This window comes from Pantherophis guttatus, chromosome 3 (assembly GCF_059756535.1).
Source record: "Pantherophis guttatus breed Tessera chromosome 3, ASM5975653v1, whole genome shotgun sequence".
NCBI classification, from domain to species: Eukaryota; Metazoa; Chordata; class Lepidosauria; order Squamata; family Colubridae; genus Pantherophis; species Pantherophis guttatus.
The window spans coordinates 3,930,732-4,002,403 of NC_142065.1; the positions used below are offsets into that span (position 1 = coordinate 3,930,732).

General features: G+C 43.9%; 1 protein-coding gene across 1 annotated transcript; it reads left to right on the forward strand.

The window, feature by feature from the left end:
* The first annotated feature begins 10,491 nt into the window (after positions 1–10,491).
* On the forward strand, positions 10,492–59,089 carry ANGPT4 (angiopoietin 4). The gene is made up of 9 exons (XM_087888981.1): positions 10,492–11,025; positions 33,474–33,629; positions 37,004–37,125; positions 46,895–47,127; positions 47,298–47,410; positions 50,541–50,642; positions 54,069–54,235; positions 55,248–55,378; positions 57,558–59,089. The coding sequence occupies exons 1-9, from the start codon at positions 10,708–10,710 to the stop codon at positions 57,719–57,721; spliced, it is 1,506 nt and encodes a 501-aa protein (XP_087745107.1). The 5' UTR covers positions 10,492–10,707; the 3' UTR covers positions 57,722–59,089.
* Positions 59,090–71,672: the final 12,583 nt, after the last annotated feature.

Consider the following 71,672-nt stretch of genomic DNA (forward strand, 5'->3'; position numbering starts at 1 on the left):
ATAGAATAGATGATAGAGAATAGAACAGAACAAAAATAGAAATAGAATAGAGAAAAGAGAATAGAGAATAGAGAATAGAGAATAGAGAATAAGAGAATGGAATGGAATGGAACGGAACGGAACGGAACGGAACGGAACAGAACAGAATTAGAACGGAACAGAACAGAACAGAACAGAATAGAATAGAATGCAAAATGGAATGGAATGGAAGCTGGAAGGGACCTTGGAGGTCATCTAGTCCAGCCCCCTGCTCAAGCAGGAGAACCTATACCATTTCAGACAAGTGACAGTCCAGTCTCCTCTTTAAAAACCGCCCACGGTTTCTGGTGGCAAGCTGTTCCATTGATTAATTGTCCTCACTGTTAGGAATTTTCTCCTTAGTTCCAGGTTGCTTCTCTTCTTGATTAGTTTCCATCCATTGTTTCTTGTCCTGCCTTCAGGGGCTTTGGAAAATAGATTGAATTTGACTCCCCCCCCTCTTCTTTGGGGCAGCCCCTCAAATACTGGAAGGCTGCCATCATGTCCCCCCCCCCCGGTCCTTCTTTTCATTAGACTCTGTCCAATTCCTGCAACTGTTCTTCCTATGTTTTAGCCTCCAGTCCCCTAATCCTCTTTCTTGCTCTTCTCTGCACTTTTCCCATCTTCTTCGTCATACAGGGATCAAAATTGGTTGCAGTCTTCCAGGCGTGTCTTGCATTTCGGAGACCGTTTCGGAGCTTTCCCTCCACAAATTCCAAATTTTCAGCCTAGTGATTTTTTTTTTTTTAATTTGATTTTATATGCCGCCCTTCTCCGGAGACTCAGGGCAGCTTACAATGCGTTAAGCAATAGCCTTCATTCTTTTTGTATATTTATACAAAGTCAGCTTATTGGCCCCACAAACTGGGTCCTCAATTTACCCACCTTAGAAAGGATGGAAGGCTGAGTCAACCTTGAGCCTTGGAGAGATTCGAACCTGCAGTAATTGCAGGCAGCTGGTCTTAATAACAGGGTGCTTTAGACCACTGTACTACCAAGGCTCCTCACGGATAATTTCCACGGATAATCTTCAAATAAGAGCCTTGGTGGCGCAGCAGACTAAAGCACTGTTAAGTAACACCAGCTGCCTGCAATTACTGAGAGTTCGAATCTCACCAGGCTCAAGGTTGACTCAGCCTTCCATCCTTTTGAGGTAGGGAAAATGAGGACCCGGATTGTGGGGGCAATAAGCTGACTTTGTATAAAAAAGAACACCTCTTAGGGGGGGCCCAAAAGCCCTACTAAGCAGGTATATACAAAAGTATGAAGGCTATTGCTTAACGCATTGTAAGCCGCCCTGAGTCTCCGAAGGGCGGCATATAAATCGAACCAATAAATAAATAAATAAATAAATAAATAAATAAATAAATAAATAAATAAATAAATAAATAAATAAATCTCTATCTATCTATCTATCTATCATCTCTCTCTCTATCTATTATCTGTCTGTCTGTCTTGTCGATCTATCATCTATCTAATAAGAGCCTTGGTGGCGCAGCAGACTAAAGTGCTGTTAAATAGCACCAGCTGCCTGCAATTACTGCGAGTTCAAATCTCACCAGGCTCAAGGTTGACTCAGCCTTCCATCCTTCTGAGGTAGGTAAAATGAGGACCCGGATTGTGTGGGCAATAAGCTGACTTTGTATAAAAAAGAACACCTCTTAGGGGGGGCCCAAAAGCCCTACTAAGCAGGTATATACAAAAGTATGAAGGCTATTGCTTAACGCATTGTAAGCCGCCCTGAGTCTCTGGAGAAGGGCGGCATATAAATCGAACCAATAAATAAATAAATAAATAAACTTTTCTTTTTTAAAAAAATACTAGGTGGAGACGTTAACCACACATCCCATCAGGTCCAGTAAGAGAGGCATGTTTTTCTTTAAAAAGTTTTTTTATTTTTACTTCTCATAAACACATTTACATGTACAGTCACTTATGCATCATTTTTCATTCATCTTATCTTTTAACTTTCATTTTTCATTTTTATTCTTTCGGGGCCGCTCTTTTACCCTTTACCTTTACTCCAGCCTTTCTTCTTCTCCTCCCCTTCTCTTCCTTCCTCTTTCTCCTCCTACTTTCTTCGTTCTTCCTCTCCTTCTCTTTCCTGCTTCCCTTTCTCTTCCCCCACTCCTCTCTTCTTCCCCCCCCTTCTAACCTTCTCCTCCACTCCTCTTTCCCCTCCCTTTTCTTCATCTCCTTTTCCCTTTCTTTTTTTCTCCTCTCTTCTACAGTAGGAGAGGCATGTTGTGGGTCACGCCGGGGGTCTTCTGACTTTTCCTAAAAATAGGGAGATGACTTCTAGAGCAGGGGTCTCCAACCTTGGCAGCTTTAAGACTTGTGGACTTCGACTCCCAGAATTCCTCAGCCAGCTTTGCTGGCTGAGGGATTCTGGGAGTCGAAGTCCACAAGTCTTAAAGCTGCCAAGGTTGGAGACCCCTGTTCTGGAGACATTCGAATGATCTCCAGGAGAGATCAGCCCCCCCACAACCCCCACCCCCATCCTGGTGTCTCTGCTCTCATGCTCCTGTTGTGTTGTGGTTGGCAACTGATGGCGAGTACAGGGACCTCTTCCCCTCTCCGGCATGCCCTGGAGAGCAAACTGGCACTGTGAACTCAGAAGGAGATTAATCATGTGCTGGATTTGTTGGGCAGGCTTGGGGGCTGGAAAGGGGTGGGGGAGGAAAGGGGGGAGAGGGAGAAAGTCGGGGGGTGGCAGATGCCAAACTCTGGAGTGATTTAAACATTGCAGGGTTCCCAGGGAAAGTGCCTGACTAAAGAAGGCGTGTAAACACGGTTGATGGATAAAGTTCTTAACTCCTAGGTAACGGTCAAATGTTGTAACTGTCCTTTCCTGTCCTTTCCTCCCTCCCTCCTTTCTCCTATCCTCTCTTTTCCTTTCCTTTCCTTTCCTTTCCTTTCCTTCCTTTCCCTTCCCTTCCCTTCCCTCATTCTTTCCCTCCCCTCCCCTCCCCTCCCCTCCCCTCGCCCCTTCCCTCCCCTTCCTTCCCTTCCCTTCCCTTTCCCTTCCTTTTTCTCCTTTCCTTTCCTTTCCTTTCCTTTCCTTTCCTTTCCTTTCCTTTCCTTTCCTTTCCTTTCCTTTCCTTCCTTTCCTTTCCTTTCCCTTCCCTTCCCTTCCCTCATTCCTTCCCTTCCTTTCCCTTCCCTCATTCTTTCCCTCCCCTCCCCTCCCCTCGCCCCTTCCTTTTCCTCCTTTCCTTTCCTTTCTTTCCTTTCCTTTCCTTTCCTTTCCTTTCCTTCCCTTCCCTTCCCTTCCCTTCCCTTCCCTTCCCTTTCCTTTCCTTTCCTTTCTTTCCTTTCCTTTCCTTCCCTTCCCTTCCCTTTCCTTCCTTTTCCTTCCCTTCCCTTCCCTTCCCTCATTCCTTCCCTTCCTTTCCCTTCCCTCATTCTTTCCCTCCCCTCCCCTCCCCTCCCTTCCTTCATTCTCTTTCCTTCTGCTTCCACCTTCCTTCCCTTCCCTTCCAGAATAACATAACTGTCTTCTAGTCCAACCTATACCATTTCAGACAAATGGCTGTCTAGTCTCTTCTTAAAAACCTCCAGTGATGGAATCACCCACAACTCCTGGAGGGAAGCAATTCCTCTGATTAATTGTTCTCACTGCCAGGAAATTTCTCTTTAGTTCTAAGTTGCTTCTCTCCTTGATTAGTATCCACCCATTGCTTCTTGTCCTGCCCTCAGGGGCTTTGGAGAATAACTTGACTCCCTCTTCTTTGGGGCAGCCCCTGAGATAATGGAACCCTGCTATCATGTCTTCCCTAGTCCTTCTTTTCATTAAACTAGACATACTCATTTCTTGCAACCATTCTTCATATGTTTTAGCCTCCAGTCCCCTAATCCTCTTTGTTGCTCTTCTCTGCACTCTTTCTAGAGTCTCAACATCTATTTTACATCGTGGCAACCAAAACTGAGTGTGGCCTTAACCACGGCATTATAAAGTGGTATTAACACTTCACCTGATCTTGATTCTGTCCCTCTGTTTATGCAGCCTAGAACTGTGTTGGCTTTTTTGGCAGCTGCAGCACAAGGCTGGCTCATATTTTAGTGATTGTCCACTAGGACATCTCTTGCCAACATTACTTTAAACAATGTGACAGTGACAGTGATTCTCACCCTCTGCTAAGGATTGTAGTCAGGTAACACAGTCAGCTTGGCTAGGTGTTAACTACCGGTATGTGTGTGAATTTAGTCTATTTGTTGTTTTATGGTTCTGTGTCTTGGATGAATCCAGAAATGAGTAATGCGATGAATGTCAATGTATTCTTGGTCTTGCATAAGGGTTGATGCATGCTCATTATTGTCTTGGGTTTTCTTTAAACATATATATAAATTCTTCAGTCAGTTTTCATGATGGGTAAAATGGGGTGGGGGTGGGGGGTTACTCTGATTTTGGGTGGCACCAAAATCAACTCAACCTGATGCAGCTCAGCTCACTCAATTCAATGCAGCTCAGCTCAGCTCAACTCAGTTCAAGTGAACTCAACTCAATACAGTTCAAGTCAACACAATTCAAGTTATTCACCTCAGCTCAATACAAAGCAAGCCAACTCAACTCACTCAACTCAATGCAACTCAACACAATGCAGCCCAGCCCAGCCCAACCCAACCCAACCCAACCCAACCCAAAGGAAGCCAACTCAACTCTCTCAACCCAATGCAACTCAGCTCAGCTCAACACAGTGCAGCCCATCCCATCCCAGCCCAGCCCAACCCAACCCAACCCAATCCACTCCACTCCACCCCACCCTACCTCAGCCCAGCCCAGCCCAGCCCAGCCCAGCCCAATCCAATCCAATCCAATCCACTCCAACCCAATCCAACCCAACCCAACCCAACCCAACCCAGCCCAGCCCAGCCCAGCCCAGCCCAATCCAATCCAATCCAACCCAATCCAACCCAATCCAACCCAATCCAATCCAACCCAATCCATCCCATCCCATCCCAACCCAACCCAAACCAACCCAATCCAACCCAACCCAACCCAACCCAACCACTCCACTCCAACCCAACCCAACCCAACCCAACCCAGCCCAATCCAACCCAACCCAACACAACCCAATCCAACCCAACCCAACCCAACCCAACCCAACCCAATCCAATCTAACCCAACCCAATCCAATCCAACCCAACCCAACCCAACCCAGCCCAGCCCAGCCCAGCCCAGCCCAGCCCAGCCCAGCCCAATCCAATCCAACCCAATCCATCCCATCCCAACCCAATCCAATCCAATCCAACCCAACCCACTCCACTCCACTCCAACCCAACCCAACCCAACCCAACCCATCCCAATCCAATCCAACCCAATCCAATCCAATCCAATCCAATCCAATCCAATCCAACCCAATCCAACCCAATCCAATCCAACCCAATCCAATCCAATCCAATCCAACCCAACCCAACCCAGCCCAGCCCAGCCCAGCCCAATCCAATCCAATCCAATCCAATCCAATCCAATCCAATCCAATCCAATCCAATCCAATCCAATCCAACCCAACCCAACCCAACCCAATCCAATCCAACCCAATCCAATCCAACTCATATCATGCCTCTATATCTCTGCATAGAAAAGACTTTTAAGGAAATAAATGTATGTCTTGGGGGCTTTCTGAAGATGTAAAAAAAATGTAGCTTGCAGTCCTGGAGTTGCTGATCAGATTGCAGTTGAGACTCTTCCCCCTTCTTTTGTCTACCAGCTCCAAAAAGACTCTGAAAACATTTTAAATGTGCCCTTAGGAAAACAGCCCCGTTCCCCCTTCCTTCTTATGTGGGGGAGCCTGGCAGCCTCTGAGCCTTTCCCAAAATAGCAGATTTCGAGCAACACTCTGCCCGGCTGCTGGCCAAATGGGTCCTAAATGAGCCCTAAATCATAACTCTGGCTTTTCGATTCAGTTTTGATTCCAGAGGAGAAGACAAGAGGGGAACTAATAATCGCCAGGTAGCCAGATCAGCATGGGAAGGAGGGGAAAAAAAAAAAAGAATTAAATGTGATGAATTTTCTTTAGCTGACAAGAAGATCTCCCTTGCTTTTGAGTGTTGCCTTTACCCAAACAAAGGAAACACTTCCTGAGCTCTTCCTGTTGCTGCTCTGAAGCCAGCAAACAGCTGGTATCGATCAGGAAAAACACCCCAGCCAAAGCACACAGCATCGCCTTCCTTTGCATCCTAGGGAGGAGGTTGGCTTCCAGGAAGCTGGGATTTCCAGGAAACCCTGTCTAAGAATGACTGGGGAAGTAGACATTTAGGTGATACAGGAAAAGCCCTTCCTGGAATCCCTTCCTTCTCCTTTTAACAAATATTACAGAACTAGCTGGATACCCATGCTCCGCTACAAAACTATGCGATCGGGCTTGATAAGTCAACACTTACAGCTTGAAAATTAATGAGTAGTTACGATCGGCCTCTCCTCTCCCCTTCTCTCCCTCAGGCTTGCCCCACAGAAGCCTCCCCTATCCTATCCCCTTCTCTCCCTCAGGCTTGCCCCACAGAAGCCTCCCCTATCCTATCCTCTGCTTGCTGCTGTGAAAGTAAAACTGAAACTGAAACTCCTCTCCTCTGCTTGTGCTTTGCATTTGGAACAGATTTCTTTTTCAAGTGGGGAGGGAGAGTAGAACTCCTTAGCATCAGAGCGTGTTAATAATAATAATATAGGAAATACTAATGCTCTGATGGTCATTTCGAAAACTCCTTTCTTCGCGAGCACCTAGAAGCCAAGAGGAACATACGTGGCAAATTTCACGTTTATTAGCTTTACGGTTCTGGAGATTTCGTGATTACGGCATGAGTGGTTTTCATGTTTATATATATATATATAGATAAAAGAGTTGGAAGGGACCTTGGAGGTGTTCGAATCCAAGTAGGAGACCCTATACCACGGGTGTCAAACTAGCGGCCTGCGGGCCAGATGTGTCACACGCAGGCCACACCCACCCCAGCTCCATGAAGGAGAAAAACAACGTGGTACGTCCCACGACAGCAACGTGGTGCCACGGGTTTGACATCCGTGCCCTAGGCCATTTCAGGCCAATGATTGTCCAATCTCTTCTGAGAAACCTCCAGATGGGACACTCACAACCTCTGGAGTGAGGGTGTCAAACTCAAGGCCCGTGGGCCTCATTCAGCCTATGGGGCCACCCCAGAGATAGGGGAGGACTGGCCTGCAGTGCCTCTGCCAACAATAACGGAGTTTGGGAGGGGCCGTTTTCGGCCGCTCCAGCCTCCTGCAGCCCTCTGCCAGTAAAAATGAAGCCTGGGAGCCCCCTGGACTCCATTTTTGCTGGAAGTGGGCAAAGCCAAACAAATTAAAAGCGAAACAAAAGGAGAAATGTTTCCCCCTTTTGCATTTGAGCATCCAAGAAGGGACAAGAAAGGAGAAAGGGGAAGAGGGAAGAAAAAGAAAAAGAAGGGAAGAGGGGAAGAGAGCAAGGAAGGAAAAAGAAGGAAATAAGGGGAAGGAAGAAGAAAAATGAGAATGAAGGGGGAAGGAAAAAGAAGAGAAGGGAAGGGAAGGGAAGGGAAGGAAAAAGAAGGGAAGGGAAGGGAAGGGAAGGGAAGGGGAGGGGAGGGGAGGGGAGGGTGCTCATCTTTGGTGCCCTCTGAGCTTGATTGTTTTCTTCCAGATGTTTCATGACCCAACTAGGTAATATCATCAGTGCTAGAAGGCAGTGGGATTTGCAGAGAGGAGGGGAAGGAGAAGAGGGAAAGGAGGAGGAGAGGGAAAGGGGGAGGACTATGGATTCTTGATTCTCTCTGAGCTTGGTGGTATTCTTGCAGGCATTTCATGACCCAACTAGCTAACATCATCAGTGCTGCAGAGTAGGAGGAGGAGGTGGTGGTGGTGGTGGTGGTGGTGGTGGAGGAGGAGGAGGAGGAGGAGGAGGAGGAGGAGGAGGAGGAGGAGGAGGAGGAGGAGGAGGAGGAGAGTGAGGTTCAAGGGATCTCTGGGCTTGGTGGTTTTCTTGCAGACATTTCATGACCCAACTAGGTAATATCATCAATGCTAGAAGGGAATGGGATTTGCAGAGAGGAGGAGGAGAAGGAGAAGAGGGAAAGGAGGAGAAGAGGGAGAGGAGGAGGAGGAGGAGGACTATGGACTCTTGATTCTCTCTGAGCCTAGTTGTATTCTAGCAGACATTTCATGACCCAACTAGCTAACATCATCAGTGCTGCAGAGTAGGAGGAGGAGGAGGAGGTGGTGGTGGTGGTGGAGGAGGAGGAGGAGGAGGAGGAGGGGGAGAGTGAGGTTCAAGGGATCTCTGAGCTTGGTGGTTTCCTTCGAGACGTTTCATGACCCAACTAGGTAACATCATCAATGCTGAAGAGGAGGAGGATTTTGCTCTCATTTTAATCTCTAATTTAAATGTTTAGGAAATGTGTAGAGAAAGCAGAACCACCAGTTCAGTTCCATTCATTAAGCCACGCGAAGAAACGTTAAGCCAATCTTTTTAAAAACTTTGGGGAGGAGGCCAGAGTGGGGATGGTGGGGGGTGGGGTGGGGGGTTTTCCTTGCAGTTGCAGAAGTCAGTTTGATGCCAAAATGAAGCCTGCAAAGATTGACGGGCTTGAATCATCCCCTCGACTCCCCCCCCCCCAAAAAAGCCACCAGCAGTGTACATTGACTTAAAGTGCTCCATAAGGATTTTTAAAAATCATATCACCCACCCCACTCACTTTTTTTAATTTTAAAACAAACTTTATTAAATTATCAAACAATTATAAAAACAGTTAAAACCATAATAAAATATTCATATACATAGATCATATCTTATAACTGACATTTCATTTCTATTCTTTTACATATCTATATATATTCTTCTCCTCTACACATTATATATTTCATAATCCACTCATTTTTGAGTTGCCCAGTTGTGAGTGTGTAACTTTCCGTCTGAAATGTTTAATTATGGGATATTTTTAAAATTTAGCCAAATTGTTTAATCTGTTTTAATCTATTTTAAATTTTGTATCTCTGTGTTTTATCTTTTGGCTGTTCACCGCCCTGAGTCCTTCGGGAGAAGGGCGGTATAGAAATTTAATAAAAATAAAATAAAAATAAATAAACGTGAGCTCTTGTAACAGGATTGGAGTGGGGGGGGGGGAATTCTCGCCAAGGAGTTCTTGTTTCTTTTTCTTCTTCTTTCTCCTCCTTCCTCCTGTCTCCATCCTTCTTCCTTGTCTTCCTCCTCTTCCCTTTCTTCTTTTCCTTCTGTCTCCATCTTCTCCAACCCCCTCCTCCTCCTCCTCCCTGCAAACCCCACTCCCTTCTAGCACAGATGACATTCCCTAGTTGGGTCACGAAACGTCTGCAAGAAAACAGCCAAGCTCAGAGAGCGCCAAAGACCCCATAGTTCTTCTCTCCCCTTCTCCTCCTATCAGAATAGAGCTGGGAGGGACCGTCGAGGTCCTCTAGTCCAACCTCCTGTTCAAGCAAGGAGACCCTGCATCACCCCAGACAAATGGATGCCCAGTTTCTTCTTAAAAGCCTCCAGTGATGGAGGAGCACCCATGACTTCTGGTGGCAAGCTGTTCCACTGGTTAATTGTCCTCACTGTTAGGAAGTTTCTCCTTAATTCCAGGTTGCTTCTCTCCATGGTTAGTTTCCATCCGTTGTTTCATGTCCTGCCTTCAGGTGCTTTGGAGAATAGGTTGACCCCCTCTTCTTTGGGGCAGCCCCTCAAATTCTCTTGTCTTCCACCATCTCCTCCTCTTCCTCTTCTTCTTCCTCCTCCTTTTCTCCTCCTCCTCCTCCTCACCTCCTCTCCTCTCCGCCTCCTTTTCTTCCTCCTCCTCCTTTTCTTCTCCTCCTCTTCCTCTCCTCCTCTCCTCCTCCCCCCTCCTCCTTTTCTTCTCCTCCTCCTCCTCTCCTCCTCCTCCTATTTTCCTCCTCCTCCTCTCCTCCTCCTCCTCTCCTCTCCCTTTTCTTCTTCCTCCTCCTCTTCCTCCTTTTCTTCTCCTCTTCCTCCTCCTCTTCTTCCTCCTCTCCTCTCCTCCTCCTCTTCCTTCTCTTCTTCCCCCTCTCCTCTCCTCCTCCTCCTCTTCTTCTCCTCTTCTTCCTCCTCTTCTTCTTCTCCTCCCACCTCCTCCTCTCCTCTTCCTCGTCTTCTCCTCCTCCTTCCTCCTCCTCTTCCTCCTCCTCCTCTTCCTCCTCTCCTCTCCTCCTCCTCTTCCTCCTCCTCTTCTTCCTCCTCTCTCCTCCTCTTCTTCTCCTCCTCTCCTCCTCTTCCTCCTCTTCTCCTCCTCTTCTTCCTCCTCCTCCTCCTCTTCCTCCTCCTCTTCCTCCTCCTCCTTCCTCCTCCTCCTCCTCTTCCTCCTCTTTGCAGGAGTGACCTCATACCTCCTGAAACCCGCCTGATGATTAAAAAGAAAAAAAAACAAAAACCCAGACTTGTTAAGGAAGAGGGGGGCTGTCAAAAAAAAGGGGGGGGGGAGGAAAGGAGGAGGGGCAGAGGGAGAAAGGAAGTTCTAATTTTACAGAACGTGAATGCATTGAGAAAGGGGTGGGGGGGAAATCAGCCTGACCCACAGAAGGAAGTAGAGCAGCCCTCCCCGCTGGCATCAGCCCCACTCTCGCATCCTCGGGGCTGGCTGCAGCGGAGACTTTCAGCCGAGAAAAGCCCACTTTTTCAGGACCGGGGAGGGAGCGGGTGGGCTTTTCTCGGCCCCCACCTGGCCGCCATGCAATTCTTCCTCCTGGCATTCCTGGCCCTCGGTGCCCTGCTGGCAGCCCGGGGGGCGAAGGGCAGCCAGAGGCGGGCGAGCGAGGGGGTCCTCCGCCGCCGCGCCCACCGCGTTCAGCAGGGGCGCTGCAGTTACACCTTCGTCCTGCCCGAAGCGGACCCTCCCCCCTGCCAACCTCCCGGGGACCCTCTGGGCATCAACGCCCTGCAGCGGGATTCTCCCGGGGACCCCTTTCCCGGGGGCGACGGCCAGCCCGCCCCGAAGGTCCAGCAGCTGGAGAGGATTTTGGAAAATAACACTCAATGGCTCATGAAGGTAATCTTTATTCTTAGTTTTTGAAAAAAAAAGCAACGGGGGGGGGAGGAGACAGGGGACGGAAAGGGGGCAGGTGGGATTCACAGAGGCTGCATCAACAGGGGGATAGAATCAGGATCGCGTGGAGTGTTAAATACCGCTTTATAATGCCTTGGTGTCAGGCCACACTTGGAGTAGTGCATTCGGTTTTGGTCATCGCGGTGTAAAAAAAAGATGTTGAGACTCTAGAAGGAGGGCAGAAAAGGGCAGCTAAGATGATTAGGGGGCTGGAGGCTAAAACGTATAAAGAATGGTTGCAGGAACTGGGCATGTCTAGTTGAAGAGAATAGAATAGGAGAGAGGAGAGGAGAAAAGAGAAGAGAGGAGAGGAGAAGAGAAGAGGAGAGGAGAGGAGAGGAGGAGAGGAGAAGAGAAGAGAAGAGAAGAGAAGAGAAGAGAAGAGAAGAGAAGAGAAGAGAAGAGAAGAGAAGAGAAGAGTTGGAAGGGACCTTGGAGGTCTTCTAGTCCAACCCCCAGCTTAAACGAAAAAGATGGAAAAAGTTCAGAGAAGAGCAACTAAGATGATTAGGGGCCGGGAGGCTAAAACGTATAAAGAACGGTTGTAGGAAATGGGGATGTCTAGTAGAATAGAATAGGAGAGGAGAGGAGAGGAGAGGAGAGGAGAGGAGAGGAGAGGAGAAATAACAGAGTTGGAAGGGACCTTGGAGGTCTTCTAGTCCAACCCCCTGCTTAAACAAAAAAGATGGAAAAAGTTCAGAGAAGAGCAACGAAGATGATTAGGGGGCGGGAGGCTAAAATGTATAAAGAACGGTTGTAGGAACTGGGGATGTCTAGTAGAATAGGAGAGGAGAGGAGAGGAGAGGAGAGGAGAGGAGAGGAGAGGAGAGGAGAGGAGAGGAGAAGAGAAGAGAAGAGAAGAGAAGAGAAGAGAAGAGAAGAGAAGAGAAGAGAAGAGAAGAGAAGAGAAGAGAAGAGAAGAGAAGAGAAGAGAAGAGAAGAGAAGAGAATATACTGAAGAGAGAATACAGAATAGAATAGGATAGGATAAAATACAGAAAGAATAGAGTAGAGTAGAGTAGAGTGTAGAGTGTAGAATAGAGAGAGGAGAGGAGAGGAGAGGAGAGGAGAGGAGAGGAGAGGAGAGGAGAGGAGAGGAGAAGAGAAGAGAAGAGAAGAGAAGAGAAGAGAAGAGAAGAGAAGAGAAGAGAAGAGAAGAGAAGAGAAGAGAAGAGAAGAGAAGAGAAGAGAAGAGAAGAGAAGAATATACTGAAGAGAGAATACAGAATAGAATAGGATAGGATAAAATACAGAAAGAATAGAGTAGAGTAGAGTAGAGTGTAGAGTGTAGAATAGAGAGAGGAGAGGAGAGGAGAGGAGAGGAGAGGAGAGGAGAGGAGAGGAGAAATAACAGAGTTGGAAGGGACCTTGGAGGTCTTCTAGTCCAACCCCCTGCTTAGAAGAAAAAGATGGAAAAAGTTCAGAGAAGAGCAACGAAGATGATTAGGGGACTGGAGGCTAAAACCTATGAAGAACGGTTGCAGGAACTGGGGATGTCTAAGAATGGAATGGAATGGAATGGAATAGAATAGAATAGAATAGAATAGAATAGAATAGAATAGAATAGAATAGAATAGAATTCAATTTTTTATTGGCCAAGTGTGATTGGACACACAAGGAATTTGCCTTTGGTGCATACGCTCTCGGTGTACATAAAAGACAAGATACGTTCATCAAGAATCCTAAGGTACAACACTTAATGATAGTCATAGGGGACAAATAAGCAATCAAATCATATTAGGAAACAGCCAATGTAAATCGTAAGAATACCAGCAACAAGGTTACAGTCATAGTCATAAGTGGGAGGAGATGGGTGGTGGGAACGATGAGAAGATTAATAGTAATGCAGACTTAGTGAATAGTTTGACAGTGTTGAGGGAATTATTTGTTTAGCAGAGTGATGGCGTTCAGGGGAAAAAAACTTTTCCTGTGTCTTGTTTTAATGAAAAGGAGAACTAGGGGAGACATGATAGCAGCGTCCCAATATCTCAGGGGCTGCCCCAAAGAAGACGGAGTCAAGCTATTCTCCAAAGCACCTGAAGGCAGGACAAGAAGCAACAGGTGGAAACTAATCAAGGAAAAAATAACAGAATAATAGAATTGGAAGGGAACTTGGAGGTCTTCTAGTCCAACCCCTTGCTCAGGTAGGAAACCCTATACCATTTTAGACAAGTGGTTGTCCAATCTCTTCTTTAAAAAAAAAAAAAAAAAAAACCTGTTCTCCAAAGTCTGTAGAGATTCTCAGTCATCTAAGTCATGGTTGTCCCAAAGGTGTTTTTTTCAGGAGGCAACTGGAATTTCTTATTTTTTTCTTTGAAGACGTTTCGCTTCTCATGCAAGAAGCTTCTTCAGTTCTGACAGAATAAGTGTTCCCCAAAGCCCCTGAAGGCAGGACAAGAAGCAACGGATGGAAATTTATCGAGGAGAGAGAAGCAACCTGGAACTAAGCAGGAATTTCCTGACAGTGAAAACAGTTAACCAGTGGAACTGCTTGCCACCAGAAGTTATGAATGCTCCAACACTGGAGGTTTTCAAGAAGAGATTGGACGGCCATTTGTCTGAAGTGGTGTAGGGTTTCCTGCCTGAGAAGGGTTGGACTAGAAGACCTCCAAGGTCCCTTCCAACTCTGTTATTCTGTTACCAGGATCTGAAAGATTTGAGGGGGTGGGGTTCATCAGCCTTGTCTGGGGCATCTACCTGAGTCACCTGTTGGGGTGGAGGGGCAAGAGAAGGCACTTGGCTCACTTCCAAGATCTCTTGCAGCTCACCTGGATCAGCTGAGCTACCTGAGCTTTAGAAGTAGCAGGATGAGGGCAGGAGAGCAAAAAAGGATTGTATTTCACTTGCCTTCCCAACGTTCATTGTTTATTAAATTTATATGCCACCCATCTCACCACAGGATGACTCTAAGTGGCTGATGAGATTGAGTGGATTGTTTATTTATTCATACCCAGCCTTTGTATGTTTAGTTAGTTTAGTTTAGTTTATTATTATTATTATTATTATTATTATTATTATTATTATTATTATTATTATTATTATTATTATTATTATTATTATTATTATTATTATTATTATTATTATTATTATTTTAATTTGATTTATATGCCGCCCTTCTCCAGAGACTCAGGGCGGCTTACAATGCGTTAAGCAATAGCCTTCATCCTTTTGTATATTTATACAAAGTCAGCTTATTGCCCCCACAAACCGGGTCCTCATTTTACCTACCTTAGAAAGGATGGAAGGCTGAGTCAACCTTGAGCCTTGGCGAGATTCGAACCTGCAGTAATTGCAGACAGCTGGTGTTAATCACAATGCTTTCAGTCTGCTGAGCCACCAGGCCCTCCCTCTTTCCCTCCCTCCCTCCCTTCTTTTTCTTTCTTTCTTTCTCTCTCTCTTTCTTTCCCTCCCTCCCTCCCTTCATTCTTTCCTTCTTTCTTTTTCCTCCCTCCCTCCCTTCTTTTTCTTTCTTTCTTTCTCTCTCTTTCTTTCCCTCCTTCCTTCCCTCCCTTCTTTCTTTCCTTCTTTCTTTTTCTTCCCTCCCTCCCTTCTTTTTCTTTCTTTCTTTCTTTCTCTCTCTCTTTCTTTCTTTCTTTTTTTTAAAATTTGACTTACATGCCGCCCTTCTCCGGAGACTCAGGGCGGCTTACAATGCGCTAAGCAATAGCCTTCATCCTTTTGTATATTTATACAAAGTCATCTTATTGCCCCCACAAACTGGGTCCTCATTTCACCTACCTTAGAAAGGATGGAAGGCTGAGTCAACCTTGAGCCTTGGAGAGATTCGAACTTACAGTAATTGCAGACAGCTGGTCTTAATCACAATGCTATCAGTCTGCTGAGCTATCCAGGGCCTTTTTATTAAATTTATTAATAAAGTTTATTACATTTCTATACCGCCCTTCTCCCGAAGGACTCATGGTGGGGTACAGCCATGCTAAAACACACAAAATAAACTCACAAAATGTAAAAACAATTTAAAACGAAATTAAATTAAATTTGGCCCACAAAGTTAAAAATTGGCAAACAACCCAATTTAAAAATCATATTCGAAGCCAGCCCGGCCTGTTGGAACAACAGAGTCTTAAGGGCACGGCGAAAGGTGCGCGAGTCGGGAATCCTCCGTATCCCGGGGGGCAATTCGTTCCAGAGGGCAGGTGCCCCCACAGAAAAGGCTCTCCCTCTGGGTGTCGCCAGTCGGCATTGTCTGGCCGACGGCACCCTGAGGAGTCCCTCTCTGTGGGATCGTATTGGCCGGTGGGAGGCTACCGGTGGCAGAAGGCGATCTCGTACATACCCAACACATTTTCTTCCTCCTGTTTTCCCCGTAACAGCAACCCTGTGAGGTGGCTGGAAGGGACCTTGAAGGTCTTCTAGTCCAACCCCCTGCTGAAGACAGGGGTCTTTATACAATTCCGGTCAAATGGTTGTCCAGTCTTTTCCTGAAAATCTCCAGTGATGGAGCAGCCACAACTTCTGAAGGCAACTCTTCCGTTGGTTGATTGTTCTCACCGTCAGGAAATTTCTCCTTAAGTTCTTGGTGGGATCTCTCGTTAATGTTCTTAAATCCATTACTTCCTCTCCTCCGGTGCTTTGGAGAATAGGTGGATCCCCTCTTTTTGGGGGATAGCCTCTCAAATGTTGGAAAATTGCTATCATGTCACCCCTAATTCTTCTCTTCATTAGTCTAGACGCAGGAGTCTGCAACTTTAAACACTCAAAGAGCCATTTGGAGCCGTTTCCCACAGAAAAGAAAACACCGGGAGCCACAAAACCCTTCCTGTGCCTGACTATTTCCTGAGCGGCCACAAAACTAGCATACGTAGTTGAATTAAATGTTCTGTTTTCTTCTGAAACTTTTCTTTTCTCGGATTTATCCATGGTTGGCCTACCAGGGGTTGAAAAGCTCAATAAATCACGTGCTGGTGGGCGTCGCACATTGGCGGTTGTGACACATATTTTGAGTGACAGGGAGCCGCAGCGGAGGGGTGAAAGAGCCACATGTGGCTCCAGAGCTGCAGGTTGCTGACTCCTGTTCTAGACATATTTAGTTCCCTCAACCGTTCATCCTATGATTTAGCCTCCAGAGCCTAAATTATCTTTCTTGCTCTACTCTGCACACTTTTTACAACCTCAGCATCGTGTGTCCAAAATGCATCTTGTCATTTGTGCCTCAAGTGAGAAATTTGGGTTGATCCAACGATCCATGGCTTCCCCCTTTTTTTTTTTTTTGGTCTCTCCGTGGTCTTTTCACGAGTCTTCTCCAACGTTCAAAACCTTCAATACCTTTCCAGCTATGGACGATCTGGTTCCAGAGCTCCAGTGTCCTTCCTTCCTTGGCACACGATCACATTTTTGGCCTGAGTTTATGGATGTTTGCAATGTCCCTTCGTCACGTGACGTTCATTTTCAACGTCCTTGCTTGGAAACTGCTGTTCACTTCCGGTTTCTAGTAAAAACCGTTCCATGGTGAATAATACATTTGCTGAACAACCGAAGTGCTCATTTAACTACAGGGCCTTCTCTGTGGGGGCACCTACCCTCTGGAATCAGTTGCCCCCAGAGATAAGGAGAATCCAAGACCTTAGTGCCTTCCGCCGTGCCCTTAAAACCCACTTTTTCCAGCAAGCCGGGCTGGCTTAAGAAGAAATTTTAAATGTTTTAATTGGTTTGTATTTTTAATTTTGGGCCAAATTTATATATATTTTAATTGTTTTTTAATATTTGTATTTTATGTTTTTTTAAATTCTGGCTGTACACCGCCCTGAGTCCTCAGGGAGAAGGGCGGTATATAAATTTAAAATAAATAAAAAATAAATAAACTACTACCATAAAAATGGGAGTAAAATCAGGTCTGGTCACATGGTTAAGTCATAAGTCATATGAGCTGCAGTGGTGCAGTGGTTTAGCGTGCAGTACTGCAGGCCAGTGGTGAAATCCAATTTTTTTTTTACTATGGGTTCTGTGGGCGTGGCTTGGTGGGCATGGTGTGGCTTGGTGGGCGTGGCTTGGTGGGCATGGCAGGGAAAGGATATTGCAAAATCCCCATTCCCATCCCACTCCTGGGGGAAGGATATTGCAAAATTTCCATTCCCACCCCCACTCTGGGGCCAGCCAGAGGTGGCATTTGCCTGTTCTCAAAATTTCCGCTACGGGTTCTCCAGAACCTATTTGAACCTGCTGGATTTCACCCCTGCTGCAGGTTAATTCCCTGTCACTCAAAATATGTGACACAACCGCCAATGTGCGACACCCGCTGGCATGAAATTTATTGTGCTTTTCAACCCCTGGTAGGCCAACCATGGATAAATCCAAGAAAAATTAAGAAAAATCCAGAGCCATGGTGGCGCAGTGGTTAGAGTGCAGTACTGCAGGCTACTTCTGCTGCCTGCCGTCTGCCTGCAATTTGGCAGTTCAAATCTCACCAGGGTCAAGGTTGACTCAGCCTTCCGTCCTTCCGAGGTCGGTCAAATGAGGACCTGGATTGTTGGGGGTAAAAGGCTGACTCTGTAAACCACTTAGACAGGGGCTGTAAAGCACTGTGAAGCGGTATATAAGTCTAAGTGCTATTGCTATTGCCCCTAACTTTCTTGGTAAATGATAAGGTTGTGATTGACAGATTCTCTAGCCCTAAAGAAAAACAAAAGAAAACAAAATGATTTTGAAATGTAGACTAGATGAGATCACCTAGTTAAAATTTTATTTTATTTTATTTTATTTTATTTTATTTTATTTTATTTTATTCTATTATTTTATTTTATTTTATTTTATTTTATTTTATTTTATTTTATTATTTTATTTTATTTTATTTTATTTTATTTTTTTATTTTATTTTATTTTATTTTATTATTTTATTTTATTTTATTTTATTATTTTATTTTATTTTATTTTATTTTATTTTATTTTATTTTATTTTATTTTATTTTTATTTTATTTTTATTATTTTTATTTTTATTTTAATATTTTTATTTTATTCAGTTTAGGCCTCACCCAATTCCAAACTGTTCCGGGTGGCTTATAGTAACCTCACTATAAAAAAATTAAAATGCCGGATGAATAATCAGAGACAAAATAAACAATGAACAAGAAAAATAAGAACATTTTAAAAAAAAAAAAAAAGAAAAGAAAAATCAAGAACAACTTGGTGGTCCAGCAACAATACACAAAACAGAGTGGTTTGATCCTGAGGGAACTTTGTGAAAATTTGAGAACAGATTTGGGGTTCATTGCAATCCCATACTTGTCCGTTCCTCTTTCCCCCCGTCATGGCACTTTATATAAACACGGTACTAATTCCATCCTGGGAAACAGGGTTTAAAACAAAATATTTATGTCAACTGTTGGCAAAGAGATTGGATTAATATTGGCTGCGTTCAGCACATCTTTCGAAGTTCTTCTCAATCACTCAGGCGATGTTGGTTTGATTATGTACCATCAACTCACAAAGAGCAACCACAGAGAAGTTTTTTTTTCCCCATCGTGATGTGTTCCTGATTTGGTCTTTCAGATCTCCCAAATGGTGCCCCCATCACCCCTGTTCTGAGTGATAGAATCATAGACCCGTAGTCCTGGAAGGGAGCTTGGAGGTCTTCTAGTCCATCCCTCTGCTCAAGGCAGGAGTCCTTATTCCATCTTGGACAAATGTCTATTTCAGGGGTCAGCAACCTGCAGCTCTGGAGCCGCATGTGGCTCTTTCATCCCTCTGCTGTGGCTCCCTGTTACTCAAAATATGCGTCACAACCGCCAATATGCGACACCTGCCGGCACACCATGTATTGAGCTTTCCAACCTCCAGTAGGCCAACCATGGATAAATCCAAGAAAAGAAAAGTTTCAGAAGAAAATAGAACGTTTAATTCAACTACATATGCTAGTTTTGTGGCCGCTCAAGAAATAGTCAGGCACGGGAAGGGTTTTGTGGCTCCTGGTGTTTTCTTTTCTGTGGGAAACGGGTCCAGATTGCTCTTTGAGTGTTTAACGTTGCAGATCCCTGGTCTATGTAGACTCTCAATCATCCAGGTCATGGTTGTCCCAAAAGTGGTTTTTTTTTCAAAAGACAACTGGACTTCGTTTTTCCTTGAAGACGTTTCGCTTCTCATCCAAGAAGCTTCTTCAGTTCTGAGTGAATGGTGGAGGAGGGAAGGATTTATATTCTTGGCAATCATCTGGTCGTTAAGATGACTGCAAGCTGACTGCAAGGAATATAAATCTTTCCATTCCTCATATTCAGTCAAAATTCTTGGATGAGAAGCGAAACGTCTTCAGGGAAAATCAAAGTTCAGTTGACTTTTGGGGACACCTTTGGGACATCCTGGATAAATGGTTGTTGAATGTTTTTTTGAAAACCTCCAATGATGGAGCACCCATAACTTCTGAAAGCAAACTCTTCCATTGTTCTCCCTGTCAGGAAATTCCTCCTTATTTCAAGGTTGGATCTGACCAGCTTCCACCCATTGCTTCTTCTTGTCCTGCCCTTGTTTTTTGTTTTTTTTTTATTTGATTTATATGCCGCCCTTCTCCGAAGACTCAGGGCGGCTTACAATGTGCTCAGCAATAGCCTTCATCCTTTTGTATATTTATACAAAGTCAGCTTATTGCCCCCACAAACTGGGTCCTCAATTTACCCACCTTAGAAAGGATGGAAGGCTGAGTCAACTTTGAGCCTTGGCGAGATTCGAACCCTGCAGTAATTGCAGGCAGCTGGTCTTAATAACCAGCTTAATAACAGGGTGCCTTAAACCCCTGTACTACCAAGGCTCTTGTTCCTGGTTATCCTCTTCTCTTCTACTTTTCCCAACATTATGGACTTCTGAAAGGAACTCTATCTTCAGATTGATGGATGATTGATTAGGTGCCATAAGTCATTGTTGACTCTTAGCAATCCCATAAATCAGGCTCTATATTTAGGCAAGGAAAAACAAAATGCACAGGTACCATATAGGTGGTATCTCGCTCAATAGTAGTAACTGTGAGAGGGATCTTGGAGTCCTAGTGGACAATCGGTTAAATCTGAGCCAGCTGTGTGCAGCAGCTGCCAAAAAAGCCAACACAGTTCTGGGCTGCATCAACAGAGGGATAGAATCAAGATCACGTGAAGTGTTAATACCACTTTATAAGGCCTTGGTAAGGCCACACTTGGAATCCTGCATCCAGTTTTGGTCGCCACGATGTAAAAAAGATGTTGAGACTCTGGAAAGAGTGCAGAGAAGAGCAACGAAGAGGATTAGGGGACTCAAGGCTAAAACATATGAAGAATGGTTGCAGGAACTGGGTATGTCTAGTTTAATGAAGAGAAGGACTAAGGGAGACATGATAGCAGTCTTCCAATATCTCAGGGGCTGCCCCAAAGAAGAGGGAGTCAAGCTATTCTCCAAAGCACCTGAGGGCAGGACAAGAAGCAGCGGATGGAAACTCACCAAGGAGAGAAGGAACTTAGAACTCAGGAGAAATTTCTTGACAGTGAGAACAATTAATAAGTGGAACAACTTGCCTCTAGAAGTTGTGAATGCTCCAACACTGGAAATTTTTGAAGAGGTTGGACAACCATTTGTCTGAGGTGGTGTAGGGTTTCCTACCTAAGCAGGGGGTTGGACTAGAAGACCTCCAAGGTCCCTTCCAACTCGGTTATTCTATTCTAAGCATTCTCCAGAAAGTCTTGTCCCTAGTCTGGTCTTTCAGGTCTTCCAATAATCTCCCCATCATCACTGTAGTTGAATCCATCTACTCAGCTCCTGGTCATCCTTTTTCTTTCCCTCTTTCCCAACATTGATTGATTAGATGACATCAAGTCAGTGTCTCCTCTTAGCAACCATAGAGCTCAACTCTTCCAGGCTGAACGGTGTCTCCATTGACTTGCAATTGAGTCCTTCCACTTGCTGATGGGTGCCTTCTTCTCTTTCCATCCATTTTTCCCAACATTGTGGACTTGTCAAAGGAGATTGATTGGGTTGATTATATGCCATCAAGTCTCTGTTGACTTTTAGTGACCACATAGATAGGTTTTCTCCAGAGGGATCTGTTCCTAACCTGGTCCTTTAGGTCTTCGAATAGGCCCTCATTGTTGCTGTAACTGAGTCCATCAACCTGGACTCATGTTAGCATATTTAGAATAGAATAGAATAGAATAGAATAGAATAGAATAGAATGGAATGGAATGGAATGGAATGGAATGGAATGGAGTGGAGTGGAGTGGAGTGGAGTGGAGTGGAGTGGAGTGGAGTGGAGTGGAGTGGAGTGGAGTGGAATGGAATGGAATGGAATGGAATAACAGACTTAGAAGGGACTTTGGAGGTCTTCTAGTCCAACCTCCTGAACGGTTGCAGGAACTGGGCCTGGCTAGTCTAGTGAAGAGAAGGACCAGGGGAGACAGGATAGCATCTTCCAACATTTGAGGGGGCTGCCCCAGAGAGGAGGAGGAGGGGGTCAAACTATTTTCCAAAGCACCCGAAGGCCAGACAAGGAAGAATGGATGGAAACTGATCAAGGAGAGATTCAACCTAGAAATAAGGAGGAATTTTCTGACAGTGAGAAGAATCAACCGATGGAACAGAAGTTGCCTTCAGAAGTTGTGGGAGCTTCATCACTGGAGGCTTTCAAGAAGAGACTGGACTGCCATCTGTCAGAATTATTATAGGGTCTCTTGCTTGGGCAGGGGGTTGGACTAGATGACCTACAAGGTCCCCTACAACTCTGTTAATCTGTAATTTTCCAATTCTGTTATTCTGTTTACACTTTCTGCCCTGCTTGAAAAGCAGGATGACTGTAAAAAAAAAAATTAGAAGTTGCAACTGAGAAGTCTGATCAACTGTGCATTGTAGGAAACGTTGATCTTGATGTGATTTTTTTCTGCAGACTTTTGGAGGTTGCTTCTGAGCAGTCGTTAAAAGTTGTGGGTTGGGGACAAGGGTGAAATCCAGCAGGTTCTGACAGGTTCTGAGGAACCGGTAGTGGAAATTTTGAGCAGTTCGGAGAACCGGCAAATACCACCTCTGGCTGGCCCCAGGAGTGGGGAGGGAATGGGGATTTTGCAGTATCCTTCCCCTGAAGTGGAGTGGGAATGGAGATTTTGCAGTATCCTTCCCCTGAAGTGGAGTGGGAATGGAGATTTTGCAGTATCCTTCCCCTGGAGTGGGGTGGGAATGGGGATTTTGCAGTATCCTTCCCCTGCCACGCCCACCAAGTCACGCCTACCAAGCCATGCCCACAGAACAGGTAGTAAAAAAAAATTGGATTTTACCACTGGTCGGGGAGGGGTGTGTGTGGAAGGGGCCAAATGTGAAATCCTGCTGGAGAAATCTCACTCTCTAAACGACACTTGGGTGCCTGGATTTTTGTGTTGAGAAATCCAACACTCAGTTGAAGTGGATTCAAAAGTTTTGTAGGGCGCGTAGTATATTAAAATTAAATGAAAGAAGGAAAGATAAATATGTATTTTAAGAAACAATGGTAAACTTTGAAGATGATAGCACAAATGTTATACCCAGATGATACATGGATTGATTAAAAAATGTACAGGAATACTAGAGGAATAATAGTAAAGTAAAAAATGAAATTGGAAATGGAGACGTATGTAAATAGAAATCGGGTCTGCTCGAATACCATCTCAGATTGAATCAAAAAAGGAAAGAACAAAGGAATGGAAAAGAGGGGAGGAGAGGGGAAAGTAGGGGAATTGGGAGGTGAGAAGAAGAGAAAAGGAGAATGGGAAAAGGAGAGGAAGAAGGAAGGGGAAAGGAGAGCAGGAGAGAGGGTAAGAAGGGGAGGAAGAAGAGAGGAGAGGGGGAAAGAGGAAAGGAAGTAGGAAAGGAGAGGAGAGGAGGAATGAGGAAAGAAGAAAGAAAGGAGGAGAAAGAAGGGAAGGGGAAAAAGGAAAGGGTGTAGTAAAACAAAAGAAGGAAATGGTAAAAGAGCAGACCCGAACAAATAATTAATTAATGACCTAATGGAAGTTAAAGAAGAAGATGAACAAACAATGTATAAGGATGGATAAAAGACTGTACATTTAAACATCTTGATGAAAAATAAAAATAAAAAAGTCTGGCCAGTGTTTCTATTTTAATCAGTTTTAAGTTGCAGTTCTCTTTCTTGAGATCTTGGCCAACGGTTTCCCGTTGCAAAGTTCCTCAAGAAAGAAAGTTGCAATGGGACGCGATGAACATCTGAAGCTCCGTGATGGCTCCTTTTACAAGGAGCGGGAACCACGTCCTTCAGCGGCCTCTCTGAAAACACCCCGTCCCTCCTCCCTGCCTCCCCAAAATAGGCTGCTTTCCCCAAATTCAGCTGGAACCACTTAACAAGCCCTGTTTTCTTTGGATTCGGATCCCGGAGGAAATAAAACAGAGATGCCTGGAAATTGAGGGAAGAGAGAAAGAGAAGGACGGAATGAGGAAACGAAACAACAAGGAGTGGGCCAGTCAGATTAAAAAAGAGATTTGTCTGAAATCGTAAGGGTTTCCTCCTCTGAGCAGGGGGTTGGACTAGAAGACCTCCAAGGTCCCTTCCAAATCTGTCCTTCTGTTAAAAGCGAACATCTGGATCACTGGTGGGTTTCAAAATTTTTTACTACCCGTTCTGTGGGTGTGGTTTGGTGGGCATGGCATGGCGTGGCGTGGCTTGGTGGGCGTGGCAGGAGAAGGATACTGTAAAATCTCCATTCCCACCCCACTCCAGGGGAAGGATACTGTAAAATCTCCATTCCCATCCCAATCCAGAGGAAGGTTACTGCAAAATCCCCATTTCCTCCCAATCAGCTGGGACTCGGGAGGCAGAGAATAGATGGGGGCGGGGCCAGTCAGAATTTTTACTACCGGTTCTCCGAACTACTCAAAATTTCCGCTACCGGTTCTCCAGAACTGGTCAGAACCTGCTGAAACCCACTTCTGATCTGGATGGTTCTCTATCTGTGCTGTCGGACAAAAATAAATTGGGAGGAATTGAAATGTCAGGAAGAAGGAGAAAGAAGAAGAAAGATTGTGGCCTTCACTTAATGACCATCAACATAAAGGTTGTAAAATCAGGCACTGTCAGATGGTGACCTACTTAACGACCGTCACTGTCAGCATTCTGATGCTGCCATAAAAAAGATGAGGCTTGACTTTTCACCTACTTATTTTCTCTGTAGATAATATCCCCTAGGAGATGGGATGGGAGGGGGACATTCCTGTGGGCTGAGGTCAGAAGCTAGGGAGACTGGCTTGGAAGATGGCCAATGAGAAGATGAGAATTGGGGAACGGAAAGGGAAGGGTCTGGGGGTCAGAGGGTTAGTATCGGCTACGACGAAGTTGGGGCCAGATCTGTCGTACTCAATAAATGGAATATTTCAGCAAAGATGAATTGTTTGGGAGTGCAATTTATTTGAGATGACATCGAAACCTGACAGTCACGACTTGTGACCAAAATGGCAGGCTCACTTAACGGTCGTCAATCAAGGATTATCTGCATCCAAAATTAAGCCATAGGGTTAAGAGAAGTGAGAGTCCTTCTCAATCCAGCTATGTTTTTCACCGCAGAGGAAATTAATTTTGGCCGAAGTAGAACTTGGAGTACTGTTAGTGCTTGTGGGGGCGGCCGAAAGTAGGGAGGGTTTGCGTCAGGGGCCAGTCTGAGACTGAGGTACCATGATTAAGAAGGAACAATCCAGATGTTAAATCATTCTGTCCTAGACAACTAAACCCAGACAGTTCCCAGGAAACTGCAAAGTTGGATATTTTGGGCGTCTTGTGTTACATTTGCGGTGCGCTGAAAATTGAAAAGACTTCCAAGAGAGGAAAGGAAGTTAGATGTTCGTGGCAATCAAGAATTGGCTCAACAGCAGTAACTGTAAGAGGGGTCTAAGTGACCCAGTGGATCACCATTTAAGTAATGAGTCACCAGTGTGCTACAGCTGCCAAAAAAGCCAACACAATCCTAGGCTGCATCAACACAGGAGTAGAATCAAGATCACGTGAAGTGTTAGTAGCATTTTAGAATGCCTTAGTAAGACCACGCTGGGAATATTGCATGCAGCCTTGGTCGCCACGATATAAAAAAGATGTTGAGACTCTAAAAAAAGTGCAGAGAAGAGCAAGAAAGATGATTAGGGGACTGGAGGCTAAAACATATGATGAACGGTTGCAGGAACTGGGCATGGCTGGTCTAGTGAAGAGAAGGACCAGGGGAGACAGGATAACAGTCTTCCAATATTTGAGCAGCTGCCACAGAGAGGAAGGGGTCAACCTGTTTTACAAGGCACCTGAAGGCCAGACAAGGAATAATAGATGGAAACTGATCAAGGAGAGATTCAACCTGGAAATAAGGAGGAATTTTCTGACAGTGAGAAGAATCAACCCATGGAACAGAAGTTGCCTTCAGAAGTTGTGGGAGCTTCATCACTGGAAGCTTTCAAGAAGAGACTGGAGTGCCATCTCTCAGAATTGGGTTTCCTGCTTGTGTGGGGGGTTGGACTAGATGATCAACAAGGTCCCTTCCAATTCTGTTCATCTGACTCTTTCTAAGATGATCAAAGCAGACCTGGATGCTAAAACATAGGATGAACGGTTGCAGGAACTGGGCACGGCTAGTCTAGTGAAGAGAAGGACCAGGGGAGACAGGAGAGCATCTTCCAATATTGGAGGGGCTGCCACAGAGAGGAGGAAGGGGGTCAAGCTATTTTCCAAAGCACCTGATCATCGCGCACGCATGCGTGCCAGAAACCCGGGAATTCCCCACTTCTGGTCTAGACTATCAAAGAGAATGCTTCAATGGTTGGTCGTAAGTGTGAAAACCGGTCATAAGTCCCTTTTTTCAGTGCCGTTGTAACTTGGAACGGTTACTAAACAAATGGTTGTAAGTTGAGGACTACCTGTATTATGCCACAGAGCGGTATTCCTCAATCGTCGTAGCGTTAAGGCATTATGAACTTCAATTCCCAGAATTCAGCTGGCTGGGGAATTCTGGGAGTTGAAGTCCACCTTTCTTAAAGTGCCCGAGGTTGAGAAAAATTACATAAATACACACATTAAGTGAGCAAAAACAAACAAACACGGAATTGGTGTCCCCGCCCACTATTGGTTCTGGCCACACCCATCCAGTGCTCCAGCTCCGCCCACCATCCATTCTCTCAGTGCTGGGGGGTTTTGGGGGGATTGGCCACCCCTTTTCTAGAAGGTGTTTTCCCATCCAGTGGTCTCCTGATGAGAGCAGGGGATGATGGGAATTGTGGTCCAACACACCTTGGAGGGCATCATCTTGGGAAAATCCGAGTATCATGTGTCTAAAAATGTTTCTCACCTTTGGCCACTAAGATACGTGGACTTCAACTCCCAGAATCCTCTGCTCAGCATGGCTGGCTGAGGAATTCTGGGAGTTGAAGTCCACAGATCTTAAAATGGCGGAGTTTAAGAACCACTGGTCTAAGCTCAAAATCAGGATGCATTTGCTGACTATTTTCCCCTATTTTCAAGTCTTCTCCCTCAATAGAAAAGCATCTGTTTCTGAATTTCGCTTCTCTTCTCTTTCTAGCCTCCCAAGGGCCTGCTTTGCATTTATTTTTCCAAAAAGATCAGAGTATTATTAATAGTTTTCCACCCACTTCCTGTGTTAATTTTGGGGATTATTTCTTCTTCTTTGTTTTTTAAAAAGCGGTTTCTTAAAGGGAACTTCGATCTCTCTCAGAGAGCGTGACGCACTCAGGAGTTGAGCAAAAGAAGGACTGTCCGAGGGAGTCAGAAAAGTCAAGATGGCAGCCGGGACGAGGCAAGCTTAGCACCTCTGCAGATCCTTTCATTAAAAGGAAAACAAATAGCCAATTCCTCTGTCCTAATTTTGTTCTTGAAAAGAGAATGAAATCCCAGGGATTTCTATAATCTAATGGCCATTCTCTTTCAATAAATCTAGTTAAAGAAGACTCTGTGAGAATCTTTCAAAAAAATCAGAAGGAGGAACTGGAAAACTAGAGTCTGTTGGTGAAATCCAAAGCACCTTAAAAATATCTTGAAAACAGTGCAGGGAACTATCGGGTATTCCCATCAAATGTTTCACTGAGATCAAGATATATTATGTCCACTGCATACCCCCAATCAACTAATGGTTAATCAAAAAAATGAAGTCATTGTCACCAAAACGTCTGTTCGACAAATCATGATAGCAGCTATTAATCCCTGTGCTGTTTTCCAGATACTGCTTATAGATGGTTATAGTTCATCTTCTCTTCTAAGTATTATAGAGAAGAGAGGATCAATTTATTCTCCAAAGCACCTGAGAGCATGACAAGAAGCAGTGGGCGGAAGCTCTTCAAAGCGAGATCCAACCTGGAACTCAGGAGGAGTTTCCTGACTGGGAGATCAATTAATCAATGGAACAGATTGCCTCCTAGGGTTCTGCGTGCTCCATCGCTGGAGGATTCCAAGATTGGACATCCATTTGACCGGGATGGTATAACGTCTCCTGCCTTGGGCAGAGCGTTTGATTAAAAGACCTCCAAGATCCCTTCCAGCCCTATGATTCTATGTTTCAATGATTCCGTGATTCTGTGATTCCATGATTCCATGATTCTTTTTCTATGATTCTATAATTCTATGTTTCTATGATTCCGTGATTCTGTGATTCCGTGATTCTGTTTCTACGATTCTATGTTTCTGTGATTCTGTGATTCTTTTGCTATGATTCTATAGTTCTATGATTCTGTGATTCCATGATTCCGTGATTCTGTGATTCTGTTTCAATGATTCTGTGATTCTGTGATTCTTTTTCTATGATTCTGTAGTTCTATGATTCTGTGATTCTGTGATTCTGTGATTCTTTGGTTCTTTTTCTATGGTTCTGTTTCTATGTTTCTATGTTTCTGTGTTTTTATGATTCCGTGATTCCGTGATTCTGTTTCTACGTTTCTATGATTCTATGTTTCTGTGATTCTGTGATTCTGTTTCAATGATTCTGTGATTCTTTGATTCTTTTTCCATGATTCTATAGTTCTATGATTCCTTGATTCCATGATTCCATGATTTTGTGATTCTGTGATTCTGTGATTCCATGATTCCATGATTCTATGATTTTGTGATTCTGTGATTCCGTGATTCTGTGATTCTGTGATTCTGTTTCTATGATTCTGTGATTCTGTGATTCTTTTTCTATGATTCTATAGTTCTATAGTTCTATGATTCCGTGATTCCGTGATTCTGTGATTCTGTGATTCTGTGATTCTTTGGTTCTTTTTCTATGGTTCTGTTTCTATGTTTCTATGTTTCTGTGTTCCTATGATTCCGTGATTCCGTGATTCTGTTTCTACGTTTCTATGATTCTATGTTTCTGTGATTCTGTTTCAATGATTCTGTGATTCTGTGATTCTTTTTCCATGATTCTATAGTTCTATGATTCCGTGATTCCATGATTCCATGATTTTGTGATTCTGTGATTCTGCGATTCCATGATTCTATGTTTGTATGATTCTATGATTTTGTGATTCTGTGATTCCGTGATTCTGTGATTCTGTGATTCTGTTTCAATGATTCTATAGTTCTATAGTTCTATGATTCCGTGATTATGTTATTCTGTGATTCTGTGATTCTGTGATTCTTTTTCTATGATTCTATAGTTCTATAGTTCTATGATTCTGTGATTCTGTGATTCTGTGATTCTGTGATTCTTTGGTTCTTTTTCTATGGTTCTGTTTCTATGTTTCTATGTTTCTGTGTTTCTATGATTCCGTGATTCCGTGATTCTGTTTCTACGTTTCTATGATTCTATGTTTCTGTGATTCTGTGATTCTGTTTCAATGATTCTGTGATTCTGTAATTCTTTTTCCATGATTCTATAGTTCTATGATTCCATGATTTTGTGATTCTGTGATTCTATGTTTGTATGATTCTATGATTTTGTGATTCCATGATTCCGTGATTCCGTGATTCCATGATTCCGTGATTCTGTGATTCTGTGATTCCGTGATTCTGTGATTCTGTGATTCTGTGATTCTGTTTCTATGATTCTGTGATTCTATGTTTCTATGATTCTCCAATTTTCCAATTGTATGAATTGTATGAAGAGCCGAGGTGGTGCAATGGTTAGAGTGCAGCACTGCAGGCTACTTCTGCTGCTAGCTGCAGTTTGGCAGATCGAATCTCACCAGGCTCAAAGTTGACTCAGCCTTCCATCCTTCCAAGGTGGACCCAGATTGTTGGGGGAAAATATGCTGACTCTGTAAACCGCTTACAGAGGGCTGGAGAGCACTGTGAAGCAGTATATAAGTTGAAGTGCTATTGCTATTGCTAATGGTAGAATCATAGATAGACTTCTGTCCTTGCTGAATTTCAACTTCCCAGCTCATGCTGAAGCGCTTAGCTCCTGTGCTGCCACCGAAGGGGACCTCTTGGCTCCATTGACATGTCATTGGAAGCCCCGGCTTCCCAGAGCCTTTCCAAAAAGCTGGAATTCATCAGACCAATCTGTTGTAAGGACCTCTCCTAAAAATAGAGGACTTCAGGAAACGCGTCTCCCCTGAGGATTTCAAAAGACGAACATCTGCGTTTCATCACGGATCTAAACATAAGTCTTCTTTCTGTCTTGCGGGAACAGAACCACTGTCCCAAGGAAGTGACTATGAAGTCGCCAGGGAGGAGGAGAGGGTTGGATTTTAATCATCTGGATCCCAGTTGATCCTGGAACCTTATTTATTCATCCTAACAAGTCTTCGTAAAAGATGTCTTTTTTTCTTTCCTCTTTCATTTCATGTCTTGTCCTCTTGTTTCTTCTGAGAGCTTCTGAAAATGACTTCCTAAAATGATTTTTGAAACAAAAACCTTTGGGAAGCTGGCTGGGCTAAGAGAGTATTTTGCATTCACACCAGGGGAGAAATGCTCCCGGTTCGGACCGGATCATCCGATCCGGTAGCGATGGCGGGTGGTGGTTCGGAGAACCAGTAACAAAAATCCCTGCGCCCACCCCCACCATGCCCAGCTGAGCCGCACGATCATCAGAAGCTTTTTTTTTTAACTTTTAAAAGCATTTGTTCTACAACCTCTTCCGATGAAAAAATGCTTTTAAAAGTAAAAAAAAAAAAAAAAAAAGCCTCTGATGATGCCCAGCTCAGCTGGGATCGTCAGAGGCTTTTCAAAACATTTTTTTCTGCAACCTCTTGGCTGAAGAGGTGGTTTTAAAAATGCTTTGAAAAGTCTCTGACGATCCCAGCTGAGTTCCCTGATCGGCAGAGAGGCTTTTCAAAGCATTAGAAAAAATGCTTTGAAAAGTATTTTTTTTAAAAAAAGTTGGCAACGCCCACCCAGTCACATTACACCCCCCTCCCAAGTCACGCCCACAGAACCAGTAGTAACCAATTTTACATTTCACCCCTGATTCACACAACCCCCTGAATTAACTGAGCTGGAAGTCTAGCACATGCATTTTAAACCACCACAACGAGCAGGGGGAGTGTTAATTTGTGTTTGTGTATTGGTGTGATGGGTGTGATGCAAAGTCACCCTTTCTGTATAGGTCAATGTTTCTCCACTTGTGGCCATTTTAAAATGGATAGACTTCAACACCCAGAATTCCCCAATTGGCAAAAACAGGAGGGATTGAATCATGGAAAATTAAACTCAATTCCAAGTGTCTTCCCAAGTGTATATGTATGTGTATGTCTATAGGGATGCAGTGGCTCAGTGGCTAAGATGCTGAGCTTGTCGATCGAAAGGTCGGCAGTTCAGCGGTTCGAATCCCTAGCGCAGCGTAACGGGGTGAGCTCACGTTACTTGTCCCAGCTTCTGCCAACCTAGCAGTTCGAAAGCACGTAAAAAAATGCGAGTAGAAAAATAGGGACCACCTTTGGTGGGAAGGTAACAGCGTTCCATGCGCCTTTGGCATTGAGTCATGCCGGCCACATGACCACGGAGACGTCTTCGGACAGCGCTGGCTCTTCGGCTTTGAAACGGAGATGAGCACCGCCCCCTAGAGTCGGGAACGACTAGCACGTATGTGCGAGGGGAACCTTTACCTTTAATTATGTGTACGTGTACATATATGTACCGTGTTTCCCTGAAAATAAGACCTGACCAGAAAATAAGCCCTAGCATGATTTTTCAGGATGCTCGTAATATAAACCCTACTCTGAAATAAACCCCAGTTAAGATTGTCAGCCAGACAGATGCAAAATAAGACCTAATAGGAAAATAAGCCCTAATGCGTCTTTTGGAGCAAAAATTAAGATAAAACCCGGTCTTATTTTCGGGGGAAACGTGGGTATATAATGTTTTAGTTTTAAGGTTTTGACGGTCGCAACCTTCACAAGAAAAAGCTGCAGATGAGAATTAAACCACAAGGACCTCTGAGCCCAGCTGGCAGAATTTTGCCCAGCGAGTTATTTGTCCGGATGGCAGAGCCCATGCCCGTTCCGTGGCATGGCCGCGGCTCAAATACAGCATGTTCTCCCTTTGAACTTTGGGCTATTTTGCTCGCAGCCAGGGACTCCGAGACCTCTGAAGGAAGGGAGATCGGTGGAGCTAACAATTTGTTCAATTAGTCAGCCAGAAGGAAAGCGAAGAGGGAAAGGCTGCCATGACGGCTTGCTCCAAAGTTACCCGCAGCCAGGAGATGATTAAAACTGGCACTCTCCGACAGAGCCTTTCGCCAAGAACTCCGAGAGTGGAGAGCGATTTACCGGAAAGACATGTTTATTCCTCTTACATGGTCATAAAGCGTTCGGCATATTTTCATCTTCAGCTGGTGTGGCTGGATCCCCGGGGAGAGTCGTGCAGACATTTCCAAGTTGTTGGGCAATGGGGCAGAGGAGGGCAGAGGGACTCCGTAGCGATTTTACAACGGGGCTTGTGTTGTTTTGCCCAGGAGAGTCACAGAGTTTCCACGCCTATTCTCTATTTCTCTCTTCCTCCCCCCACCCTGCTATCTTTCTTTCTATCTTTCTATCTTTCTATCTTTCTATCTTTCTATCTTTCTATCTTTCTATCTTTCTGTCTTTCTGTCTTTCTGTCTTTCCAACTTTCTATCTTTCTATCATCTAACTATCCACCTATCAACCTATCTATCTACCTCTCTCTCTCATCTAATTATTTACCTATCATCTATTATCACGTCTATTTCTATCTATCTACCCTGTTTCCCCCAAAATAAGACATCCCCTGTTAATCAGCCCAATCAGGTTTTTGAGCGCATGGCAATAAGGCCAAACGCTTATTTCAGGGTTCAAAAAAATATAAGACAGGGTCTTATTTTCGGGGAAACATTCTATCTATCTATCTATCTATCTATCTATCTATCTATCTATCTATCTATCTATTTCTTTTTAGCCAGGTTCTTCCTACGTAATCTATCTATCTATCTATCTATCTATCTATCTATCTATCTATCTATCTATCTATTTCTCTTTAGCCAGGTTCTTCCTACGTAATCTATCTATCTATCTATCTATCTATCTATCTATCTATCTATCTATCTATCTATCTATTTCTTTCTTTCTTTCTTTCTTTCTTTCTTTCTTTCTTTCTTTCTTTCTTTCTTTCTTTCTTTCTTTCTTTCTTTCTATCTATCTATTTCTCTTTAGCCAGGTTCTTCCTATGTAAACTATCTATCTATCTATCTATCTATCTATCTATCTATCTATCTATCTATTTCTCTTTAGCCAGGTTCTTCCTACGTAATCTATCTATCTATCTATCTATCTATCATCTATCACAGGGATGGGCAACTGTGGCCCTTTTACAACCTGTGGACTTCAACTCCCAGAATTCCTAAGACAGCCATGCTGCCTCAGGAATTCTGGGAGTCAAAGCCCCCAGTTCATAAAGGGGCCATAATCGCCCACCCTTGATCTATCATGTATTTATCAATTTTCACCTACTCAAAATAACAGAGTTGGGACCTTGGAGGTCTTCTAGTCCAACCCCCTCAAGCCTATACCATTTCAGACAAATGATTATCCAGTCTCTTCTTAAAAACCTCCAGTGATGGAGCACCCACAACTTCTGGTGGCAAGCAGTTCCACTGGTTAATTGTTCTGACTGTCAGGAAATTTCTCCTTAGTTCTAAATTGCTTCTCTCCTTGATTAGTTTCCACCTGTTGCTTCTTGTCCTCAGGTGCTTTGGAGAATAGCTTGACTCCCTCTTCTTTGGGGCAGCCCCTGAGATATTGGAAGACTTGCTATCATGTCTCCCCTAGTCCTTCTCTTTGATAGGCTGGACAAGCAGAACTAGAAATCTCCATCTCCAGGTGAATGGCCCAAAGTTACTCAGCTGGCTTTCATGCCTAAGGAGTGCTAGAACTCTCCATCTCCTGGTTTCTAAGCCAGCATCATAACCACTGCGCCAAACTAGCTCTCAATATTGGCATAATGTTGGTTGCCCCCAAGGCTGGGGAGAAGACAGCTCAGAAACCCTTCCTTCTCATATTGATGTGGCTGTTTTCTCTTTAGCTGGAGAACTTCATTCAGATGAACATCAAGACGGAGATGGCCCACATCCAACAGAATGTGGTACAGAACCAGACGGCGGCCATATTGGAAATTGGCACCAATCTTCTGAGCCAAACAGCTGAACAGACACGAAAACTGACCGATGTGGAGACTCAGGTGATTGATGACATGGGTGGGGCAGTTTGAAGGTGTGGGGGGGAGAAATTACACATATTTAGAAGCATTTAACTTTCAGCCGACTCTGCAAAGGAAAGAAAACTTTGCCAAATATTCTGTTTGGATTTCTGGACATTTGTTCTTGGAATTGGCTTTAAGTTCCTCTTATACCAAAACAAAACCACTTTGCAGTTCTTCTCATATACCGTATTTAAAATTTCACTGGAATAGAATTAATCAGCAATTTATTAAGTTATGAGGAGGAGGAGGAGGAGGAGGAGGAGGAGGAGGAGGAGAGGAGGAGGAGGAGGAGGGGAACAACTGTGGGATCCTTTGTGTTCTCTGAACTTGGTTTTCTTGCAAATATTTCACTACCAAACTAGATAACATCATCAGTGCTAGAAGAGAATGGTGTTTGCGGGGAGGAGGAGGAGGAGGAAGAAGCAGAGGAGGTGGAGGAGGAAGAGGAGGAGGACAGTGGGGTCTTTGGTGCTCTCTGAGCTTGGGGGTTTCCTGGCAGACATTTAATGACTCAGCTAAGTAACATCATCAGTGCTAGAAGAGAATGAGGTTTGTGGGGAGGAGGAGGAAGAGGAGGAGGAGGAGGAGGAGGAGGAGGAGGAGGAGGAGGAGGAGGAGGAGGAGGAGGAGGAGGAGGAAGTGGAGGACAGTGGGGTCCTTGGTGCTCTCTGAGCTTGGTGATATTTTATGAGCCAGCTAAGTAACATCATCAGTGCTAGAAGAGAATGAGGTTTGTGGGAAGGAGGAGGAAGAGGAGGAAGAGGAGAAGAAGAGGAGGAGGAGGAGGAGGAGGAAGTGGAGGACAGTGGGGTCCTTGGTGCTCTCTGAGCTTGGTGGTTCCCTTGCAGACATTTTATGAGCCAGCTAAGTAACATCATCAATGCTAGAAGAGAATGAGGTTTGTGGGGAGGAGGAGGAAGAGGAGGAGGAGGAGGAGGAGGAGGAGGAGGAGGAGGAGGAGGAGGAGGAGGAAGTGGAGGACAGTAGGGTCCTTGGTGCTCTCTGAGCTTGGTGGTTCCCTTGCAGACATTTTATGAGACAGCTAAGTAGCATCATCAGTGCTAGAAAGAAGTGGGGTTTGTGGAGTGGAGGAGAATGAGAAGGGAGGGGAGGAGGAGGAGAAGGAAGAAGAAGAGGAAGCGTGTGGAGCTTCCAGGAATTCTCTAGCATTTCTGCCCTTGGCTTGGTCTAAGGTGCTCCCAGTTTCCCTGCTGAAACTCTGGTGACGTCTGTCCCACGTGCTGTGTAATTACGGAGTGCTTGTGACATCCTCTGTGTCAAGTTTTCGAAAGATGCCCTAATTAATTCAGGAGCCATGATCCAAACTTCAAAGGAAATACAGTCATTTATTTAGGAGCAACATTCTGGCAATACTGGGATGCAGTTAGGACTGATCCTACGTAGATTTACGTTCCCCTATGACCCTGTCTCTCCCCTCCTCTCTGGACATGTCATAAATCACATTCTCCAATTAACCACTTTGGCTGGCTGTGAAACCTAACACCCTCCTTCTGATTGCGGTCAGAAAGAATGTATGGAATGCACTTCAGTTCTCCCTCCCTCCTGCTCATGGCAACTTGAAAGCTTTGCAAATTGACATTCTGACTGACAGGTAGTGTTCATGAACACGCTCCTGTTGATCCTACATAGGGACTAAAAGTCTACAGAGATTCTCAGTCATACAGGTCGTGGATGTCCCAAAGGTGCTTTTTCAGGAGGCAACTGGACTTTCCTTGTTTGTTTGTTTGTTTGTTTGTTTGTTTGTTTGTTTGAAGACGTTTCACATCTCACCGAATGGTGTGGGAGTAGGAACGGATTTTCCCCCAAAAAATTGCAGACTACAGGGACCATTTGCATGACTCAGGTGACCCTGAGGACACAGATAAACCTCCAAGTGGCCTCAACGGCTCTCCAAAAGGATGCAAATGACCAGCTTTGTCTGCAAGGAGTATCAATCCTTCCCTTCCTTCACCATCCAGTCAGAGCTGAAGAAGCTTCTCGGATGAGAAGCGAAACCTCTTCAAAGAAAAACAAGAAAAGTCCAGTTGCTTCTTGAAAAAAGCACCTTTGGGACCACATAGGGAGTGTTACAGTCCTTACACTGTCTCTTGTAGGTGACTGCTGTTTTTGCTGCTGGGGTTTTGCTGATCTCCATGGTTTGAATCAGTGGTGGGTTCCTCCCGGTTCGGCCGAACCGGTAGCAGTGACGATATGATGTCACCGAACCGGTTCTTTTTGTTCAGGAGCTGGGCCCTCCTGCCCCTCCCGCATTATTCTTACCTTTTATTTGGCCCCGCCCCCAATCTATTTGCTGCTTCCCGAGCCCCAGCTGATGGCTAGAAGGGAAAAAAAATGTTTAAACTCTTGCCGTAGGGCTTCAAAGGGCTGCCCTACAGCTGATCACTGTTAAAAGGCAGTGTGGTGGTAGACCAGTGCGCTCAAAAAACAAATGGGTAAACTGGTACAGCTGTTGTGGCTCCGTCCTCCGAGCCTATCTTATCGGAGGAAGAAGGCTCCGAACATGAAGGAGAGGAGTCGGCCAGGCCTCCCTCTCCAGGCCCCTCCTCTCTGGCAATGCCTCAGGTGCCGGCCGAGGAAGAGGAGATTAGCCAGGAGCCAAGTGTCTCTGATGATAGCGATGGGGGCGATCTGTCATTCCTGGATCCATGCCAACGAAGGCGTGATAAACGGTTGCAGCAGTTGAGGAGGCGTGCCAGGGATTATAACTGAGTCACTGGACCACACCCCAGAGACTATATAAGAGAGTGTGGTGGCTATTTAAGACTCTGTGACGGACAAAAACTAACTCTGGCTAATCACTTTGAACAACCCCTAAATCTGCCGAAGGTTTCTTGTTTGGAACTGGACTATTTGCAATTTGTATGTATTTTCTGTTTATCTGGTGAAGGGATACTAAGTAAAAGCACTTGGCAGTCGGTGCTCGTATTGCTGCCAAGTTTCTGATAACAAACTGTGTGTGCCAAGTGCTTCCTTTAACCCTCGGCTGGCTGTGTGTGTGTGTGTGTGTAGAGACGGGGACAGAACATACAGCTCTGCAAGCATTTAAAAGCCTGGTAGACCAGGACCTCTGCTAAATCCGAAAGAATTGTCACATGACCATCAAGCCACGCCCACAAAATAAGCCACGCCCACAGAACCGGTAGTAAAAAAAATTTAGAACCCACTCCTGGTTTGAATGGACGGTTGTGTGTCCATTCTGAGGCTGAACTCCATAAAAATTGTCCTTGGTCTTCCTTCTCTCTGGTTTTGCTCTGGCGGCTGAGGAAAGGACCCGCCGATCTCCAGCTAAGTTTCCAACCCTAATCTTGGCTTCTTTTGTGCTCCACGCTTAGGTGCTGAACCAAACTTCACGCATCGAAATACAACTCCTGGAGAATTCGCTCTCCACGAACAAGTTGGAACGGCAGCTCCTGGTGCAAACCAGTGAGATCCACAAACTCCAGGACCAGAACAGGTGAGCTGCTCGGCTGAAGAAATGTGATAGCAGGGTTCCGATATCTCAGGGGCTGCCCCAAAGAAGAGGGAGTCAAGCTATTCTCCAAAGCCCCCGAGGGCAGGACAAGAAGCAACGGGTGGAAACTCATCAAGGAGAGAAGCAACTTAGAACTAAGGAGAAATTTCTTGACAGGGAGAACAATTCACCAGTGGAACTACCTGCCTCCAGAAGTTGTGAATGCTCCAACACTGGAAGCTTTTAAGAAGATGTTGGATAACCATTCGTCTGAAGTGGTGTAGGCAGGGGTGGGCTTCAAAATTTTTAGCAAGGGGTTCTCTGCCCGGTTGCTGGGTGGGCGTGGCCATGGTGGTTGTGGCTTAGTCGGTCTCCTGCACCATGGTGGGGTGGGGGCGTTTTTGCACTTCCCAGGCTCTGGAGGCTTTTCTCAAGCCTCCGGGAGGGTGAAAATGGCCTCCCCAGGCTCCGGATGCCCTCTGGAGGCCGGAAACAGGCCCTAAACTTCCAGTAGGCCCATTTTTCACCTTCTCCAAGCCCCCGCATGCACCTTGCACTTACCTGCATCCAAAATGGGCCACATGGGGACTCCTGGGAGGGGAGGGGTGAGTAGGGCCAGCCAGAAATGGGATTTAGGCAGTGGTGGGATTCAGCTGGTTCGCACCACTTCAGGAGAACCGGTTGTTAACTTTCTGAGCAGTTTGGTGAACTGGTTTTTGGAAGAAATCATTAGGGCAGAGAACCGGTTGTTAAATTAGTTGAATCCCACCACTGGATTTAGGGTGTTGTAGAATGATGAGACCAAACAACATTCCTGGGTCAGCCAGAGACAGTTTTATTGCGCAAGGTTCAGAGCCAGTTTTGTACCTGAAGCTTTGAACAAAGAAAGAACTCTGATACAACGGTTTTTATACATTTCTAAGACAAAGGATTCAGTGAGATCATACATTTTCCATATATGGTTAACATACATTGGATAATATGTTCATCTAATTACTTAAACCATTAATTTTAGTTTATAAAATTATCTTAGCCACACAACTTTTCTTAAGTGCTTGTAGTTGTTAATGGGAGAGTTACTGCTGTCCTTGGGTAAATTTATTGGATTAAGTAACTCTTTGTAACATATAGGTCTTGGTGTCATTCACAGTGAGGTCACTCAGATGTTTTCCATATGGCTGTCCTTTCGTGACATCTAGGTTTCATCAGAAGATATATTACCATTTAATGAGGTTTAACTGTTTGTCAATGTAATTTCCAACAAGCACTTTTCTATTTTATAATAATGTGAATAGAGAGGCTCTCTCAGAGCTCATGTATCCAAGCATATCTTCCCCCTATAACAATGTGAATAGAGAGGGTCCTCCAGAGCCCATATATCTGACTCTGTATGATTCCTTTCTTTTATCCACATTAAGAGGTTCTCCGGACTGCACCGAATCTTACCTAGAGTTCTCCCGAGCCCCTGAGAACCTCCAGCAGTCCACCTCTGGGTGTTGGGTTTCCTGCCTAAGCAGGGGGTTGGACTAGAAGACCTCCAAGGTCCCTTCCAACTCTGTTATTCTATTCTATTCTAATACAGGCAGTCCATTCATTGAGAGACAACGGCACTGAAAAAAGTGATGGATGGCCATTTGTCAGACTTGTGACCGTTGCGGCATCCCCATGCATGGTTTTATGTAATCAGAATGGGGACACTTAGCAACTGATTCGTGTTTATGACGGTTGCAGTGTCCCGGGGTCACACAATCCTCTTTTTGCGACCTTCTGATGAGCAAAGTCCACGGGGAAGCTGAATTCACTTAACAACCGTGTTTACTAACTTAAAAGCTGCAGGGACTCACTTAATGGCTGTGGCAAGAAAAGTCATAATACAGGGCAGAATTCACATAACAGCTCTCGTGCTTAGCAACGGAAACTTTGGGCTCAATGGTGGTCGTAAGTCGAGGACTATAAATTGTCTTAGAGGTGAGAGATGTGGGAGACAGGATAGCGGTCTTCCAATATTTGAGGGGCTGCCATAAAGAGGAGGGGGTCCACCTATTTCCCAAAGCACCAGAGAGCAGGACAAAAAATAATGGATGGAAATTAATCACAGGGAGGAGCCATAGAGCCTTGGTAGTACAGTGGTCTAAGGCACCCTGTTATTAAGCTGGTTATTAAGACCAGCTGCCTGCAATTACTGCAGGTTCGAATCTCGGCAAGGCTCAAGGTTGACTCAGCCTTCCATCCTTTCTAAGGTGGGTAAATTGAGGACCCAGTTGTGGGGCAATAAGCTGACTTTGTATAAATATACAAAAGGATGAAGGCTATTGCTTAGCGCATTGTAAGCCGCCCTGAGTCTCCGGAGAAGGGCGGCATATAAATCAAATTTAAAAAAAAAAAAAAAGAAATTAAGGAGAAATTTCCCAACAGCAAGGACCATTAACCATTGGAACAGCTTGCCACCAGAAATGAGTATGGAGATTTTCAGTCATCCAGGTCATGGTTGTCCCAAAGGTGCTTTTTCAAGAGGCAAGTGAACTTCCTGGTTTTTTCTTTGAAGACATTTCACTTCTCATCCAAGAGCTGAAGAAACTTCTTGGATGAGAAGCGAAACGTCTTCAAAGAAAAAAACCAGGAAGTCCAGTTGCCTCTTGAAAAAGCACCTTTGGGACTTGCCTTCAAAAGTTGAGCATGCTCCATCACTGGAGGTTTTGAAGAAGAGACTGGACAACTATTCATCTGGAATGGTACAGGGGCTCCTGCTTGAGCAGGGGGTTGGACTAGATGACCTCTGAGGTCTCTTCCGGCTCTGTTATTCTGTATTCTGTGTGAGAGAGGGAGGGAGAGAGAGAAGGAGAAGAGAGAGAGAGAGAGAGAGAAAGAAAGAAAGAAAGAAAGAAAGAAAGAAAGGGAGAGAGAGAGAGAGAGATCAATAGATAGATAATGTTGTAGATTGATAGATCAATGGATAGATAGATAGATAGATAGATAGATAGATAGATAGATAGATAGATAGATAGATAGATAGATGGATGGATGTATAGATAGATAGATAGATAGACAAATAATGATAGATGATAGATAGACAGATAGAGAGAGAGAGAGAGAGAGAGAGACAGACAGACAGACAGACAGACAGACAGATAGATGATAGAAAATGATGGATGGATGGATGGATGTAGATAGGTAGATGATAGATAGATAGATAGATAGATAGATAGATATAGATGATAGATGATAGAGATAGAGATAGATGATAGATAGATAGATTAGATAGATAGATAGAGATAGATAGATAGATAGATGATAGATAGATGATAGAGATAGAGATAGATGATTAATAAATAGATTAGATAGCGATAGATAGATAGAGATAGATAGATGATAGATAGATAGATAGATAGATAGATAGATAGATAGATAGATGATAGACAGACACACAACAGATAGACAAACATGGAAAAGTGGAAAGATGTCATTAAAATGCAGAAGGGACCTCGGAGGTCTTCTAGTCCAACCCCCTGCACATACCATTTCAGACAAAAGGTGGTCCAATCGCTTCATTTCAGCCCTTGAAGAGTCAACTGCTCCCTAAAAGCCACAAAAGCAACATGGGGACACAGCGGAAGAAAGTCAAACCAGGACAACATGTTTGCACTGTGGTCAGTCACAATCAGGTCACTACATCTGTTTCTCTACGGGAGGGTGAAGCCGCTGGGGTTTTTCTTTCAGCCATGGCACGTTCACGGATAGAGACGCCTCCTTGCACTAATGGACCCCTTGGGGAAGATTCAACAGTCTGGGATAGACTCCCAGAAGATTTAAAAGTTAAGAAAGTGTCTGCAGATTCATTCTAATCGTAACCTCTTCATTATTATTTTTTTAAAAAAAATATCAGGTCTCATTTCTGAGATCAGTGTTTGATAGAAGATGGAGATGATAGATGATAGATATTTAGATGATAGATTGATAGATTGATAGATGGATGGATGGATAGATAGATAGATAGATAGATAGATAGATAGATAGATAGATAGATAGATAGATAGATAATGATGATAGATTGATAGACAGGTAGGTAGATGATGGATAGATAGATAGATAGATAGATAGATAGATAGATAGATAGATAGATAGATAGATAGATAGATAGATAGATAGATTGATAGATTGATAGATTGATAGATTGATAGATTGATAGATTGATAGACAGGTAGGTAGATGATAGATAGATAGATGGGTGGATAGATAGATAGATAGATAGATAGATAGATAGATAGATAGATAATGATGATAGATTGATAGATCAGTAGGTAGGTAGGTACAGTAGGTAGATGATAGAGATAGATAAATATGATAGATAGACAGACAGACAGACAGACAGATAGATAGATAGATAGATAGATAGATAGATAGATAGATAGATCGATCAATGGATAGACAGATAGGTAGATAGATGATAGATAGATAGTTGATAGATAGATAGATAGATAGATAATGATGATAGATTGATAGATCAATAGGTAGGTAGGTAAGTAGGTAGGTAGGGAGGGAGATGATAGAGATAGATAGAGAGATATAATGATAGAGAGAGAGAGATGATAGATAGATAGTTAGATAATGATGATAGATTGATAGATCAATAGGTAGGTAGGTAGGTAGGTAGATGATAGATAAATCAATAGGTGGGTAGATAGGTAGGTAGATGATAGATAGATAGATAGATAGAGATAGATAGATAGATAGATAGATAGATAGATAGATAGATAGATAGATAGATAGATAGATAGATGATAGATAGATGATGATGATAGATAGATAGATTGATAGATCAATAGGTAGGTAGGTAGGTGATAGATAGATAGATAGATAGATAGATAGATAGATAGATAGATAGATAGATAGATAATGATAGATTGACAGACAGACAGACAGATGGACAGACTCTTCCGGATGCCTTCTACAATGTTCTCAACCATCCTGTTTAATCTGGCCAAATTTAGCATATTGCCTGAATCCAGACCGGTGGTTTGTAAACAAACCTGGTTAGCTGTATTGTGTGAAACGTGGTGTGTGATGCTTTGAAGCATGAAGTGAGCTCCAGTTTCCACCCATCCGCTTCCATCCCTCAGAAACCAATGCTTTGGGGGACCATCCACGAGAGAGCCACTGAGGCATTGCAACCACCCGAGAAAAACAGTCTTTTGATCAACACCCAGCAGTTTGTTACGGCTTTGGAAGGAGCTGGAAAGGCTGCCTTCGCAACCAGAAGTGTGTTTGTTTAAGGAAAACGAAAACAAGGCCGCTAAAATCCTGGGGGGGGGAGGAGGGGAGGGATTCGAATTCCCGAGCAAATGACATGACACTTGCGAGAGACCTTGGCGTCCACGGCTGACCTTCCCCTCTCTTGGCAAAGCAAGATCCCCATCAAGTGGCTTTCTAAAATATCTTTCTGGCACAGGCAGGAGCCCGTTGTGAACAAGCCAAGATTGTGCTCGCTCGCGCTGAAGAACGGCAATCTGCTCCCAAGGATTTGCCGAGCCAGCTTGGACGGCGTGAACTGCGATCGTAACCGTGTTGGAAACATTCGCGAAAACAGGAGGGATTGAACCGTGGAAAAATTAAACTCAGTTCCAAGGGTCTTCACAATATGTGTGTGTGTGTGTGTGTGTACCGTGTGTGTGTGTGTGTGTGTGTGTGTGTGTGTAACGTGTGTTTGTGTGCTCTATTATACAGACTTACAACCATTCGTTTAGTAATTGTTCAAAGTTACACCTGAAAATTAAAATCAATTCCAAGTGTCTTCACAAAATATGTGTGTATACACACACACACACACACACACACACACACACACACACACACACACATACCGTGTGTGTGCGTGTATAAAGTGTGTGGGTGTGCATATATACAGTGTGTGGGTGTGGGTGTGCGCGCATGTGTGTATACCCTGTTTCCCCCAAAATAAGACATCCCCTGATAATAAGCCCAATTGGGCTTTTGAGTGCATGGCAATAAGGCCAAGCGCTTATTTCAGGGTTCAAAAAAATATAAGACAGGGTCTTATTTTTGGGGAAACACGTATCTATCCATCCATCCATCCATCCATCCATCCATCCATCCATCTATCTATTTCCGTATCTGTCTCTTATCTACCTATCTACCTACCTCTACCTAACTACATCTGTCTGTCTGTCTGTCTGTCTGTCTGTCTGTCTGTCTGTCTGTCTGTCTGTCTGTCTGTCTGTCTGTCTGTCTATCTATCTATCTATCTATCTATCTATCTATCTATCTATCTATCTACCTACCTACCTACCTACCTACCTACCTACCCTGTTTCCCCCAAAATAAGACATCTCCTGATAATAAACCCAATCGGGCTTTTGAGCGCATGGCAATAAGGCCAAGCGCTTATTTCAGGGTTCAAAAAAATATAAGACAGGGTCTTATTTTCGGGGAAACACAGTATCTATTTATCCATCCATCCATCCATCCATCCATCCATCCATCTATCTATCTATTTCCGTATCTGTCTCTTATCTACCTATATACCTACCTCTACCTAACTACATTTGTCTGTCTCTCTCTCTGTCTGTCTGTCTATCTATCTATCTATCTATCTATCTATCTATCGATCGATCGATCGATCGATCGATCTATCTATCTATCTATCTATCTATCTATCCTGTTTTCCCCAAAATAAGACATCCCTTGATAATAAGCTAATTCGGCGTTTTGAGCGCATGGCAATAAGGCCAAGCGCTTATTTCAGGGTTCAAAAAAATATAAGACAGGGCCTTATATTGGGGAAACACAGTATGTACAGTATATGTATAAATGTGCTCTATTATACAGACTTACAACCATTCATTTAGTGATTGTTCGAAGTTACGAAACCTGAAAAAAGTAACGACCATTTTTCACACTTATGACCTTTGCAGCATCCCCAGGGTCACGTGATCAAAATTCGGACCCCTTGGCAACTGTCTCCGATTTATGATGGTCACAGTGTCCCCGGGGTCACCTGATCCCCTTTTGCGACCTTCTGACCAGCAAAATCATTGGGGAAGCCAGATGCGCTTAACGATCTTGTTTTACTCACTTAACGACTGCAGCGATTCCCTTCACAACTGTGGCAAGGCAGGTCGCAAAACGGGGCCAAAAACTCACCAAACGTCCGTCTTGCAATAAGAAGAGTAATAACAGAGATGAAAGGGGCCTTGGAGGTCTTCTAGTCCAGCCCCCTGCGCAGGTAGGAGACCCTTTATACCGTTGCAGACAAATGGCTGTCCAATCTCACAAGGTCTGCAGACAAATCATTCCACTGGTTGTCATTGTCAATGGGGATACACAATAAGAATTGGAAGGGACCTTGGAGATCTTCTAGTCCAGCCCTCTGCTCAAGACAGGAGCCTTACATCATCCTGGTCAAATGGTTGTCCAATCTCTTCTTAAAAACTTCTGGTGATGGAGTACCAGTGGTGAAATGTAGAATTTGTTACTACCGGTTCTGTGGGCGTGGCTTGATGGGGGAGGGGTAATATGACTGAGTGGGCGTGGCCAACTGTTTTTTTTTTTAAACTTTTAAAACCCTTTTTTCTACAACCTCTTCGGCCAAAGAGGTTGTAAAAAATGTTTTTAAAAGCCTCTGACGATCCCAGCTGACTTGCCTGATCGGCAGAGGCTTTTCTGTTTTTTTTAAAGCCTCTGACGATCCCAGCTGACTTGCCTGATCGGCAGAAGCTTTTCCTTTTTTTTAAAAAAAAAGCCTCTGACGATCCCAGCTGACTTGCCTGATCGGCAGAGGCTTTTCTTTTTTTTAAAAGTCTCTGACGATCCCAGCTGACTTGCCTGATCGTCAGAAGCTTTTCCTTTTTTAAAAAAAAAGCCTCTGACGATCCCAGCTGACTTGCCTGATCAGCAGAAGCTTTTTTTTTACTTTTAAAACCCTTTTTTCTACAACCTCTTCGGCCAAAGAGGTTGTAAAAAAATGTTTTTAAAAGCCTCTGACGATCCCAGCTGACTTGCCTGATCGGCAGAGGCTTTTCTTTTTTTTAAAAGTCTCTGACGATCCCAGCTGACTTGCCTGATCGTCAGAAGCTTTTCCTTTTTTTAAAAAAAAGCCTCTGACGATCCCAGCTGACTTGCCTGATCAGCAGAGGCTTTTCTTTTTTTAAAAAAGCCTCTGACGATCCCAGCTGACTTGCCTGATCAGCAGAAGCTTTTTTTTTACTTTTAAAACCCTTTTTTCTACAACCTCTTCAGCCAAAGAGGTTGTAAAAAAATGTTTTTAAAAGCCTCTGACGATCCCAGCTGACTTGCCTGATCGGCAGAGGCTTTTCTTTTTTTTAAAAGTCTCTGACGATCCCAGCTGACTTGCCTGATTGGCAGAAGCTTTTCCTTTTTTTAAAAAAAAAAGCCTCTGACGATCCCAGCTGACTTGCCTGATCGGCAGAGGCTTTTCTTTTTTTTAAAAGTCTCTGACGATCCCAGCTGACTTGCCTGATCGGCAGAGGCTTTTCTTTTTTAAAAAAAGCCTCTGACGATCCCAGCTGACTTGCCTGATCAGCAGAAGCTTTTTTTTTTACTTTTAAAACCCTTTTTTCTACAACCTCTTTGGCCAAAGAGGTTGTAAAAAAATGTTTTTAAAAGCCTCTGACGATCCCAGCTGACTTGCCTGATCGGCAGAAGCTTTTCTTTTTTTTAAAAAAAAAGCCTCTGACGATCCCAGCTGACTTGCCTGATCGGCAGAGGCTTTTCTTTTTTTTAAAAGTCTCTGACGATCCCAGCTGACTTGCCTGATCGGCAGAAGCTTTTCTTTTTTTAAAAAAAAAGCCTCTGACGATCCCAGCTGACTTGCCTGATCAGCAGAAGCTTTTTTTTTACTTTTAAAACCATTTTTTCTACAACCTCTTCGGCCAAAGAGGTTGTAAAAAAATGTTTTTAAAAGCCTCTGATGATCCCAGCTGACTTGTCTGATCAGCAGAGGCTTTTCTTTTTTTTTAAAAGCCTCTGACGATCCCAGCTGACTTGCCTGATCGGCAGAAGCTTTTCTTTTTTTTAAAAAAAAAGCCTCTGACGATCCCAGCTGACTTGCCTGATCGGCAGAGGCTTTTCTTTTTTTAAAGTCTCTGACGATCCCAGCTGACTTGCCTGATCGGCAGAAGCTTTTCCTTTTTTAAAAAAAAAGCCTCTGACGATCCCAGCTGACTTGCCTGATCGGCAGAAGCTTTTTTTTTTTTTACTTTTAAAACCATTTTTTCTACAACCTCTTCGGCCAAAGAGGTTGTAAAAAAATGCTTTTAAAAATAAAATAAAAAGCCTCTGATGATTGCGCGGCTCAGCTGGGCATGGGGGTGGGGAGGGATTTTTGCTACCCGTTCTCCGAACCACCCGTCACCATCGCTACCGGATCGGCCGATCCAGTCCGAACCGGGAGCATTTCACCCCTGTGGAGTACCCACAACTTCTGGAGGCAAATTGTTCCACTGATTAATTGTTCTAACTGTCAGGAAATTTCTCCTTATGTCTAGGTTGCTTCTCTCCTTGATTCGTGCCTTCTGGTGCTTTGGAGAATAGCTTGACCCCGTCTTCTTTGGGGCAGCTTCTGAGATATTGGCCTAGTCCTTCTCTTCATTAGACTAGACCAGGGGTCTCCAAACTTGGCAACTTTAAGGCTTGTGGACTTCAACTCCCAGAATTCCTCAGTCAGCCATGCTGGTTTGGAGACCCCTGGGCTAGACGGTTCTCAGTTCTTGCTGTGACCATCTTCCCGTCTTTGTAGCATCTTAGAAACACGAGTCCGGCAGATGGAAACGAAGCACTTGAAGGAGCTGGAGGACATTCGGACTGAAAAGGACCAGCTCCAGCAGCTGGTGAGTCACCAGAGCAACACCATCGAAGGTCTGGAGAAGTCCCTTCATGTCGCCAGCAGTAACGCCAGCCTCCTTCAGCAACAGCAGCTGCAGCTCCTGGAATCAGTCCAGAATTTGGTCTCCTTAGTCTCCGAAGGAAAAGGTACCTTCTTGAACATCCAAAGGATGAGATGGTTTTATTAAATTGATAGACCACCTCAAAATAGTTCCAAAACCTTCCCCCCACCCATCTCATCTTTTGGTTTAAATAAAATGGATGCTCCCCTTTTTTTGATCCAAAAATCTGCAGAGAGCTTGTTTTTCCCTCAACAGTTCTGAAAAAAGAAGATCGGCTGTTCCATGACTGCATGGACATCCTTCGATCTGGATTCAACTTCAGTGGAGTTTACACCCTCCACATTAACAATCTGACTGAACCCAAAAAGGTCAGTTGACCCAAAGATTAGATGAATCTGGTTGGTTGGTTGATTGGGTTGGGTTGGGTTGGGTTGGGTTGGGTTGGTTGGGTTGGGTTGGGTTGGGTTGGGTTGGGTTGGTTGGGTTGGGTTGGTTGGGTTGGGTTGGGTTGGGTTGGGTTGGGTTGGGTTGGTTGGGTTGGGTTGTTTGGTTGGTTGGGTTAGTTGTTTGGTTCGTTGGGTTGGGTTGGTTGCTTGGTTGGGTTGCTTGGTTGGTTGGTTGGGTTGGGTGGGTTGGTGGGTTGGTGGGTTAGGTTGGGTTGGGCTGGGCTGGGCTTCGCTGGGTTGGGTAGGTTGGGTTGTGTTGGGTTGGGTGGGTTGTGTTGGGTTGGTTGGGTTGGGTTGGGTTGGGTTGGGTTGGGTTGGGTTGAGTTGGTTGGGTTGGTTGGGTTGGGTTGTTTGGTTGGTTGGGTTAGTTGTTTGTTTGTTTGGGTTGGGTTGGTTGCTTGGTTGGGTTGGGTGGGTTGGTGGGTTGGTGGGTTAGGTTGGGTTGGGCTGGGCTGGGCTGGGCTTCGCTGGGTTGGGTAGGTTGGGTTGTGTTGGGTTGGGTGGGTTGGGTGGGGTGGGCTGAGGTTGCTTGGTTGGTTGGGTTGGGTTGGGTTGGGCTGGGCTTGGCTGGGTTGGGTTGGGTAGGTTGGGTTGGGTTGGGTTGGTTGCTTGGTTGATTGGGTTAGTTGGTTGGTTGGTTGGTTGATTGATTGGTTGGGATAGGGTGGGGTGGGGTGGATGGATGGATGGATGGATGAATTGTCATATGCCATCAGTTCAATGCTGGCACAGAAACATAGAAACATAGAATTGTAGAATTGTTGTTGTTGTTGTTGTTGTAAAGTCGTGTCTGACCCATCGCGACCCCATGGCCAATGTTCCTCCAGGCCTTCCTATCCTCTACCATCCTCTGGAGTCCATTTAAGCTCACGCCGACTGCTTCAGTGACTCCATCCAGCCACCTCGTTCTCTGCCGTCCCCTTCTTCTTTGGCCCTCCATCGTTCCCAGCATGAGGCTCTTCTCCAGGGAGTCCTTCCTTCTCATTAGGTGGCCAAAGGATTTGAGTTTCCTCTTCAGGATCTGGCCTTCTAAAGAGCAGTCAGGGTTGATCTCCTCTAGGACTGACCGGTTTGATGGCCTTGCAGTCCAAGGGACTCGCAGGAGTCTTCTCCAGCACCAGAGTTCAAAGGCCTCCATTCTTTGGCCACCTCAGCCTTCCTTATGGTCCAACTTTCACAGCCATCCATTGCAACTGGGAAAACTATACCCTTGACTATATGCACTTTTGTTGGCAGGGTGATGTCTCTGCTTCTTAGTATGCTGTCTAGGTTTGCCACGGCTTTCCTCCCCAGGAGCAAACGTCTTTTAATTTCTTGTTTGCAGTCCCCATCTGCAATGATCTTGGAGCTCAGGAGCCCAGGCTGGGCTCCAAGAATTGTAGAATTGTACAATCATAGAAACATAGAATTGTAGAGCTGGTAGGGACCTTGGAGGACTTCTAGTCCAACCCTCTGCTCAAGGCAGGAGACCTGATACCATCCCTGTCAAATAGTTGTTCAGTCTACTTGAGATGTAACCACATAGCAACCACATTGACCAGTATTTCCCTACCATAGCCATCTGGCAGGGGTAGTCTGGGAGTCGAAGTCCACATCTCCCAAAATGCCTAAAGTTTGGAAACACTGACATAGATCAATCTTCTCCAGGCTGATCCGTCCTTCAGGTCTTCCAACGGTGTCCCATTGCTGAGTCCATCCACCGTGTTGCCAGTTGTCCTCTTCTCTTTCCTTCCACCTTTTTGTTCTGCCCCAGCTATGGACCCCAAAGAACGCAGCACACACAAAGTCTGTACAAACCTTAGTTTACTAAATTAAAGCAGTCTTTTTCAAACAAAGGCGGTTAATTAACTTTCTTAACAGCCTACAAGAATCCAAAGAATAAATAATCGTAATCTTATTATGGTTGGCAGAAAGCCCAGAAGCAATTTGCAGGAAGCTGTTAAGAGAACTAAGATCAGGACACGAAGGAGAGTGAACGAAGTTGTTCCCTGCAAATTGCCTCAGTTGTCATCCTTCCTTAAATAGGCTAAGGGAGTGGCTGATTAGCCCCAAGCCTTACTCTCGAGGAAACCTCCTCCTGAGGAGCCGCTCTTGCCTTTTGGCAGCTCTGCGCGCCCGTGCATCGAGAAAAGGCTCCTCCTCTTCGTCCTCTTCACTTATGGAAGCTTCTGGAGGTTCTGAAGGCCCTGGCTGAATCCCTGCCTCTGGCACCACATCTTCTCCAGCCTCCTCACTGTCCGACTTGAGTGCCAGCTGCACAGGCTGATGACGCAACACCACACCAGCCTCCTCGCTGTCTGAATCAGCCACCAGCCGCACAGGCCGTGTATGGGCCACAACACTTTTCCAGCATTGTCAACCACAAGAACTTGCAAATGTGTGGACTTCAACTCCCAGAATTCCCTAGTCAGCATGCCCGGAAGTTGAAGTCCACACATCTTCGAGTGGCCAAGGTTGAGAAATACAACCATACAGGTAGTCCTTGACCACAATTGAGCCCCAAATGTCTGTCGTTAAGTCAGACAGCCGTTCAGCAAGTTTTGCTCAGTTTTACGATGTTTCTTCCCACCGTTGTTAAGTGAATCACCACAGGGGTTAAGCTACTAACCCAGTCCTTAAGTGAACCTGGCTTCCCCGTTGACTTTGCTAGTCAGAAGTTCGCAAAAGGGGATCACTGTGACGGTCATAAATATGAGTCAGTTGCCTGACTGAATTTTGATCACGGGACCACGGGGATGCTGCAGAGGTCGTAAGTGTGAAAAATGGCCACGAGTCCCTGTTTTCACTGCCGTTGTAACTTGGAACGGTCACTAAATGAACTGTCGTAAGTCGAGGACTGCCCATATAAGAAATATTTCTGCTTCTCTCTCTCCATCCCTGCACAGAGTATCTGTGATTCTTGATATTTTGGAAAAAGATCGAAAACTGGGTATTTCTAACCGAGGTGAAAATATAGATTGTTTCCAACATGCTATACATTTCAAGCTGGTGATTTTCTCCTTGCCTTAGTTTGCTTTTCTCCATTGATCGCTTCTTCTTTCTACCTTTCCAGGCCTTTTGCAACATGGAAACGGATGGAGGAGGCTGGACGGTCATTCAACGCCGGATCAATGGCAGCGTCAGCTTCCAAAAAACCTGGAAAGAATATAAACAGGTTGGCGGCTGGTGTTTTCCAGTTACCATAGCTAGGTCCAGACATGGATGGGATAGAGATAGAGATAGAGATAGAGATAGAGATAGAGATAGAGATAGAGATAGAGATAGAGATAGAGATAGAGATAGAGATAGAGATAGGATAGAAAATATAGAATGGAATGGAATGGAATGGAATGGAATGGAATGGAATGGAATGGAATAGAATAGAATAGAATAGAATAGAATAGAATAGAATAGAATAGAATAGAATAGAATAGAATAGAGTAGAAAGAATAGAATGGAATAGAGTAGAGTAGAGTAGAATAAGAGTAGAGTAGAGTAAAGGAATAGAATAGAATAGAATAGAATAGAATAGAATAGAATAGAATAGAATAGAATAGAAAATAGAATAGAATAGAATAGAATAGAAAATAGAATAGAATAGAATAAGAGTAGAGTAGAAAGAATAGAATGGAATAGAGTAGAGTAGAGTAGAATAAGAGTAGAGTAGAGTAAAGGAATAGAATAGAATAGAATAGAATAGAATAGAATAGAATAGAATAGAATAGAATAGAATAGAATAGAATAGAATAGAATAGAATAGAATAAGAGTAGAGTAGAAAGAATAGAATGGAATAGAGTAGAGTAAATAAGAGTAGAGTAGAGTAAAGGAATAGAATAGAATAAGAGTAAAGTAGAATAGAATAGAATAGAATAGAATAGAATAGAAAATAGAATAGAATAGAATAGAATAGAATAAGAGTAAAGTAAAGTAAAGTAGAATAGAATAGAATAGAATAGAATAGAATAGAATAGAATAGAATAGAATAGAATAGAATAGAAAATAGAATAGAATAGAATAAGAGTAGAATAGAAAGAATAGAATGGAATAGAGTAGAATAGAGTAGAATAAGAGTAGAGTAGAGTAAAGGAATAGAATAGAATAGAATAGAATAGAATAGAATAGAATAGAATAGAATAGAATAGAATAGAATAGAATAGAATAGAATAGAAAATAGAATAGAATAGAATAGAATAAGAGTAGAGTAGAAAGAATAGAATGGAATAGAGTAGAGTAGAGTAGAATAAGAGTAGAGTAGAGTAAAGGAATAGAATAGAATAGAATAGAATAGAATAGAATAGAATAGAATAGAATAGAATAGAATAGAAAATAGAATAGAATAGAATAGAATAGAAAATAGAATAGAATAAGAGTAGAGTAGAAAGAATAGAATGGAATAGAGTAGAGTAGAGTAGAATAAGAGTAGAGTAGAGTAAAGGAATAGAATAGAATAGAATAGAATAGAATAGAATAGAATAGAATAGAGTAGAATAGAATAAGAGTAGAGTAGAAAGAATAGAATGGAATAGAGTAGAGTAGAGTAGAATAAGAGTAGAGTAAAGGAATAGAATAGAATAAGAGTAAAGTAGAATAGAATAGAATAGAATAGAATAGAATAGAAAATAGAATAGAATAGAATAGAATAGAATAGAATAGAATAGAATAGAATAAGAGTAAAGTAAAGTAGAATAGAATAGAATAGAATAGAATAGAATAGAATAGAATAGAATAGAATAGAATAGAATAGAATAGAAAATAGAATAGAATAGAATAAGAGTAGAATAGAAAGAATAGAATGGAATAGAGTAGAATAGAGTAGAATAAGAGTAGAGTAGAGTAAAGGAATAGAATAGAATAGAATAGAATAGAATAGAATAGAATAGAATAGAATAGAATAGAATAGAATAGCTTTATTGTCACTTTACATACACTACATAACGATGACTAAATAAATAAATAAATAAATACATAAATAATAAATAAATAAATAAATAAATAAAAAATATTGTGTGTACACACACACACACACACACACAGAGTTCTTGGAAGAAATACCCTCCTTGAAAACCAAACGTTAGGGAAACTTACTCTAAAAGTAAGGGAAGGGGTGTAGGAGGACCACCACTCAAGCATGAGCCGGCCGTGGGCTGCAGCTGCCAAGAGAGCCAAGGCCATCCTAGGCTGCATCAACCGAGGGGCGGCATCCGTTGTCGGGGTTTAGGGGGGGACCCGAGAGCATCTCCCCATCCTTGAGGTGCTGTCCCAGAGAAGAGGGAATGGATTTATTCTCCAAAGCAGCTGAAGGCAGGAGAAGAAGCGATGGGGGGATCGGAGGGAAAGCCAACCTGGAAATAAGGAGGAATTTCCTGACAGGGAGAAGAGTTCCTCAGTGGGACAGCTGGCCTCCCACATATGTGGGTGCTCCATCACTGGCGGTTTTCAAGAAAAGACTATCACCTTCCTTTCCTACCTACCTATCTTCCTTCCTTCCTTCCTTCCTTCCTTCCTTCCCTCTTCCTTCCTCCCTCCCTCCCTTCCACCATCCATGTTCCTCCCTCCCCTTTCCACTTCCTTCCTTCCCTTTCCTTCCCTCTCTCCCCTTCTTTCCCTCCCCCTCCCCCTTGCCTTCCTTCCCGCTTTCCTTCCTTTCTCCCTCCTTCCCTCCTTGCTTCCCCCTCCCTTCTCTCTTCCCCCTTCTTTCCTTCCTACCTCTCTCCCCTTCCTTGCTTCCCTCTCTGCTTTCACTCCCTCTCTCCCCTTCTTTTTCCCCATCCTCCCTCCCCTACTTTCCTTCCCTTCTTCCTTCCTATCCTCCACCCACCCACCCACTCCTTCCTTCCTTCCTTCCTCCCTCCCTCCCTTCGCTTCCCTGCTTTCCTTCCCTCTCTCCCCTTCTTTCCCTCCCCTCCCTCTTGCCTTCCTTCCCACTTTCCTTCCTCCCTCCTTCCTTGCTTCCCTCCCTTCCTTCTCTCTTCCCCTCCTTTCCTTCCTATCTCTCTCCCCTTCCTTGCTTCCCTCTCTGCTTCTACTCCCTCTCTCCCCTTCTTTCCCCATCTCCCTCCCCTACCTTCCTTCCCTTCTTCCTTCCTATCCTCCACCCACCCACTCACCCCCTCCTTCCTTCCTTCCTTCCTCCCTTCCTCCCTTTGCTTCCCTCCTTTTCTTTCCTCTTTCCCCTTCTTTCCTTCCCTTCTTCCTTCCTATCCTCCACCCACCCATTCCCTTCTTCCTTCCTCCCTCCCTCCCTCCCTTTGCTTCCCTCCTTTTCTTCCCTCTCTCTCCTTCTTTCCTTCCCTTCTTCCTTCCTATCCTCCATCCACCCACCCTCTCCTCCCTCCCTCCCTCCCTCCCTCCCTCCCTCCCTCCCTCCCTCCCTCCCTCCCTTTTCTTCCCTCCTTTTCTTCCCTCTCTCCCCTCCTTTCCTTCCTGCTTCTCTCCCCTTTCTTGCTTCCCTCTCTACTTTCCCTCCCTCTGTCCTGTTTATTCCTTTCATCCTCCCTCCCTCCTTTCCTTCTCTCATCCTTCCTTCCCTCCTTTTCTTCTCCTCACCCTTCCTTCCCTCCTGCCTCCCTTTGACCGTGCCTGTGTTCCTTCTCACCCCAGGGCTTCGGGGTTGCAGCTGGAGAATATTGGCTGGGGAACGAGGCCGTCCATTATTTGACCAGCCAGGCTGCCTACACGCTACGGGTGGAGCTTCTGGACTGGGAAGGCAACCAGGCTTATGCCCAGTACGACAAAGTCCGGCTGACAGGCGAGCGCCAGCGCTACAGGTGAGGCACTTTTCCTCGTGAAAATGTTCGGAGTCTTCCTGGGTCCCAGAGCGAGCATCAGCCAGAAACAGGATGCGGCTGCAAACAAGACAGATCTAAACTTTGAGCCACGGTGGCGCAGTGGTTAGAGTGCAGTACTGCAGGCTACTTCTGCTGACTGCCTGCTGCCTGTAATTTGGCAGATCAAATCTCACCAGGCTCAAGGTTGACTCAGCCTTCCGTCCTTCCGAGGTGGGTAAAATGAGGACCCGGATTGCTGGGGGGCAAGAGGCTGACTGTAAACCACTTAGAGAGAGCTGGAAAGCACTCTGAAGCAGGATATAAGTCTAAGTGCTATTCCTTCCTTCCTTCCTTCCTTCCTTCCTTCCCTCCCTCCCTCCCTCCCTCCCTCCCTCCCTCCCTCCCTCCCTCCCAGTGGTTAGAATGCAGTATTGCAGGCTAACTCTGCCCACTGCCAGCAGTTCAATCCTGACTGAGTGGCTCAAGGTTGACTCAGCCTTCCATCCTTCCGAGGTCGGTAAAATGAGGATCCGGATTGTTGGGAGGGGTGATACGCTGACTCTGTAAGCCACTTAGAGAGGGCTGTAAAGCATTGTAAAGTGGTATATAAGTCTAACTGCTATTCCTTCCTTCCTTCCTTCCTTCCTTCCTTCCTTCCTTCCTTCCTTCCTTCCTTCCTTCCTTCCTTCCCTCCCTCCCTCCCTCCCTCCCTCCCTCCCAGTGGTTAGAATGCAGTATTGCAGGCTAACTCTGCCCACTGCCAGCAGTTCAATCCTGACCGACTGGCTCAAGGTCGACTCGGCCTTCCATCCTTCCGACGTCGGTAAAATGAGGACCCAGATCGTTGGGGACAAATACGCTGACTCTGTAAACCGCTTAGAGAGGGCTGGAAAGCACTGGGAAGCGGTATATAAGTGTTATGGCTATTGCAATCTTATTGAAAGTTTAGTTTCCAAAATTCAAAAGAAGGTATTTTTCGTTTCTGCTCCTGTTGCCTTCTTTGTTTTTTCAGGCTTGCTCTGAAAGGCTACAAGGGCTCGGCTGGACTCCAAAGTGCCCTGCCTCTCCAGGGGACATCCTTCAGCACTTGGGACTCCGATAACGACAACTGCATGTGTAAATGTGCCCAGATGCTCTCTGGTGGTAAGTATGCGCTAAAGAGGGGGATAAGGGGGGGAGGAATCACCCCAGAGAGAATACAGGCAGTCCTTGACTTATGACCACAATTGAGCCCAAAATTTCTCTTTTTACCCTGTTTCCCCGAAAATAAGACCCAACCAGAAAATAAGCCCTAGCATGATTTTTCAGGATCCTTGTAATATAAACCCAATGTCAACTTGCAAAGCTTTCAAGTTGCCATGAGCAGGAGGGAGGGAGAACTGAAGTGCATTCCATACATTCTTCCTGACCGCAATCAGAAGGAGGGTGTTAGGTTTCACAGCCGGCCAAAGTGGTTAATTGGAGAATGTGATTTATGACATGGCCAGAGAGGAGGGGAGAGACAGGGGCATAGGGGAACGTAAATCTACGTAGGGTCAGTCCTAACTGCATCCGAATATTGCCGGAATGGTGCTCCTAATAAATGACTATATTTCCTTTGAAGTTTGGATCATGGCACATGAATTAATTAGGGCATCTTTCGGAAACTTGACACCCTACTCCCAAAATAAGCCCTAGTTAAGATTGTCAGCCAGATGGATGCATTTAGTACCATATTTTCCCCAAAATAAGACCTAACCAGAAAATACCTACCATGATTTTTCAGGATGCTTGTAATATAAGCCCTACTCCCAAAATAAGCCCTAGTTAAGATTGTCAGACAGACAGACGCATTTAGTGCCGTATTTCCCCAAAAATAAGACCTAACTGGAAAATAATTCCTAGCATGGTTTTTCAGGATGCTCGTAATATAAGCCCAAACCCCCAAAATAAGCCCTAGTTAAGATTGTCAGCCGGATGGATGCATTTAGTACCGTATTTCCCCCAAAATAAGACCCAACCAGAAAATAAGCCCTAGCATGATTTTTCAGGATGCTTGTAATATAAGCCCTACTCCCAAAATAAGCCCTAGTTAAGATTGTCAGTCAGACAGACACATTTAGTACTGTATTTCCCCCAAAATAAGACCTAACTGGAAAATAATTCCTAGCATGATTTTTCAGGATGCTCGTAATATAAGCCTTACCCACTAAATAAACTCTAGTTAAGATTGTCAGCCAGATGGATGCATTTAATACCGTATTTCCCCCAAAATAAGACCTAACCAGAAAATCCCTAGCATGGTTTTTCAGGATGCTCGTAATATAAGCCCTACCCACTAAATAAACTCTAGTTAAGATTGTCAGCCAGATGGATGCATTTAATACTGTATTTCCCCCAAAATAAGACCTAACCAGAAAATAAGACCTAGCATGATTTTTCAGGATGCTCGTAATATAAGCCCTACCCAAAAAATAAGCCCCAGTTAAAGATCGTCAGCAGACGGAGGCGTTTAGTATTGTATTTTCTCCCAAAATAAGACCTAACCGGAAAATAAGCACTAATGCATCTTTTGGAGCAAAAATTAATATAAGACGCGGTCTTATTTTGGGGAAAACACAGTATTTATTAAGTGAGTTTCGTCCTGTTTTACAACATGATAGCCGTCTTCCAGCAGAGGTAGTCCTCAATTTACGACCTAACCAGGCTTAGGACCGGGGTAATTACGAGACCGCCTTCTGCCACCAGTAGCCTCTCACCGACCAGTACGCTCCCATAGAGAGGGTCTTCTCAGGGTGCCGTCAGCCAAACAATGTTGACTGGCGGCCCCCAGGGGGAGAGCCTTCTCTGTAGGGGCACCTGCCATCTGGAACGAGCTCCCCCCGGAGATACGGAGGATCCCGGATTTGCGCACTTTCCGCCGTGCCCTCAAAACATTCTTATTCCAGCAGGCTGGTCTGGCCTAACCTCCCTTTTAAATTGTTTTAAATTTGTTTTATAAATTGGGGTGTTTTAAATTTGTTTGTAGGCCAAAGTATTTAATGTATTTTTAAATGATTTTTTAATCGTTTGTACTATGTGTATTTTATCTCTTGGCTGTTCACCGCCCTGAGTCCTTCGGGAGTAGGGCGGTATATAAATTTAATAAACAAATAAATAATTAAATACAACCAAAATACAGCCCAAAGTGTATGTTGCTAAGTGGGACATTCATTAAGTGAGTTTTGCCCCAACCTCTTAAAAACTTCCAGTGTTGGAGCATTCACAACTTCTGGAGGCAAGACGTAATAATGGGTGAAGGTGTGATCCATGACTGACCTTTTCCAATCCTTCCATAAAACAGGCTGGTGGTTTGATGCCTGCGGTCAATCCAATTTAAACGGTATTTATTATCCGGCTCGACACAACATCCGGAAATTGAACGGAGTCCGCTGGCATTACTTCCAAGGCCCAGGATACTCATTAAAAGCCACACGGATGATGATCAGGCCTTCCGGGGTCGCGTAACAAGACTAACCAGGATGCTGTTCCTTTGAGTTCGGATTGCTCAGAATAACAGAGTCGGAAGGGACCTTGGAGGTCTTCTAGTCCAACCCCCTGCTCGAGCAGGAGACTTTACACAATTCTGGACAAATGGCGGTCAAATCTCTTCTTTGAAACCTCTAATGATGGAGCACTCACAGTTTCTGGAGGAAAATCCCTTCCACTGGTTAATTGTCCTCACTGTCAGACAATTTCTCTTTAGTTCTAGGTTGGATCTCTCTTCCATTAGCATGGGAGGACAAGAAGGAACTTCAGGGTCCATGTTGCTTTGCCCCAGGATGGAGACCTCATACCATGCAAGAAGAAAATCACATTTCAGAGCAGCAAAGAAGCTTCTGGAGGCCTCCTGCTCCCCTAAGGAAGAGAAGATAGAAGCAAGGGTGAAATGCTCCCGGTTTGGACCGGATCGCCCGATCCGGTAGTGATGATCCGGTGATTCGGAGAACCGGTAGCAAAAATACCTGCGCCCCCCCCCCGCCTATGCCCAGCTGAGCTGCACGATCATCAGAGGCTTTTTTTTTTACTTTTAAAAGCATTTTTTTTACAACCTCTTCGGCAGAAAAAATTAGCTTTTAAAAGTTAAAAAAAAAGCCTCTGATGATCTCGCGGCTCAGCTGGGATCGTCAGAGGCTTTTAAAAGCATTTTTTCTACAACCTCTTCGGCGGAAAAAATGCTTTTAAAAGTTTTTTTTAAAAAAGCCTCTGATGATCTCGCAGTTCAGCTGGGATCGTCAGAGGCTTTTAAAAGCATTTTTTCTACAATCTCTTCGGCGGAAAAAATGCTTTTAAAAGTTTTTTTAAAAAAGCCTCTGATGATCTTGCGGTTCAGCTGGGATCGTCAGAGGCTTTTAAAAGCATTTTTTTCAGCCGAAGAGGTTGTAGAAAAAATGCTTTTAAAAGTTTTTTTTAAAAAAAAAGTTGGCCATGCCCACCCAGTCACATTACCCCCCACCACCACCACCAAGCCACGCCCACAGAACTGGTAGTAACAAATTTTACATTTCACCACTGGATAGAAGTCTAATCTTCCAAATTTATTAAAAGTGACTCGTGTAATTTAAACCTTGGCCTGCGAGGAACAACCAAAAAAGAAAAAAGAAAAAAATCTAGGCAGTCACACTTATTTCTAACAGCTGGCCAGGATGGATAATGTATATATTACCGTCAATGTGTGAAATTAGGCATTTCCTAAGAATGCCCAGGAAATCTATAAGAATGCCAAAATGGGACATTTTGTATGAAATGCTTAATATGTTACGCATTTCCTAGGCGTTCCATGCAATGCCAAAAGGCAAACCTGCAAAATATAAAATGCTCCAGCTAAAATGTCAATCTAGCCTTCCTTTGTTGCAACCAATACTGATCTTTTTCTCTTGTTGTTTTCTGTAAGGAAATCCTGTATTTTATTTTGCAATTCTTCTTTCGTTTTCATATCAGTCTTTTCAGTCAAGAGTTAGGGTTAGGGCTAGGGTTAGGCTTATGGTTAGGCTAACCCTAACTTTAAATTTAACCCTAATCCCTAACCCTAACCCTAATTGTAACCCGTAACCCTAACCCTAACTTTAACCCTACCCCTAACCATAATCCTAACCCTAACCCTTTCTAACTCTTAACCCTAATCCTTAACTTTTAACCCTAACCCTAACATTTAGGACTAACCATAATTCTAATCCTAATCCTAACCCTAGCCCTTAACCGTAACCTTATCCCTAACCCTTTCTAACCATAATTGGTAACCATTAATGCTAACCCTAACCCTAACCTTGAGACTGACCTTAACCCTTGCTAACTCTTAACCCTAATCCTTAAATTTAACCCTAATCCCTAAACCTAATTCTAACTTTAACCCTAACCCTAACCTTAAACCTAACCCTAACCCTTTCTAACTCTTAACGCTAACCCTCAATTTAACCCTAACCCTAACCCTAATTGTAACCCATAACCCTAACTTTAATCTTAACCCTAAACATAATCCTAACCCTAACCCTAACCCTTTCTAGCTTTTAACCCTAATCCTTAACTTTTAACCCTAACCCTAACCCTTAAGACTAACCCTAATCCTAACCCTAACCGTAGCCCTTAACCATAACCTTATCCCTAACCCTTTCTAACCATAATCGTAACCATTAATGCTAACCCTAACCCTAACCATAATCCTAACCCTAACCTTAAGACTAACCTTAACCCTTGCTAACTCTTAACCCTAATCCTTAAATTTAACCCTAATCCCTAATCCTAATCCTAAATTTAACCCCAACTTTAAGATTAACTCTTAAACCTAACCCTTAACCCTAATCCTAACCCTAACTTTAAAACTAACCCTAATGCTTGCTAACTTTTAACCCTAACCCTTAAATTTAATCCTAATCCCTAATCCTAGTTTTAACTTTAACCCTAACCTTAACCCTAACTCTTAAACCTAACCCTTAACCCTAATCCTAACTCTAACCTTAACCCTAACCCTAATCCTAACCTTACCCTTCCTAACTCTTAACCCTGACCCTTAACTTTTAAGCCTAATCCTAGCCCTAACCCTTAACCCAAGCCCCTAATCCTAACCCTAATTCTTACCCTTAATACTTTGTCAAAGAGTTCATGTCATTCTGCATAATATCTACGTATTATATAGAGTGCCTTGGGAAAGTATATGGCATATTAAAATAACACAAACATTACCTTGCCGGAAAAGGTCACGCATTCCATCGAATTCCTAGGCATCTTACACAATGCCTGCTTTTCACACATTGTCGTTATAGTATATATTTGAAAGAGCACATATAGATTTAGCTTACATATAACAATTGGGTTTTCTATGGTTTGAGCGCCCCCTGTTGCCTGAAACTGGCTTCTCGGTTTGCAAACCATACTTTAATACAGCTAGGTAGGCGGGAGCTCACCCCATTGTGGTTTACGCCACCCAACATGGCTTAGCACAAGATATATTTTTTTAAAATTTGATTTATATGCCGCCCTTCTCCGGAGACTCAGGGCGGCTTACAATGCGCTAAGCAATAGCCTTCATCCTTTTGTATATTTTATACAAAGTCAGCTTATTGCCCCCACAACTGGGTCCTCAATTTACCTACCTTAGAAAGGATGGAAGGCTGAGTCAACCTTGAGCCTGGTGAGATTCGAACCTGCAGTAATTGCAGACAGCTGGTGTTAATCACAATGCTTTCAGTCTGCTGAGCCACCAGGCCCTCCCTCTTTCCCTCCCTCCCTCCCTTCTTTTTCTTTCTTTCTTTCTTTCCCTCCCTCCCTCCCTTCTTTCTTTCCTTCTTTCTTTTTCCTCCCTCCCTCCCTTCTTTTTCTTTCTTTTTTTCTTTCTCTCTCTCTTTCTTTCTTTCTTTTTTTTAAAATTTGATTTATATGCCGCCCTTCTCCGGAGACTCAGGGCGGCTTACAATGCGCTAAGCAATAGCCTTCATCCTTTTGTATATTTTATACAAAGTCAGCTTATTGCCCCCACAACTGGGTCCTCATTTAACCTACCTTAGAAAGGATAGAAGGCTGAGTCGACCTTGAGCCTTGGTGAGATTCGAACCTGCAGTAATTGCAGACAGCTGTTCTTAATAACAGGGTGCTTTAGATCACTGAACTACCAAGGCTCTACCAAGATTTGAAGCCGGCATACATTGAATGGGTGCAACAGGGTACGAAGGCATGAGTAAGTGTTTTAACATCGTGGGTGGTGATTCATATGAACCAGTTGTTTGATGTCGCCAAAAAAATAATAATCACAATTTGGCACATGGTCAGTTAAAATGGTCTAAGGGCCTTTAATTCAATCCGGGGGGCCCTTGGTGCTCTTTGAGCTTGGTTTTCTTACAGACGTTTCATCACCCAACTAGGTAGCATCATCAGTGCAACCATAGAAGGGAGTGAGTTTGTGCAGTGGAGTAGAAGGAAAAGGAAAAGAAGAGGAAGAGGAGGAAAAGAGGAGGAGGAGGAGGAGGAGGAGGAGGAGGAGGAAGAAGAAGAAGAAGAAGAAGAAGAAGAAGAAGAAGAAGAAGAAGAAGAAGAAGAAGAAGAAGAAGAAGAGGAGGAGGAGGAGGAGGAGGAGGAGGAGGAGGAGGAGGAGGAGGAGGAGGAGGAGGAGGAGGAGGAGGAGGAGGAGGAGGAGGAGGAGGAGGAAGAAGAAGACTGTGGGGTCCTTGAAGCTCTCTGAGCTTGGTTGTTTTCTTGTAGGCATTTCATTACCCAACTAGGTAACATAATCAGGGCTACAAGGGAGAGGAGTTTGTGGAGAGGAGCAGAAGGAAGAGGAGGCATGGAGGAGGGAGGAGGAGAATTGAGGGGTCTTTGCTGCTCTCTGAGCTTGGTTGTTTTCTTGAAGACATTTTGTTGCCAAACTAGGTAACATCATCAGGGCTAAAAGAGAGGTGAGGTTTGTGTAGTGGAGCAGAAGGAAGAGGATTCATGGAGGAGGAGGACTGGGGTCCTTGATGCTCTCTGAGCTGGGTTCCTTTCTTGCAGACATTTCATTACCCAACTAGATAATGTCATCAGCGCTAAAAGGAAAGGGAGTGAGGTTTGCAGAGAGGAGGAGGAGGAGGAGGAGGAAGAGGAGGAGGAGGAGGAGGAGGAGGAAGAAGACTGTGGGGTCCCTTGTGCTCTCTGAGCTTGGTTGTTTTCTCGCAGACATTTTATTACCCAACTAGGTAATCTCATCCATGCTAGAAGGGAGCTGTCTTGTTTACATACAAGTGGCTGGCCCTGTCAATCTTGGTGGGTAAAAACACAAAAGATCTCTGAATTTTGATCCCGTGGGCATGACTGATGCTGCAAATGTGGAAAACCTCTCAAAAGTCACTTCTTTTTAACACCATTCTAACTTTAAACAGTCGCTAAACTAACGGTTATAAGTGGAGGATGATCTATCCGTGGACTTCAACTCCCAGAATTCCTCAGCCAGCAGGCTGTGGAATTCTGGGAATTGAAGTCCAGACATCGTAGAGTAGCCAAGGTTGACAAACACTGCATTAAAGCCATCGATAAACCAACTTCAGCTTTTCACTAAACCCCGATTCGTAGAATGTCTGACTTCTCCAAACACTCTTGGCATGGAAACTAGAAACTTTTTTTTTCCTGATCAGAAAGGGTCTCCCCAGCTATTGTGTGACTCCCCCTGACTTATATTTTATTTTCAAATGTATAATGGGGGGCCAAATTGTGTACAACAGGCAGACAAGGTAGGACGCTTCCCCCCCTCTTCCTTCCTTCAACTGCTTTCGGTCTTCTAACCGTAGAAGAAATGTTGGAATTTGCAACCTGAAATAAACCATCTTGAAGAAATAAAGACTCACATTCTCCAAGCTTTGCCCACCGCTAATTTAACCTTCAGCTCCCATCATCCCCAGCCACTTTGGCCTAGCAGAGGACGTGGGCGCCATCTTGAGGAACGAAAGCGACAATATCTGAAGACAGAACACTTTCCAAAACGGTTGACCGAGATAACTTGGCGTGAATGTTCCATTCTGTACAGCACTTTGCACACCGATGTGTAAATAAATGTTAGCCTCTAAGTGTGATGTTTCTTCTTTAATGCATCTGAGTTGGCATGAAAAGCGGCTCCGGGGGGGGGTTAGATGTGGCAAGATTTGGGCATCCATAACAGGGGTGGGTTCTACTTACCTTTACTTCGCATCGTGCCCATGCGCGCAAAAGAAGCTTCTAAGTATGCGCAGATCCCTATGATGACATCCAGGAGCCTCCCACCGGTTTTACTACCGGTTCTAGCGAACCGGTCCGAACCAGGGGCAACCCACCACTGGTCCATAACTTCCACAACCTCTTTAGATTTGGGCACCATGAATTGACCACAATCATTTCCGAATGGCCAGTTGAGTTCGCTCTGTTCTTGTTGTAGAGAAGCGTTTGGAGAGAGAGGGCAAAAAAGAGACCAGGTTGGCATCTGCCAGCCTGTTCTGCCCCAGCTCCGGATTCCCAAGGATTGTGACACACACCAATGGTCCTTATCAAAGTTATAATGTACCAAGAATAAACAAAATCCGGCAAAGGTTGGCAACCAGCCCAGAAAACAAGATACGATAAGACACTCACTCTCCAAAATGCTCTGTAATACTTACACATTGTTTCCAGCAAGAAATTACTAACTGCGTGTGACTTAAATAGGCTAAGCGAGTGGCCAATTATCCTCAAACCTTACTCTCGAGGAGACCTCCTCCTCCTGAGTAGCTACTCCTGCCTTTTGGCAGCCCTGCGTGCTCGAGCATTGAGGAGAGGCTCCTCCACTTCACTCTCTCCACTTGAAGGAGCCTCTGGAGGTTCTGAAGGCCCTGGCTGAGTCTCTGCCTCTGGCACCACATCTTCTTCAGCCTCCTCGCTGTCCAACGCGAGCGCCGTCTGTGCCGTCTGTTGGCATGACCCCACACCAGCCTCCTCGTCGTCGGGATCAGTCACGATCCGCACAGGCGGGTCACAACACAGCCTGGGTAGCATCTGGACTCTTCTAAACTCTCTAGGCCCTCCGTAGTTAACCCTGAGCTACCCTCAGAAACTTTCTTAGTGACCTCTGGCCACAAGACGATTCACACAGCTGGGCGGTGACTGGATCATGAGAGGGGGCCTTGTTAAAAGAGATCTATCTCCATTAATCTTCACATCGTCATTTAACAACCCCATAATCCCTTGTGTGGTGGAGTCTGGGCAACTGAATGGAGCCGAGTGTTTTACTGGCCTGATGCTGTCCCTGTCGCCAGTATGGAGTTTTGTTCAGCAGATATATTCTCAATGTGAACAGAGAGAGAAATATCTGCCTCTACCTAGGATCGAACTCACAGCCTCCTGATTGTGAGGCGAGAGCGCCACCTCTAGGCCACCACACCACTCTATCTCCATTTATCTTTATATCAACACTTAATTTAGAATATACCAAAGATGAGAGAATCTGAGAACTTTAGAAAGGTTTATTAAAGAATTGCCCATAAATATTTACAGTTTCTGGAAGATTCAATCCAATCATATTTCTGCAGAGATGGAAGACAGAAAGAGAATCAAGTGGTCCCAGATTGTTTTAGGGCCGGGATCTCCAAACTTGGCTACTTTAAGACTTGTAGACTTCAACTCCCAGAATCCCCCAGCCTAACATGGAGAATTCTGGGAGTTGAAGTCCACCAGTCTTAAAGTGGCAGATATTGAGAAATACTAATTAGGGAATACCCATGATCCTTTGCTTCCCACAAAGAGGTTGCATGAGTAATGCTGGGTCTTAAAAATGAAATTAAAGGGTTGCCATGGGAATATTCGCCTCTAGGTGGCGCCAGAGGCCAGGACGATGGCAAACTGCTACTGATTTTCTGAAAGACATCAGGTGAGATCTGCCAACATTTGGCCATCTTTCAAAACTAACTTCCTGTCCATTAGGCCTCAGAATGATGGTTAAAAGGGGGGAGAGTTGTTCTCGCAAACTGTATGGGAAATATATGATCCTGCGTGCCTGTCTGAAGCAAAGAGGGCTGCGTAATGCTTTTCTTTCTTTCTTTCTTTCTTTTTTCTTTCTTTCTTTCTTTCTTTCTTTCTTTCTTTCTTTCTTTCTTTCTTTCTTTCTTCTTTCTCTCCTTCCTTCCTTCTCTCTTTAACTATCTTTCTCCCTCCCTCCTTCTTTCTTTCTTTTTCTCTCTCTCTCTCCTTCTCTCTCACCATCCTTCTTTCCTTCCTTCTCTCTCTCTCTTTCTCCCTCCCTCCCTCTTTCTTCCTTCTTTCCTTCCTTTCTTTCTTCTCTCTCTCTCTCCTTCTTTCCTTTCTTCTCTCTATCTCCCTCCCTCTCTCTTTCTTTCTTTCCTTCTTCTCTCTCACCTTCCTTCCTTTTCTTCCTTCTCTCTCTCTTTCTCACTTCCTCCCTCCCTCCCTCCCTCTTTCTTTCTTCTCTCTCACCTTCCTTCCTTCTTTCCTTTCTTCTCTCTCTATCTCCCTCCCTCCCCCTTTCTTTCTTTCTTTCTCTCTCTTTCTTCTCTCTCACCTTCCTTCTTTCCTTCCTTATCTCTCTATCTTTCTCCCTCCCCCCTTTCTTCTTTCCTTCCTTCTCTCTCTTTCCTTCCTTCTTTCCTTCCTCTCTATCTCTCTCCCTCCCCCTTTCTTTCTTTCCTTCATTCTTTCCTTCTTCTCTCTCCCCTTCCTTCCTTCCTTCCTTCTTTCCTTCCTTCTGTCTCTCTCTTTCTCCATCCCTCCCTTTTTTTCTTTCTTTCTTTCTTCCTTCTTTCTTTCTTTTTTCTTTCTTTCTTTCTTTCTTTCTTTTCTTTCTTTCTCTTTCCTATTTTCTTTCTTTATCGTCTATCTATATCTATCTATCTCTATCTATCTATCTATCTATCTATCTATCTATCTATCTATCTATCTATCTATCATCTTCCTTCCTTCCTTTCTTCCCCATTTATCTATCTATTTATAATCTGCTTATCATCTATTTTTTCCTTCCTTCCTTCCTTCCTTCCTTCCTTCCTTCTTTCCTTCCTTCTCTGTCTCTCTATCTTTCTCTCTCTCTCCCTCCCTCCCTCCCTCCCTCTTTCTTTCTTTTTTCTTTCTTTTTTCTTTCTTTCTTTCCTTCTTTCTTTCTCTTTCCTATTTTCTTTCATTCTTTATCGTCTATCTATATCTATCTATCTATCTATCTATCTATCTATCTATCTATCTATCTATCTTCCTTCCTTCCTTCCTTCCTTCCTTCCCCATTTATCTATCTATCATCTGCCTATCATCTATTTTTTCCTTCCTTCCTTCCTTCCTTCCTTCCTTCCTTCCTTCCTTCCTTCCTTCCTTCCTTCCCTCCCTCCCTCCCTCCCTCCCTCCCTCCCTCGCAAAATTGGGTTCTACTTTCTCATAAATACTTGCAGAGACGCCCATCTGCAAACAAGCAGAGCTTCAAATTTTTAACCAAAGCACCCTGAAAATCGAGGATCCTCATATTCTCCAGGGTGTACTTTTCATGGTATTTCTGTTAAAAAAATGTGACTGGATTGGGGGGGGGGCGGGGTGTCTTCTGGGTTTATATGCAACTATATACAAGAAATACAGTTCAGGCTCCATTGGCAGATCATGACTGGCTTGGAAAAGAGGCGAGTCCGGTACTTGTTCAGGAAATCCCAGAATCCTAGGCCAGATAAGGAAAAATAAAAATAATTTAAGAAAAGCACCCTGGACAAGGCAGTGATTAATTGTTCCTGAAGGGCCAAGCTGTTTTTGCTTAAGGCAGGTTCTGACAGGAGTTTTGCCGATTTTGCAGATCCCAGATGCTCTGCCCGGCGACCCATTTTAATCATCAGGAAATGCAAAGGCTTAAAATAACAGGAAACGTTTTCATCATCGCCGAGATTCTGCTGCAATCGGTCTTAGCGTGGCAAAAGAGCCTTGGTAGTACAGGGGTTTAAGGCGCCCTGTTATTAAGTTGGTTATTAAGACCAGCTGCCTGCAATTACTGCAGGGTTTGAATCTCTCCAAGGCTCAAGGTTGACTCAGCCTTCCATCCTTTCTAAGGTAGGTGAAATGAGGACCCAGTTTGTGGGGGCAATAAGCTGACTTTGTATAAATATACAAAAGGATGAAGGCTCTTGCTTAGCGCACTGTAAGCCGCCCTGAGTCTCCAGAGAAGGGCGGCATATAAATCAAATTTTTTTTTAAAAAAAGTGTAAGTTTCCTGACCTGGGTTTTAGGGGTTAACAAAGTAATAGAATAACTTCCAAGAGTTGGAAGGGACCTTTGGAGGTCTTCTAGTCCAACCCCCTGTTCAAGCATTGAACATTTCCCCTATACCATTTCAGACAGGTGGATATCCAATCTCTTCTGAAAAACCTCCAGTAATAGAGCACCTGCAACTTCTAGTGGCAAGCAGTTCCACTGGTTGAATGCTCTCACAGTCGGGAAGTTTCTCCTGAATTCTAGGTTGCTTCTCTCCTTGATTAGTTTCCACCCGTTGCTTCTTGTCCTGCCCTCAGGGGCTTTGGAGAATAGAATAGAATAGAATAGAATAGAATAGAATAGAATGGAATGGAATGGAATGGAATGGACTGGACTGGACTGGACTGGACTGGACTGGACTGGACTGGACTGGAATGGAATGGAATGGAATGGAATGGACTGGACTGGACTGGACTGGACTGGACTGGAATAGAATAGAATAGAATAGAATAGAATAGAATAGAATAGAATAGAATAGAATAGAATAGAATAGAATAGAATAGAATAGAAGCCGGAAGGGACCTTGGAGGTCTTCTAGTCTAGTCCAGCCCTCTGCTCAAGCAGGAGAATCTATACCATGTCAGACAAGGAATTGTCCAGTCAGACAAGGAATTGTCCAGCGGCCACGATTTCCGGTGGCAAGTTGTTCCACTGGTTAATTGTCCTCACTGTTAGGAAGTTTCTCCTTAATTCCAGGTTGCTTCTCTCTTTGATCAGTTTCCAACCATTATTTCTTGTCCTGCCTTCTGGTAGTTTGGAGAATAATTTGACCCCCTCTTCTTAGTGGCAGCCCCTCAAATACTGGAAGACTGCTATCATGTCCCCCCTAGTCCTTCTTTTCATTAGACTAGAATGTCCAATTCCTGCAATCCTTCTTCATGTTTTAGCCTCCAATCCCTTTTAATCATCTTTGCTGCTCTTCTCTGCATTCTTTCTAGGCAGGTCTTTCTGCCTTGAGCAGGGGGTTGGACTAGAAGACCTCTGAGTTTCCTTCTAGCCCTAGGATTCTATGGTCTATGTGAGGTCCTCGGTGTTCTTGCTGTTTGCTTGCAAATGTTTCATTGCCTAACTAGAACTGCAGGAAAAACAATGGCTACCAACCTGCCTTCCATGGAGGGAGGACCTGTATTCTGCACGAGTCAAAAAGAGGGCTGTGAAAATATCTACAGACCCCTCGCATCCTGGATATAAACTGTTTCAACTCCTACCCTCAAAACGACGCTATAGGGCACTGCACACCAGAACGACTAGACACAAGGACAGTTTTTTCCCCAACGCCATCACTCTGCTAAACAAATAATTCCCTCATCACTGTCAAACTATTCACTTAGTCTGCACTACTATTAATCTTCTCATCGTTCCTATCACCCGTCTACTTCCACTTATCACTGTATGACTGTAACCTTGTTGCTGGTATCCTTATGATTTATATTGACTGTTTTCTAATATGACTTGATTGCTTATTTGTTCCCTACGACTATCATTAAGTGTTCTACCTTCTGATTTTTCACGAATGTATTTTTTCTTTTATGTACACTGAGAGCGTATGCACCAAAGACAAATTCCTTGTGTGTCCAATCACACATGGCCAATAAAATTCTGTTCTGTTCTGTTCTGTTCTGTTCTGTTCTGTTCTGTTGTGTTCCATTCCGTTCCGTTCCATTTTTTCTATTCTATTCTATTCTATTCTATTCTATTCTATTCTATTCTATTCTATTCTATTCTATTCCATATTTTCTATTCTATTCTATTCTATTACATTCCATATTTTCTATTCTATTCTATTCTATTCTATTCTATTCTATTCTATTCTATTCTATTCTATTCCATTCCATTCCATTCCATTCCATATTTTCTATTCTATTCTATTCTATTCTATTCTATTCTATTCTATTCTATTCTATTCTATTCTATTCTATTCTATTCCATATTTTCTATTCTATTCTATTCTATTCCATTCCATATTTTCTATTCTATTCTATTCTATTCTATTCTATTCTATTCTATTCTATTCTATTCTATTCTATTCTATTCTATTCTATTCTACTCTACTCTACTCTACTCTACTCTATTCTATTCTATTCTATTCCATTCCATTCCATTCCATTCTTCCATTCCATTCCACATTTTCTATTCTATTCTATTCTATTCTATTCTATTCTATTCTATTCTATTCTATTCCATATTTTCTATTCTATTCTATTCTATTCCATTCCATATTTTCTATTCTATTCTATTCTATTCTATTCTATTCTATTCTATTCTATTCTATTTTATTCTATTCTATTCTACTCTACTCTACTCTACTCTACTCTACTCTATTCTATTCTATTCCATTCCATTCCATTCCATTCCATTCTTCCATTCCATTCCACATTTTCTATTCTATTCTATTCTATTCTATTCTATTCTATTCTATTCTATTCTATTCCATATTTTCTATTCTATTCTATTCTATTCTATTCTATTCTATTCTATTCTATTCTACTCTACTCTACTCTACTCTACTCTACTCTACTCTACTCTATTCTATTCTATTCTATTCTATTCCATTCCATTCCGTCCATTCCATTCCATTCCACATTTTCTATTCTATTCTATTCTATTCTATTCTATTCTATTCTATTCTATTCTATTCTATTCTATTCTATTCTATTCTATTCTATTCTATTCTATTCTATTCCATATTTTCTATTCTATTCTATTCTATTCTATTCTAACCCGTTGCTCAACTCAACTCTACTCATGGGAAGGGGCAGATAACAAGGGCGGAGCGAGGAGACCTCCACGAGGAGAGGGCCAAAGCTAAGGATGCTTTGGGGAGTTCAGAGCCTCCATCCCCTGCTCCAGTTTTTTTCACCTCACTGGATCCATCATCTCACCTCCATCTGGACCACGTTTGACAAAAAGTTGCCTCCGGTCCAGGCCGAGATAGCGCCTTGCCGGCTGCCTGCACCCTCTGGGGAGCCATATGGATTTTCTGCATCTGCTTCTTCTAACCCATCGCGCATCCCTGGTGGGTTGCCATAGCAACAGCCTCCCCATCCCTGCCTCCCCCACTCCCGGGCTGCGTGTGTGCAGGAGAGCCGCCTCCCAGTTTGTGGGAGGGAGAGAGGGAGGGAGGGAGGGAGGGGGCGGCGGCTGGAGAGCGAGACAAAAGAGGGGGAGGCCCTCAGCTGTTCGCCCCGCAATTACCTGCCTCAGAAACAGACAGATCATAATTGCTTTCGCATTAGCCCGGATCCCGGGCTTGTTTTCCCCCCCCACCCCCCACCCCAATCTCCCCCCTTTGCCCCAGGGGCTCTGAACAAGCAGCTGGCTGGGAGAAAGGCAGAATAAAAGAGGGGGTGAATTGGGGATGGAAGCACTAAGGTTGGCACCTGGCTGGGCAATTCCCTCCCCCCTCCCTCCCTCTCTCTCTCTCTCTCTCTCTATCTATCATCTCTTTATATCTCTCTATCATCCATCCATCTATCTATCTATCTATCTATCTATCTATCTATCTATCTATCTATCTATCATCTATCTATCCATCCATCCATCATCTATCATCCATCCATCTATCTATCTATCTATCTATCTATCTATCTATCTATCTATCTATCTATTTATCTATCATCTATCATCTATCTATATCTATCTATATCATCTATCATCTCTCTCTCTCTCTCTCTCTCATCTCTCTATATCTATCACCTATCACCTATCATCTATCGTCTATCATCTATCTATCTATCTATCTATCTATCTATCTATCTATCTATCTATCTATCTATCTATCTATCTATATCATCTATCATCTATCATTATCTATATCTATCATCTCTCTCTCTATTTATCTATCATCTATCATCTATCTATATCTATCTATATCATCTATCATCTCTCTCTCTCTCTCTCATGTCTCTATATCTATCATCTATCATCTATCCATCTATCGTCTATCATCTATCTATCTATCTATCTATCTATCTATCTATCTATCTATCTATCTATATCATCTATCATCTATCATTATCTATCTCTCTCTCTCTATCTATCATATCTCTCTATCATCTATCATCTATCTATATCATCTATCATCTATCTATCTATGTATCTATATCTATCTATCTATCTATCTATCTATATCTATATTTATATCTATCTATCTATCTATCTATCTATCTATCTCTATCATAAATTTATTGTCATCTTAAATGTACACTAATTGGCATAGTGT

Excerpts from the sequence above, each read along its gene's own strand:
- ANGPT4 (XM_087888981.1), top strand. The coding sequence starts at position 10,708 with ATGCAATTCTTCCTCCTGGCATTCCTGGCCCTCGGTGCCCTGCTGGCA. Across the intron at positions 33,630-37,003 it reads TGACCGATGTGGAGACTCAG|GTGCTGAACCAAACTTCACG; the intron begins GTGATTGATGAC and ends CTCCACGCTTAG. Across the intron at positions 37,126-46,894 it reads AAACTCCAGGACCAGAACAG|CATCTTAGAAACACGAGTCC; the intron begins GTGAGCTGCTCG and ends CCGTCTTTGTAG.